At 54.1% G+C, this 60,948-nt stretch overlaps 3 protein-coding genes and 1 long non-coding RNA gene across 10 annotated transcripts; 1 reads left to right on the top strand and 3 right to left on the bottom strand.

Annotated features, from left to right (window-relative positions):
- Positions 1–6,732: 6,732 nt before the first annotated feature.
- TAGLN2 (transgelin 2) lies at positions 6,733–14,372 on the bottom strand. Its single transcript, XM_060135570.1, has 5 exons — positions 14,237–14,372; positions 8,943–9,149; positions 8,295–8,469; positions 7,860–7,962; positions 6,733–7,553 (listed from the first exon to the last, which is right to left on the bottom strand). The coding sequence occupies exons 2-5, from the start codon at positions 9,120–9,122 to the stop codon at positions 7,412–7,414; spliced, it is 600 nt and encodes a 199-aa protein (XP_059991553.1). The 5' UTR covers positions 9,123–9,149; positions 14,237–14,372; the 3' UTR covers positions 6,733–7,411.
- Positions 14,373–17,027: 2,655 nt separating this feature from the next.
- IGSF9 (immunoglobulin superfamily member 9) lies at positions 17,028–35,143 on the bottom strand. 5 transcript variants are annotated; one of them, XM_060135373.1, is made up of 21 exons: positions 34,998–35,132; positions 32,809–33,059; positions 32,382–32,570; positions 27,334–27,486; positions 26,282–26,436; positions 25,939–26,056; positions 24,183–24,324; positions 23,946–24,091; positions 23,711–23,853; positions 22,366–22,506; positions 21,717–21,833; positions 21,355–21,505; positions 21,035–21,158; positions 20,605–20,780; positions 20,117–20,367; positions 19,823–19,907; positions 19,550–19,726; positions 19,310–19,352; positions 18,130–18,981; positions 17,762–17,889; positions 17,028–17,531 (listed from the first exon to the last, which is right to left on the bottom strand). In XM_060135373.1, the coding sequence occupies exons 2-21, from the start codon at positions 32,864–32,866 to the stop codon at positions 17,350–17,352; spliced, it is 3,531 nt and encodes a 1,176-aa protein (XP_059991356.1). In that variant the 5' UTR covers positions 32,867–33,059; positions 34,998–35,132; the 3' UTR covers positions 17,028–17,349. The 5 variants fall into 5 exon arrangements, with proteins under 5 accessions (XP_059991356.1, XP_059991347.1, XP_059991375.1 ...); XM_060135364.1 differs by having other exon boundaries at positions 19,550–19,907; XM_060135392.1 differs by lacking the exon at positions 19,550–19,726 and having other exon boundaries at positions 34,998–35,130.
- LOC132511786 (uncharacterized) lies at positions 19,601–23,417 on the top strand. Of its 3 annotated transcripts, XR_009537746.1 has the most exons (4): positions 19,601–19,990; positions 20,611–20,713; positions 22,084–22,311; positions 22,677–23,417. It is a non-coding gene; the product is annotated as an uncharacterized LOC132511786 (long non-coding RNA). The 3 variants fall into 3 exon arrangements; XR_009537747.1 differs by lacking the exon at positions 20,611–20,713 and having other exon boundaries at positions 22,677–23,415; XR_009537740.1 differs by lacking the exon at positions 20,611–20,713 and having other exon boundaries at positions 19,601–20,015; positions 22,677–23,415.
- Positions 35,144–41,419: 6,276 nt separating the features above from the next.
- On the bottom strand, positions 41,420–44,198 carry SLAMF9 (SLAM family member 9). Its single transcript, XM_060141855.1, is given in 6 exon segments — positions 41,420–41,625; positions 42,031–42,214; positions 42,246–42,304; positions 43,356–43,622; positions 43,625–43,696; positions 44,153–44,198. Coding segments are annotated over 6 exon segments (834 nt in total).
- Between the last annotated feature and the right edge of the window lie 16,750 nt (positions 44,199–60,948).

Here is a 60,948-nt window from a genome sequence, read left to right as displayed (position 1 = left end):
ACATTCCCACTGGGCAGATAACCCTCAGACCAAGGAGAAAGTCGTCAACAAATCTGCAGCCTCCCCTACTTCTTCTTCAAAATCTCATCACCCTCCTGCCCGCCCCAGGTCCTTGGGCCAGTGTCGCCCTGGTGCCCTGCACACGTCTCCACACACCTGGCACCAGCTTCCCCTCCTACGTGACCAGCACGGCCCTGGACTGGGTGGCGGATGCTGAGATAAGACCAAGGAGGGGAAAACCACCCAAGCCAGGAAGTTACACAGCCTGGTTCCCCCGGCAACCCAGCCACAGTTGCCAAACAGTACAGCGTGGGGCGGGGAGCGGGGGGGGGGGGGGGACAACTCCCGTTCAAGGCGTAGCCAGGGCTGGCTCAGACCTCAGTTTTCTTGTTGGAGAAACTTCTCTCTCCAAATCCCCTAGGGCAGTGTTGCCGCCTAAGAATTATGGGGGAAGCCAGTTTGAAATGCAAATTCAAGACACCACCCCCATCACCTCCACCACAGATTCCCGGCCTAATAGGTCTAATAGGACTAACTAGAATCTGCATTTCTAACCAGTACCCCAGGGGATTCCAATGCTCACAGTCTTAGAGGGTAGCTGGGTTGGGGGAAAATACAGGATGGGGCCTACAGTCAGCCCATCCCCAGGGATGCCTGACATGGGTATTTTCAACACCCGGCGACTGACCAGGAGTCCAGAGACCTGAATTCTAGTACATGCAGAACCAATTCAAAACCATGAACTTGGGCTGAGCGCCTCTGGGCCTGCGACTAATGTTCTGAGAACTATGCGCCATTTAAAGGCACATAAGGTGTGCTTTCTACTCTCAAGATCCCTGGGACCCTGGCCCATCACTTTCAGTCTCTCGGTTTCAGTTTGTCTCTTCTCCCCAAAGGGTATAAAAATATTCAAGCCTTCCCAAGAGGTGACAAGTCTCCCTGGAATTAATAGATATGGAAGTGCCTTGAAAATACAACTCTCAGATACTCTCCTGGGTGCTGTGGTAGTCTTTATGGCTAGAAGGAAATGGTAGGCTGTCAGAAGGCTCCGAAAAGTCAGGGGACCTTGGGCTTCCCTGGTGGCGCAGTGGTTGAGAGTCCGCCTGCCGATGCAGGGGACATGGGTTCGTGCCCCGGTCCGGGAAGATCCCACATGCCACGGAGCGGCTGGGCCCGTGAGCCATGGCCGCTGAGCCTGCGCGTCCGGAGCCTGTGCTCCGCAACGGGAGAGGCCACAGCGGTGAGAGGCCCGCGTACTGCAAAAAAAAAAAAGTCAGGGGACCTTCAGGACAGAAAGCCCAAGGTGCAAGATCAGGGGCTGGGTTTCTTAGTTCCTTCCTGTGGCTGCCAGATCTTCATTTGCCTTGGAGGGGTGGCAGGTGCAGAGCTGAACTTCCTGCACCTCTTCCTAAGCCAGACCTCTCCCTTCCTCACTGTGGCCCTGGCCTCCACCTACAGAGAAACCACAGTTCATGCTGGCTGCAGGCCGAACCCTTCCCCAGGGTCAGCCGCCAAGCCAGGGAGCTCCACGATGGGGTGAGCAATTAGCTTGGACTTCTTCTGCCACAAGTTTTAAGTCCCAGTTCAACCACCTGCTAGGTAGGTTCTGCAAGTTACTTTTGCTCTCTTAGCCTCAGTTTCCTCATCTGTAAAATAGGAGAGAATAACATTCTGTGGTGGTGGTCAAGCCCCCTCTCCTGGATTTCCCATCCTAGCCACAGACACCATTTGCTTAGTGGCTGAATCCAGAAGCCCGTCTTTCTGGATCCCTCGCCCCCTTCTTCAACTCTGCACAGTCAGAGTACTAAACAATTTTGAAATCCAGTCTCTTCTTTCCATCCCCACTGGTCCTCCTTCCCCAGGCCACTCTTGCCTCTGCCGTGACTGCTGCAGTAACCTCCTGGAGCTGGCCTGCCTCACTCACTAGTCTTCTCCAACCCTAGGCCATTCTCTACCCTGCAGCCTCAGGAAGTCGGCTAAGTTAAAACCCCACTCTCATCTCCTCATCCCCCTGCTTAAAATCCTTCAATGTCTTCCCCTGCCCTTAATGAAAGGTCCAGAATTATTCATGGACATTGAAGGCCCTCCGAGGATGTGCATTTCTCAGCACCCACCCCTCCGGCCTCTAAACACACCCATTCTACTGTCCAGCCCTGTACATTCCCACCTCCAGCCCACACCCATGCTGCAGCTCAGCGGAGACCGGAGACCGCTGTCCTCTTCAACACTACTGGCCTCTCCTTTATGCTTCTAATTATCCTTAAATCCTCAGTTCAGACCTTCCAGAAATCTTCACTGATGCCCCTCCCCGTGAGGCTGGGTTAAGTCCCCTCCTCTGGGTTCTCACCTAGACTTCCCTTAGCACGCCACAAATCACATTATAATTGATTGTCTGCTCTTCTAGTTCCTCCCAGGAGGGCACAAACTGTACTTGTTTTGTTGACTTCTGTATCCTCCAACACCCAGTAGATGCCTCGCCCTGAATAGGTGCTCAATAAATATTTTTGGAAATAATGGAAGAACATATACAGGTCAAGCCCTCAGCAGAGTGACTAACAGAAAAATGGTAGTGAATCATCATCATCTCCGTGATGGTTCAGCCCCACACCGAGCTACATTTCTCTCATGGAAACACAACTCAAAATTCAGGCCCTGCCCACAGCGGGGTGAAATGGTGTGACAGCCCCAGTGTTTGGGGAGATGCTTGTATGACCCACTCCCCACCTACCCTCCCCCCGTGATGTTGATCTGTCCCCAGCCCATCCCTGGTTCTCACCCTGACTCAGGCTTCTTTGACCACCCCCACTCCAGGCAGGAAAGGAACAGCCCCTTCATGCCCCCCCACTCCACCCCCCCACCCCCACCCCCCGCACTGAAACTTGACCTCTGACCACAGAGCCAGTGACTACTCCTTCTTCCGGAGGAGCAATCCCACCCCCACCAACCAGCAGCCCCACTCCCCCCAGCAGATCAGGGGAGAGGATCCCCGAGACACATAGCCTCAGCTCACCATGACATCACCACCGACCTCCACCCCAGAAATGACCCAGGGCTGCGGGAGGCTGGCAAGTGATCCTCCCAAAGAGCCCTACTTGCTTTTCTCCAAAGGCACATATCACTGGCTTTCTGAATTATCGTGGCTCCTATCCATGTTTTACCTCCCCTACAGGACGAGGGACTTTTGGAGCAAAGAGATCATGTATTAATAGTCTTCATAGGCCCCATAAGGCCTGGCATAGGGTAGAACCCCAATAATTGTTGAAGGAATGAATACATGAATGAAAAAATGGGTGTGTATATGAGCGTTCCCAGGCAGAATTGCTCATTTTCCACTTTAAGATGAGACTTGTCCTATTATTGAAGACCTTCCTCCTGACCCTTAAGAGGATCCAGAGGCTAATAACACCTCAGGGTCAGGAGGATCATTTTTCCTTGTTTAACCTAAATTTCTCTAGGTGCAACTTCCGTGCCTTTTCTTTTAACCTACCTCCCTAGCCACTGGGACTAAAACTCATTTCTTCACAAGGAGACGGTTACTAATTTACCTTTAGCCTTCTCTTCAACAAATTGAATCCCAGGCCCTCTATTGCTCCCTCCCTGGGGCCCTACTGTCCAGTCCTTTCCCTGTTCCACTGGTCCTTGGGCCTTTTGCCAAGCTCTCAAAGGCCTCTCTGGGCTGCACAGGCAGGAACGGACATATTGTTCTCCAGGGAGCCATGGACAAACACTCAGACGCTTACCCTCTGCCTACACACACCTGACACACACCTCTCTGCACCCCCAGTCCCCAGTCCTTGGTAAACACATACTCACAGGCAGCCTCCACACAAGGGCACAGTTTCATCTCCTCCCACCCGCACCGCCGAGCCCTGGCCCTGTGAATTCTCGCACACCTGGACGCACACTCAGTGCACATGAACAGACCGCACAGAACTATACTTTTCCCCTACAGGTCAGCCACACTGTGAACCCCTCCTCCTCCTCCCCCTCCCCTCCCCTCCCCCTAGCCTCCCCTCCCCTCCCCCTCTTCCTCCTCCCCCTCCCCCTCCTCTTCCTCCTGCCTGCCTTCCCTCTCCAGCTCTCCTTCCCATCAGCCACCATGGGCCAAGCCTACTTTCCCTTTACCTCCACAGTGATCTTCCACTGCAAGGCTGAAGGCAAGGAGTAAATGAACCAATGCTGGCTCCTACCCCTTCCTCCTGCCCTCTTCCCACTTTTTTTCTGCCAAATCCTCAAGCACCTTCCACTTGCCCAGAGCACACAAACCACCCTCCATCCCCTTCCCAACCTCCACTCCTCTGGCTATAGGGAGAACCCGCTTCTCAGCTTTTTACCTTTGAGAAATGAACAATGAGGAAGCATTGGAAACTGACAGGAAATGAGGAAGCATTGGAAACTGAAATGGAAACTGGTTTCATTTCAGATCCGATGACAGGCTGGGTCACTGGGACCCTGGGCTGGCTGGGCACCAGGCCAGGGGATTCGGGAGCATGAGGGCAGTGTGATATTCACTCATTCATTCGTTCATTCAACAAATATTTATCCAGCGCCTACAACACGCCAGGCACTACTGTGCATTAACAAAACCAGCACAAACCTGCCCTTCCAGAGTGTACATCCTGTGGGTGGAGACAGAAGATAAATAAGTAAACTACATTAGTATCATGTAGTGATAGGAGAAAGGAGGGAAGGAGGATGGGGTGCAGGCTGAGAGTGGAGTGTGCAATTTTAAACACGGCGGCCAGGGAAGGCAGTATGTTTGAACTGGAAGGTGACATTTGAACAAAGACCTGAAGGAGAGAAAGTAGCCACGGTGACACCTGGAAGGGGAGATTGTTCGGGGCAGCAGGAACCGTCCTGCAGGCGCAGGGTGTTAGGGAACACCAGTGTGGAAAGCCACGGGGAATGAGTTGCTAGGAGATGGCAGGAAAAGGGGTTGCCACTCAGAGAAGCTTTTCCCCCTATTCCCAGGGCTGGGACCCATTCTGGGCTCCAGGGCCTGAAGGAGTGCCAGGAGAGATGAGAGGGGCCAAATTAGGGATGAAACTGTGATTTCACACGGAACAAAATGCTGTAAAGCAAACAGAAAACAAAACAAAATGTTGAGGAGTCAGTGGAGGCCATTTCCAGAAGGAAGGAGCTGAACCTGGAGCGAAGTGGATTAAGGGGAGATGTGGAGGGGCTTCCCAGAGCTTGCTGGTGGGTGGTGGATCCAGCCAGGAGGGAGGTGAGCCCCGTGGCTGAGCACCTCTCAAATCCAGTCCGGCTGGAGCAGCATAGGCTCAGCCAGCTCCCAGCCAGGATGACCTGGGTTCAAAACCCCTCTGCCCACTAAATCCTTATATGGCTTTGGGTGAGTTTCTTGTCCTGGGACCCAGTACGCTCATTTGGGAACGAAATGAGGGAAATAATACAGTCATATCCACCTTGTGGACTAACATGGGAATCTGCTGGGAGAAGACAGTGGTCCTCAGTCTTGGCTCTGTGGTGTGCCGGTCCCAGAAAGTCGTGAGGCCTGTGGCCCATAATTCATAGCTATAGTTAAATCAGAGAAGGGTGCAAATGGTTTGGTTTTTTTAGTTCAAATATCAATGAATTCAATGTTGCGTCTGCAATGACATCACTCTTCCTCACTGGCATTCCACGGAGGCTTCCTGAATGGGAGATAACGGGGTGGAGTGACAGCTAATCCCCGGGGAATTTGCAAATAGGCTGTACCCTATCTTATCTGTGCCACAGCCCAAGGGAGTACAGCAGGCAAGCAAACACCATCTCGCCCATGGCTGGGGCTCGGATAAGGCGTAGAGCCCCTGAGCTGACGGCTAATGTACAGCAGTGGCATGGGGCCTGGCACACAGTAGGTGCTTCTTGGCAGCGGGAACCACAGTGGGGTGGGCGAAAGGAGAATGGAAGCTCTCTTGTTATCCACCACTGCACAATTTGTCACCCTCAGGCACAACGTTGTGCCTTTCCCATCCTTGGGAAATAGAGACACACGGAAGTGGACATGGGGAGAGGGACAGTGGAGGCCAGGTTGGCTGATGCGGGTGGGAGCTGAAGTGGGGGACTGGCCCAGAGCCTCTAGGGAGACACAGGGTCTGATGGGAAGGCCGTGGGGTTGGAACTACATTCATGCCTGGGTCAGGGCTGGGAGCTCAGGACAACCTGACCCCAAAATTGATTATTGTGGTCCAGGGCCACCCGTCCAGAAGGAATGCTGCTAGGTTCTCACCAGCAAGCAGCTCACAAGTGCCTGGGATGATCAACAAGGCTTCCTGCCTCCAGCCACCACCACCAGCTCCTTCCCGGACTGGTCTGGCCACCAGAGGTCACCTTGCATCAAGCCTGCCTGAGGGCCTCCCACCCAGACACCTGCCAGGACTCAGGGACGGCGGCCCCACCTTCCTGCAGTGGCTGAGAACTGTTCTGGCTGTGGGAAGGGCCCAGCCAGGAGCACCTGGGTAGGTGACGGCCCCCCCTCCCTGTGAAGCCTGCCCACGTATGCTGTCATCATGGCTTCTAGCCTGAGGGCAGCTGGAAGGGCCTGTCCCATCTCAACCCCACCCCTAAACCAAGTGAGAAAAAGAATGGGAAGGAAATCGATGATGGGGAGATGTTTGTAACCTTTTATTTCAAAGCCCTCTTCCCTGGAGCCAGTCACCGCCCTTCCCCCACATTCCTCCCTTCCCAACAGTGGACTCAGTGGCCCCAGACACAGCCAGAGTCCATCCAAAAAAAGACAGAGATTCTTTATTTAAACCAGCAAACTCAGATTCTTCAAGCCCCAGCCCATGGTGGGCAGCCTTCCCTCCCCGGTCCCCTCACCCCCACCCGTTAGCCACAGAGAGGGGAATGGAAAATGAGAAGCCTGAAGGCCTCTGCCAGGGCAGGCTGCCTCAGAAGTGTGGTGAGCGCAGTCCAGCTGGGGCTGGGGGGCAGCCGCCACAGACCCCTCCCTATAAATTAAGTCCCTGCAGCCACAGCTGTGGGTGAGGCGTACTTGTGGGGAGAAGGCCATTAGGCAGCACCCCTGACTCCCAGCCAAGGAATGGATTAGGGCACAGGGCTCAGGGGAAGAGAGGCCAGAGAGAAAGAGAAGAGGTATGGTGGGGAGAGGGGGTGATGCCCCCCTAATTTTGGTCCCGGGGAAAAGAGGCAGTTGGTCCAGTTTTGGTGGATTTAGAGAAGGGAATGTATTAGTAAGCACAGTGGGGAGGCCACCGTCAGGCACCCCCAGAGGAGACAGGCCAGGCCCCCACCCTGGCAGAGGGGAGCGTGAGAGCTCCAGGGGCTCTCAGGGAATGTCACTGCTAAAATATATATATACATATATATATATATATATATATACACATATATATATATATATATTAACCATTCACGGCAGGCAGGGGCAGGGTTGTGGGTGGGATCAGAGGATCTGGCGTGGCATCCCGTAGCCGGTCATGCCTGCCTGAGATGCCCCGCGGTTGGTCCCCATCTGTAACCCAATCACATTCTTGCCCTCCTGCAGCTGGTTGTCTGAGAAGTTCCGAGGGTTCTCCTTGGATTTCCTGGGTGGAAAGGGAGCGTTGGTTAGGAGGAGGGTGGAGGCTGCCCCAGTAAATGTCCTCCATGGACACAGCACAGGCTTTCTCTGGCTTAAGTACTGGTGCCAGCTCTGCCCTGGAGAGCCTTGAGCTCTCTGAAGCCACCCAGTCATCTCTCAAAAGGGACTGTCCCTTGCCACCCCGGGAGACTCATGAGGATTAAGTGAGACGAGGAATGTGAAAGTGCTTTGTAAAGGGCATTTCCTAGGGACAGGAGTGGGAAGGATCACCACGCCGGCCCGGGGCCTGGGCTGCCCCAGCAGTACTCACTTGGGAAACCAGTTGGGATCTCCAGAGAAGAGCCCATTGTTCTGGGCTACCGCCAGCCCACCCAGGTTCATCAGTGTCCGCTGCACACAGGCCATGTTCTTTCCTGGGAAGGGGGAGGGGGTGTGTTGGCCTCAGTGGGTCTGGGGTCCTGCATGCCAGGCTTGCACTCAGCAGGCCCAGCTTCCTAATTCTTTTACTCTTGGTCTGGTCTCCCGACCCTTCTCCAACCCAACCCCCAATATGGCCAACTCCTCCATAAACACACACACACACACACACACACACACACACACACACACACACACACACACACACACACACACACACACCCCACTCTTTGTCCTCAGGTATCAGAAACCTGCCCCTTCTCCCTGGTGGACATGGCCCAGCCCAGCCTCTGGTCTTCTGGGTGACAGTGCCCTGGCCCTGACCCACCTTCCCAGAGGTCCACAGTCTGGAAGATGTCAGTGGTGTTGATGCCGTAGCGCTCGGCTGCTTGCAGGAACTGGGAGATCTGCTCCATCTGCTTGAAGGCCATGGTGGAGGCCTGGATCTTCCTCACTGGGGCCTGCCCCTCGGGGTACAGCCCGTTAATGAGCTCACACAGCACCTGGGTGAGGACAGTAGGTGTGCAGAAGTGAGGCCCTGCCTACCACAGATCAGAATGTACCATGCTCGGCGCTAGAGACAGTGAACCGCAGAGGGGCCTCTCCTACCTGAAGACAGCTCTGACTCTACCTGGAGTGAGCACAGGCTCCTTCCTGCCCAGCCCCCTGCCTCTGAGCCCAGAGTGTAAACCGTGCTATTCCAGGATTACCAACTATAGCACACCTCCCCCAGCTCTCCCCTTAGAGTTCCTCTTCCTTCTGTCACACACGGCTTCCACTGCAGGGAGGCACGTTCACCCTCCCACTTCCCTCGGCGGGAGGGAGGAAAGCAGGGGGCCTCTGCACGATGAAGATATCCCAGCTCAAGAAGAGCTGGGAGGGGGCTGCCCTCCATTCTTCAGCTGAGACAATCCCCGGTCCCTCAGACCCAGCCCTGCTCTCCTGGCACTTCTGGTCAGCGGCGCCCAGCTCTCACCGTGCCATCCTTGAGCCAGTTCTGGAAGTTCTCGCGCCCAGGCTGGGGCCGGCCCACATCCTTGCGGCACTGGGTGGTGATCCACTGGATGAGGATCTGCTCCAGGTCTGCATCATATTGTTTCTCAATCTTCTGCTGCACCTCCCGGCTCAGGCCGTAGGAAGGTCCCCTGTTGGCCATTCCAAAGGGCGGTGGTGTCTGGGGGAACTGGGGAGAGGACACATCCAGGCCTGTGGTCAGCACTCTGCAGCCTGTGGGGTGGGGGATTCTGACACACACCATATCCCCAGGGTGGGCCCCGGAGGTGAGAACAGCCACCAAATGAGGGAAGTCTCACCTTAACCCCTGGACATGGGCTAGACTCTCAGTGCTCAGAACTCTAGGAGGTGTTAAGGCACCTCTGGGTTCTTCCACCCCTGTGACAGGTAGCCTGTCTACTCTACTGAGGCTTCCCATTAGATTTCATTTGAATGGTTCCACTGCTACAATGAAGTATAAAACCCACTGGAATAGAAAATAGGGTAAATGAGGCCGGGATTGGGGGTTCAGCCCCTCATTTGGGGTGGTCAGCTTTAGCAAAGGCAAACTGGTCATTCTAACCCCAACCCTGCCTTTTCCAGTTCTGGGCAAGAGAATGATTTGGAAAGAATATGGAGTGGCTGGAGAAACCTATGTCAGGAGCTAGGGGACTGGACAGATCTACCCTTAATTAGCCACTGGGTTTTAATTGAACACCCACTATTTGTGCTGGGGATTGTGGAAGACACAGAAGTCCTTGGTCCTAAAGTTGCCCACAGTGCCAACAGAGAGACAAAGTGAGCACCTATGAAAGGGCAAGAGTTGTACATGATGAATATTAAACTACACAGTCAGACCACGTGTTATAGGAATTGAGAGAGGAGTATTGGCAGAAGCAGCCTGGAGGGCTTCCTGGAAGAGGTAGGTCTGAGTAGGTCCTTAACAGATTTCACCAGGCAAAGGGGCTTCCCATGAGAAAAGAGGTAATACCTAATTCTACTTTCCTTTCTAGAAGCAGTGGTAGGCAGAATAATGGCCCCCCAAAGGTGTCTATGTTCTAATTCCCAGAACCTGGGAATGTTACCTGATATGGCAAAAGAGATTTTGCAGATATGATTGAATTATAGATCTTGAGATAGGGAGAGTACCCTGGGTCTCCAGGGGGCCCAATGTACTCACTACAAGGGTCCTTATGAGTGAAAGAGGAAGGCAGATGAGTCAGAGTGGGAGAAGTGAGAAGGAAGCCAAGGTTGGAGTGATGCAGGGTCATGAACCAAGCAATGCAGATGCCCTCCAGAAGCTGGGAAAGGTAAGGAATGGAATCTCCCCTAAGTCCCCTGGAAGGAATGTAAGCCCTGCCAACACCTTGATTTTAGCCAGTGAAACCTAGCTCTGCAAGATATTACATGTGTGTGGCTTTAAGTCACTCAGTTTGTGATAATTTGTCACAGCAGGAATAGGGCACTAATCCAGGAGCCTTGGGTGGCATTTTTAGGGAAACCCGGGAAGAGAGGGAGGGATGGGGAAATACACAGCGGGGTTTCTTTAACTTAGTTGGAAGACCTCAGGAAGAACTGGGTGGTTTCCTGACCACTGGCCTGGGTTGACAGCACCTCGCAGTGGGCAGTCCGTCCCCACCTGCCACCTCCCTGCCTAGGTCCCACACCCAGAGCCCTGTCCTAGGAATGCTACCCATGCCGAGGGGGAGCCAGGACCCCATTTCCTGCCCCCATCCCCTCCCCATGGGCTCTTCTTTCTGCTCTGAGATAGAGCTGGCTGACTGTACATAAAAGGGGATGCCCCAGGCCAGGCACCTCTGTGCAAGGAGAGGGAGGAGAAACACTGCCTCTCCCTACCTCTGGCCCCAGGCCAGGTCAGACTTAAGGGATGGAGTCACTCTGGCTCCCTGGGTCCCCCGCACAGCAGTTTGAGCCACCCCAACCCCCCCTCCCTGGGCCTCGGGGCAGGCCACAGGGACAGCAGCTGCCTCAAACGTCCTCCCACCTCTCAGCCCCAGCAGAGGTGGGGCTCGGGCCAGTCCCCTCCCCCCCACTGCAACATGGCTGCTCCTTCCGACTGGGCTGCACATTTCCGGCAGCGATCCTCCCCATAATCAGTTATTTTTAAACCTCATTAAGACGACCCAGCCCCACTTCACCCAGCCCGGAAGCCGGGCCAGATAAATGTCAGTCTGGGCCTTGACCCACACCACGAGCCAGCACACACTCAGCAGGGACAGGGCAGGCCGGCCGAGTGGAGGGAGGGAGACAAGATTCTCTCCCCTCAGCCCAGCCCCAGCTGCCCAGCCGAGGGCCACTCGGTCTCCGTAAGCCTGTGACCCCTGACGCACAGGGCCACAGCTGGGAGGCTCAGAAGCAAGGAGAGGGGGGCCAGAGGCTGCTGCCACCAGTAAGCCCCCTTTTCCCAGCCCAGTGTTCAGACCTCACTTCTGGGAGCAGCTCCACTGTGGTCACCTGGGCCTCAGGGCTGTGTCTCCATGGAGCCAAGTGGCCTGAGGCCCAGGGATCACTACAGCCCAGGGAAAGAAAGGACAGGACAATGATTAACCCAGACACCAGGGTTAGGAGGGGAGCGCAGGACCGAAGAGTGACCCCTCCAGTGTCACTTACGGTATGGACGGGCAGGACAGACTCGGCCTCCCAGACCCACCTCTGAGTCTCCCTCCTAAACTCTGGTGCCTGGGCACATCTGGCAAGGTCACAGACTCCAGCTGCAGTGTCTCGGCTCCACTCTGGAGCCATTGCCCTAGATCCCGAGCTGCCAGAGCCGTAAAGCAGAGCTCTGGGAGGAGGCAGGCCAGACGGGCCCAGCCTGCCCACGGCTTCTCTCCCCACCCCCACGAGCAGGCACACGCTGAGGGGCTGCGGCCGCTGGAGCTGGAGTGGCCCACGCTAGTGACACTCAGGGGACCTACCCTGGCTCTCCCTTAAAGGAGGGAAGGTAGCCACTTGCCTACTGCAGTGGGGAAAGGCTGTGTGGGAGATGCCCAGAGCTGGGGGTCCGAGGGGAAAACAACAGCTGCACAGCTTGGGGGGTGGATTGGCAGTGAGTAACCTAAACTCCAGAGCTGCCTACAGCGGTGGGAACAGTCCTCACTCCCACCCACAAGGTTACAACAGTTGGGAAAGGGGGAGAGGCCACAAAAGGCACTCCAGCCCTCAGCCCCACCCAGACCCTGGGCTGGAAGCTGACCTCACCCCACCGCCGACGCCAAAGAAAAAGCGGACATGGGGTGGGAGTAGGATTCCAGGGCTCCTGGCTGGGGTGTTGAACTGGAAAGACAAAGGGACTCTCCATTCATTGTGCAGAGAGGACACAGGGGAACCTCCCAATCCAGAATTGGCATTAAGACTATTTTGAAAAGGCGAAACAGGGGTACTTGCCCCCAAAGTGAAGAGCCACAGGGAGCGGGGGTGATGGGAGACCTACGATTGAAGGGCCACCTTGGGGCAGCCGCCTTGGTATCAAGAGTCAGCGAGCAGAAGAGAAAGCTGAAGCTATACAAACAGGAAGCCACAAGGCTTGCGCAGGAGGAGGGGTATGGTGGGGGCCGTTGCCATGGCTTCTGTGTACCAAACACAGGAATGGGGCAGGGTGGGGGCACCAGGCAGAAACATCCACTCGGTGCAGGAGTGGCGGGGAGGCTCCGAGTGGGGGCGGAGCGGGGGCGGGGCGAGGGCGGGGAGCAGAAGTGGGATCCTTGGGAAAGGGGCCGCTTCACAGGTACAGACAGGTGCAAGGGATTCCTCAAGGAAGCAGCTGTGGAGGGTACGGAGGGCGTGTGGAGAAGGGAAATTACAAGTTTTGGGGTAGAGAAGTAGATTTAAGGAAATAGTTCAGGAGTAGAAGAAATATCCTGGGAACAGAAGGTACATTCTGAGCTAGAGAGCCCCATAACTGAAAATCCTGGGTGGGAGAAGGGATGGGGGTGGGGGAGAGGGGATGGGGGTGGGGAGAAGGGATTAGAGGCCAATCCCCGGAGAGCAAAAGAGGGACCCGGGCTGTGGAGTGGGGGGGGGGGGTGGGAGAACTGCACTTGGACAAAGACTTATTTGTTGATTCTGGAAGGGGAGGGCCCTGCCGGCCCCACCCTACCTTGGCCTCCTCGGCAGTCTTCCCTGTAGACTAGGAAGGAGAAACTGGGAGTGGGGTTAAAGACGGGGAGCTGTCCCTCTGTCGGGTGCTCTGGGGTCAGAAAACTAGGAGAGCCACAGGCCTCCTCCTACACCGGATCCCCACACCAGTCCATCCTCACTTCTACCCCACTTCTTTCTGCTCACAGATACCAAGGTGCCCCAGAACTTCACAGATAGCGGCTCCAGGAGACTCCAGGAGGCCCGCAGAGGGAGGGGAGTGGGGGAGGGAGGTGGCAGTCCATTTCCGGTCCTGCCGCCCCCCCCCCCGCCACACCCTGGGCCGTTACTGGGATGAATCACCCACCGCCCGCCGCTGGGGTGACGCAGTGGTCTGGGCAGCCCGCCCGACCGCCCGCCCGCGGCCACCACCGACTTTCCCAGCAGCAGGGGGCAAGGGGTGGGGGCATCGGCTCCCGTAGGGGCTGGAGGCCTGGAAAGCATCCATCCTCCCTCAACACCACCTCCTACAGACAGGGCATGATGGGGCGCAGTCAGGGCTGCAGCCTCCCAGATGTTTCAGGTCGGGGGGACTCTCCTGGAGGCGATTGGAGCTTCAACTCCCCGCCCGAACCCGGGAAGGCGAGGCCATGCGGGACCCGCGCACGGAGCCCCCTCGCCCCAACCCGCGACGCCGAATCCCCAGAAAAACGAGCTGCAGGAGAATGAACAGAAAGGTCGGCTTCGGGGACGCAGAGGGCAGGCAGCACCCACACGTGCTCCTGGAACTAGGAAGTGAAGTGTCGCTTCGGAAGCCCCGGCGGCGCCGAGCTGGCCAGGGTGGGCGCCGGGACCCTGTACGCTCCATCACTGGGGGCCAGCCAGCTAATCCCTGACGCCCCCCTTTCCCCACCCCAGCGAAGACCCGGGGCTGGAGCCGGCGGCCGGGACGCAGTCCCCGAGTCCCTGATCCGGACGGACGGCCCCGTCTATGCACTAGCAACAGCGGCTGACCTCATTGCTCAACAATGCGGGGTCAGAGCCTGGGGACAGACCTGACAGCCCGGGGAGGGGCAAAGCAGTCAACGGACCCTTGCCTGCCAGCCCTTGATCACCAAGCTCACTGGAGCAAGTCGCAAGCTCTGGCTTCTAGCTTTCTAGAGACCCCTCCCTCCAGCTCACCGTTCACGCGGACCGAAGAGTTGCGCACTCCAGGCGGGGTCTGCAGCGCGAGTGAAGCGCCGGGGCCGGGCCCGGCCGGAGGTTTTCAGCCTGCTCCCGCCTCGGACGGGGCGGACCAGGGGCGGGGCAAGGGCCGAGACGGTTTAAAGGCGCCGCAGTCCAGAAGCTGAGGGCAGTGCTTAAAAGAGAGGGGCGGTGGAGAAGAACCTGAGTTAAAGGACCTGGAGGCAGTAGCCTCTACTCTTGAGAACCTATACCCCTACCCCAGAGCCCTTAAACTTGTGCCCCAGTGGGAAACTTTCTGCCTAGGTTAGCTCAAGACTGTGGGCGTTTTTATATGGGAAGAAACTTCTTGGTTTAAAAAGGGTGGTTAAGTAAATGGAGGTACAGGAAGACGCTCACCGCCCCCACTCCACACACACACACACAACCGTCTAGGGTGAGGCAGGACTGGGGCTAGCAGGCCAGGACAGCTCCTGGTCTTGGTGGTCTTGCTCCCCACCTTCTTCAAGCCCCAGACTAGCAGTGAGGTGATTCCGTGCCCAGGGCCCAAGAGGCATGATCAGCGTTGAGACCCAGGGTTCAGACTTGACTTTTTTTTTTTAAAACAATTTTATTTTTTTATTTTATAATTTATTTATTTATTTGGGGGCTGTGTTAAGTCTTTGTTGTGGTGTGTGGGCTTCTCATTGTGGCGGCTTCTCTTGTTGTGGAGCACAGGCTCTAGGTGTGTGGGCTTCAGTAGTTGTGGCACATGAGCTCAGTAGTTGTCGTTCGCCGGCTCTAGAGTGCAGGCTCAGTAGTTGTGGTGCGCGGGCTTAGTTGCTCCACGGCATGTGGGATCTTCCCAGACCAGGGCTCGAACTCGTATCCCCTGTATTGGCAGGCGGATTCTCAACCACTGCGCCAGCAGGGAAGTCCCCAGACTTGACTTCTTTCCCCTTCATTTCCTCCTCTATGACCTGGCACCTCTTCTTAATCCTGGAGGGATCAAAAGAACCCTCAGTGGAGGAAGAGGCTGGCAGTTCTTCTGTCTCTGAGGGTGGAGGACAGCCTCGTTTGGGGGTTGAAGGAGGGCTCCCTCCTCCCTGTTTTCAGGCTTCAGTTGAGCAGTCCCTCTGGGGTGGAGTCCCTGCTTACATCCATCAGTGGAGTTCTTCACAGATGATAGAAGACCCAGTTGAGCCTGGTTTTCAAGCGCATCACCAACCAGTGCCGGACTTCCCTGGTGGTGCAGTGGTTAAGAATCCGCCTGCCAATGCAGGGGACACGGGTTTGGTCACTGGTCCGGGAAGATCCCACATGCTACAGAGCAACTAAGCCCATGCGCCACAACTACTGAGCCTGCACTCTAGAGCCCGCGAGCCACAACTACTGAGCCTGCGTGCCACAACTACTGAAGCCCGTGCGCCAGAGCCCGTGCTCCACAACAAGAGAAGCCACTGCAATGAGAAGCCTGCGCACCACAACAAAGAGTAGCCCCCGCTCCACGCAACTAGAGAAAGCCCACGCGCAGCAACGAAGACCCAATGCAGCCAAAAATAAAATAAATTTTAAAAATAATAATTAAAAAAAAAACCAGTGCCTTCCCACTTTTCCATTCTCTCTTGCCCGATCCTACCTACCCCTATATTCCAGTGATTCCCTGGTAGGCCAAGGAATCCTCCGTGCCTTTACACAGGCTGTTCCTCTGCCTGGGATGCGTTTCCTCCCTTGACTGACTTCTCACCTGCTCTATCCACCACCAACTTTGTGACTTTTGGGCACTTACTAAAGCACTGTGCACCTCAGTTCCCTAGTCTATAAAATAGAGCTAATAGTACTACGTACCTCAGAGTGGTAGAGAATTAAATGATACATGTAAAGAGCTTACAGCAGTGCCTGGCACATAGTGAGTGCTCAGCTGTGGCTGTCATCATTGTTCTCACTTCCTGTGATGATGCCTGCAATCGTCCCAATTTATCCCAGCGCAAGCTGTAAGCATTCACTGTTTGCTGACTCCTTCCTTCATGCTGCCTTAATAACCAACACATAGTTTATCACAGAACTTATCACATAGTACTGTAACTATTTCTTTTTTTTTCTTTTTTTTTTTTTTTTTGCGGTACGCGGACCTCTCACTGTTGTGGCCTCTCCCGTTGCGGAGCACAGGCTCCGGACGCGCAGGCTCAGCGGCCATGGCTCACGGGCCCAGCTGCTCCACGGCATCTTCCCGGACCGGGGCACGAACCCATGTCCCCTGCATCGGCAGGCGGACTCTCAAACACTGCGCCACCAGGGAAGCCCTGTAACTATTTCTTTACTTACCTGCTTCACCGACCAGAAAGAACTCCCCAAGAGCAGACATGTCTTGTGAAATTTGTAGTTCCTCTGCATCTAGCTCAATGGCTGGTCTCAGTAGGCATTCAATAGCTGACCTCAGTAGGCACTCAGTAAATGCTTTTTGAATGGATATTGAACGTACATCCATTCATTCAGGAAGAGTACCCTCAGGAAGAATACCCTCCTTTTTTTTTTTTTTTTTTTTTGCGGTACGCGGGCATCTCACTGTTGTGGCCTCTCCCGTTGTGGAGCACAGGCTCCGGACGCGCAGGCTCAGCGGCCATGGCTCACGGGCCCAGCCGCTCCACAGCACGTGGGATCCTCACGGACCGGGACACGAACCCATGTCCCCTGCATCGGCAGGCAGACTCTCAACCACTGCACCACCAGGGAAGCCCTACCCTCCTTTTTTAGGGTTCAGGGATTTTCCAACTTCCCTCTCAGATTCAAAGCAGATGACACACAGAAAGATTTTTCAGACTTTCTTTATTCACCTGTAAAAAAACCTCACCCACACCACAAACACCACACATACGCGCATGCACGCGTGCGCACGTGTGCACGCACACACACACACACACACACACACACACACACACACGGGCAGACCTAAGATCCCTGTTCCAGTCCCCAGACTCTAGAGGCTCAGCACATCCCACACCAAGCCCACTGTCAGGGTCTGTGCCTGAGCACCAAAGGAGGAGGGGCAGTGTCCCAGGCTGGAGCTAGTTCTTGCTGGGGGCCTTCTTTGCAGGGTCCGTGTCCCTTCCCCCTGCCTCACATTAGGGCATTCACAGCAGAGTGGCCTGTTCAGGGTGGGAGACTGGCTGTCGATAGGCCGGTAGCCGGAACCTAGCAGCATCTCGACGGCGGCGGAAGGCCAGGAATTCCTCCCGAAGGGCAGCACAGCGGGCCTCAGGGCCAGGAGCGTGGGCGGTATTCAGGAGGCAGCCCTCCTCTGGAGTCTTCGCACCTGCAAGAGGGCAGAATAACGAGAGGAAGAAGTCTTAAGGTTCCCTGGGTGAAGTCTTGTGGTTCACCGGCACCATGAGGCTCCCTAGGGCCTGCCAATGCAGAGAAGCCAAGACAGCAAGAGGAGAGGGCCTGGGGCCCAGGGCCCAGCTGGGAACTGACTAGGTCCTAAGGGTGTGGGTGCAGGACAGCAAGGCCAGGGGTGCCTGCCTTCCTGGAGGGCTCCCACACCTAGCTCTGGCTCAGCTTCAAGTCGGGATCGAGGGCCAGTCAAGCCCAGGTGCAGAGTCTCCAGCAATTCCATGTCCCCTGGGAATTCTGAGTCCCATTCATAGTTCTCATCCACAGATGTGTTCCTCCTGTTAAAAGGGACAGACGTTTGGTATGGGTGGAGCAATGGAGGGTAGCCAGAAAAGCCTGAACCCGGGGACCCCCAGCTGAGGGTGGGCCATGGGTTTCCTCTGAAGATCCCTGGACCTCAGCAAAAGGACCTCAGCTCTCCTGGTCCCAGGGTGGGAATGGAGCAGAGAAGGCAGACGGTATAGGAGAGGGGTGGGGAGAACCTGGATAGGGCAGGGCTGGGCAGGGACTGCCCTCACCTCGTGCTGACCGTCACCACATGCTCCCTTCGGGGCCACCTCTCGGGGCCACTGGCCCAGCTGCTGGTGTCTCCTGGAGCGGGGCTGAGGTAGCTGCCTCCTGCAGAGGGGGCCGTGGAGGGGGGCCGAAGGAAGGAGGCGCTGCCCCGCCCACTGCTCTGGCTTGTGAGGCTGCCCTGAGCCGCAGCAGGCAGAAGGCTTGGCAGCAGCCGCTCCCTCAGTGTCCAGTCAGTCAGCACTGTGTACGGGGGCTCTGGGGAGGCCCCAACCCCGAGCACGGCCCCAGGAAGCGCCGCCCTGGGGAACTCCGAGTGGGAGTCCAGGGGGTGGAGGAGAGATGAGGTGGGGCGGGGCCGGGTATCCATGTAATCTGGGGGAGGAGCAGGCTCCTCCAAGGGGGGCCAGTCCCCATCTACATTCATCTCCCTGAAGAAGGGCAGGCTCAGGTACTGGAGCAGGGGTCCCGGACCTGGCAGGGAACTGGGGGGCGCTGCTGGAGGGGGCCTCACAGGCCTGATGTCTGCAATGCAGAGGGGCTGGGCCATCCCACTGGGGCTGCTGCCGCCATCATAGGACCTGGCCTGACGCTGAGCTGGGGTCCGAGGCTCAGCCTGCTCAGGGCCTGACTTTTCTTGGGAGGTCCCCACCTTGGGTCCCATCACAAATCGCCCATCTGGTCCCCGGCAAATGGGCTCCAGGGGTAAGGGCCCCCGGCTAGGTGGAGGATCCGGAGGGGGGCTGGGGGGTCCAGCGGGTTCCCCCCAGAGCAGACTCTGGCGCAGGCTGGGGACTGGGGAACCCTGGAGCTTCAGCTTCGCCACGCTGTCAGGACTGCCCGAGCCCGAAGCAGAGCTGGGGAAGGACAGGAGATCAGGGTCTGTGGTAGGGGGCCAGTCCCCCTCCCAGGAACCAGCGTCAGGCCTTGAGAGGTTTGATGCAGAACAGAGCAGAGCTAGGGAGAGCAAGGGAGAAAAGGACCCACAAGGTGGAGGGGTGGAGCGGTGGAGGGAAGGCACAGGCAACGCTGGACCAGCCCCCAGGCTGGGGCCTCTGCACTTCCATCCTTACCTCCCTCTCACTTCTGTTCCACCTCTCCTACCCCTCCTACCCCAAGGTGCAGAAAACAAAGCAGAGAACCCTGGTGCTCACAGAAGGAAGCCGAGGAAGTGGAGGGACTTACTGGGGAGCTGACTTCCCGGCCGGAGAGAAGATAAGAGGTGCATCTGTAAGGACAGGAGAACCAGAGGTGACACAGGCGCCCAATCTCATCTGCTTGGGAAAAGTGGAGGCCAGTGGGGAAGCAGGACCACGGGTTGTGGGAACACACCTGGCCCACGTAGGAGGGAGGGATTTCTCCTCCAGGTAGGAGGTGCTTATGGAGGGGCGGGGCCCTTCTTTGGCCGGGCCCCCGGTGGCCTACCTTGGCGGAGGCGTTTGCGGTGGCGACGTGCGGCTCTGCGCCGGTTCATAAGGCAAGCGGCCAGGATACTCACGAGGACAGCCACGCCCAGGAAGCAGACCCCGCCCACCACGCCGGCCAGCACTGGCTGGGGCAGGAGGCCCGGCAGCTGTGTGCGCGAGGGGTAGACCTCCAGGCCTGGGCAAAGGGCCACGGGGGAGGGTCGGTGTCCACGACTTAGTGGGCTTCGAGCCCCCCAATCCCCAGGGCTCTGCCCTCCTGCCAGATTCTCACCAGAAGTGGAGACGTTGGCCGTGTTGCTGGGATCACTGACATAGCTACCGGCGAAGGCCACAAGGCGGAACTCGTAGAGAACGTCCTGGGGGTTGGGGTCCAGGAAGGGGGTCAGGGCTCAGCACTGCCCACCCCCACCCCCGTTCGGAAAGACTTTGCAGTTGGAAGGTACGGGTGAAGTGGACAGCCGGAGGTGCGGATAGTCAAATCAGGGTGAGATCAGGTTTGGGGAGTGGAGCAGAGGGCAGGAGGGCTGCTGGGAGGACCCTCCCTGTGCCCACTTCCCACACCCACCTTGATAAGTCCTGGCACCAACAACTGCATTTCACTGCCTGCCACGGCCCGATCCAGCACCTCCCACCCCTGGGAGCTTTGCCGTGCCTCCAGGACGTAGCCATCCAGTCTCTTAGGGACCAGTTCTGGGGGGTCCCAATGCAGGAGTACCCCCCGGGCTGTCCTCACTGCCACCAGACCTCTCGGAGGGGACAGGGGAGGCAGCATCTCTGTTGCGGGAGGACTGGGGGCAGCTGGTGTGGTAGGAAGCCCTGAATGGGACAGATAGACTCGTAAAGGTCGGATTTCCAGTGCTCTTCCCCTGCTCCTCTGGCCTTCGACATCCCCTGGTGCCCAGCTGCTCTCCCAGAGCCCCTAAAGACAAGCCTGGATCATCTTCCACAAAGTCTTCTGGCCCCCAAGCTGCCCAGCACCTCTGCCCCCTCCCACCCAGGTCCCTACAGCCCTTGCCTATCCCTGTCTGCCGCTCTGGGTAAGAGGTCTCTCACCTTCAGGAGCAGACAAGACGATCTCGCTGAAGGGCCCGCTCCCCAGCTTGTTCTGAGCGAGGACGCTGAACTGGTATTGGGTGTGGGGCTGCAAGCCTGGCACTAGGAGGTGAGCAGCCCCCACGGGCACAGCCAAGGACACCCAGTCGTAGTGGGCTCGGTCAGGACGCTTTGCCCTGGAGGACAGGAGGAAACGGGGGCCACCTCACGTGCTAGGAAGAGCAGGAAGGTTGGAGTCCAAAGAGCTGACCTCTCCCCTCCCTTTCACCATCCGGGGTCTCAGGACCTGGGCCATGAATCCCTGAGATTCTCTGGAACTCGGGCAGCAGAGTTAGGGCAGGGCTGGGATAGAGGGCTGGGAGAAAAGACAGAGGGCCAGAGAGAGAATCAGGGTGTTGAGGGAGAGGGATGGCAGGGGCAGGTCACTCACAATGGGGTGTACCAGACGCTGAATCTCTGCAGGTAGCCACCATCAAAGCCAGGCTCCCAGGAGACATTGGCACCCTTGGGCAAAGGCACGATGGACACATTGGTGACAACGTGGGGGCTGGTGCCTGGGTGGGGGGAACAGAGGGATGATGGTCAGGGTGCTGAGGGACAGCAAAGAGCTAGGGGGAGACTAGGGCTTCGGCCCTCCACCCATCATCCCAGGGGCACCCCACCCAAGATCCCCCATCTGGGCCCCCCAGAATGATTTATTCCCATCTCCTTCCCACATGGCTGCCTCCAGCTGGCTCTGCCCCCACTGACCCAGCACGTAGACATTCGTGGAGGTGGCCACTCGGGCCACAGCATTGCTGGCTGTGCACTCCCAGCGCCCGTGGGCCTCCTTGGTCAACGGTCGCAGGATGAGGCTACTGTTGCTATCCACCTGGGCCTGGCCCTGCAGCCCCCGGCCCACCTACAGAACCACTGGTCAGCCCTGAGGACACACGCAGCCACCCCTCACCAAGGGCGCCACTCATCTCTCCGGGCAGCTCCAGTTTCCTCCCCGCCCTGCCTCTGACAGCCCTCTCCTCCCCCCCTTCTCCCTCCCACAAAACGGCCAGGGGCACGGAGAGGCAGGGGCGTAGCAGGCGTGAATACAGGAGGAGCGGGGTCAGGAGACTTACCTTAGCCCAAGAGATAGTAGGCGAAGGGTCTCCTCGGGCAGAGCAGGGGATGAGTAGCTCCCGCCCTACTTCTTGGAAATATTCTTCCTTGGGCCGTTCTAGAAAAGCTGGGGGAGCCTGTAAGCCAGATCTGGCATTGGGAGGGGCTCTCTCACACTGCTGTCTAAGGGTCGTTCCTTCCCCTCTGCGGGGCCCCCGTCATGCTGCGTCTGTCTCCATCTCTCAGTGTCTCTCTAGCTTTCTCTCTGTTCCCCAGCAGGGAAGCTGGAGGGACATTGCTGGAGAGACGAGGGCCTCTCTGGAGACGTACAAACCTCTGCAGAACACCCTTCACCCTGCCCTCTGCTTCCCACTCTCTTCCCTCTAGAGCGGAGGGCAGCCTGGTCCAAATTAAAGGGTCGGGCCAGGCAGGATATCTTACTGTGTGGAGGTGACCGATGCCCCACCTCCCCAGCACCATCTCTGCAAAAACCTCTGTGATGGCATCTGACAGCTGCTGCCATGGCCACCGTGGGAAACACAGACTGGGAAGCCCACCCCCCCTCCCCACATGTGTCTGTCCCACCCGCCTCTGTCAGCCCGGTGTCAGCACTAGGTTCGCATCTTCGGCCACCTGACCCGCTGCCGCTGCCCCTCCCCCCAGCCTCACCTTGAGCAGCACGCGGGTCACCGGGGAGGGCCCTGCAGTGCCAAGACGGTTGTAGGGGGTGCAGGAGTATTCTCCCAGCACATCCTCATTCCCCAGGGCAATGATCAGAGAACCTTCTGGGCCCTGGGACCAGCCAGGGAACTGGAGGCATGAGGAGATGACAACCAGAGAGAGAAACTCAGCGGAGGCCAGACCAGAGATGGAGAGAGGCAATGCCCGGGAGGGACCCACATCTATGCAGAGGATGCCACAACCCTACCCCTAGGCCAGACCTCTCTGTGAATTCCATCCTTCCTTTCTCTTTCCTACAGAGGGGCCACTACCAATGGGGGTGAAGACTGGGACTGCAGACTCCAGGAGAGCCACTCACAGGGAATCCAGTGTGCACGGCACACCCTGGGGTTGAGCTTCAAAGGTGTGGGTCTCCCGGCCTGCTGTCTTCCCAGCACTCCGAGATTACATCCTGCATCTTCCACCCCAAATCGGTTCTTCTTCCTGGCTTCCCTAGTTCTGTGTTAAAGGCTAACATCCGACTCCTCACTCTGTCTCAGGCCCCACGTCTGTCCTCCTGGGAAGGCCTTTTGTCCCATCTATCTTCATGTCCTCCTTTCTAGCTCAGGCCTCGTAACCTCTCACCCACACTCTCATTTCAATAGCCTCTGTACCTCCTCTGTCTGTCCAGTCTCTTCCTCTCCATTCCTATCACACCGTTGCCCAAGCAACTTCACTGCCTCCGAATGCCTTTGGACTTTTTTTTTAAACCTTAGACAAAAATTTATTGAGCACCACTACAGTTGCAGTAGCCCTGGGGAGACTAGGATTAAAAGATGAAATACTAGCCCACAAGGAATTTGTGGTCTTTGCCGACAAACAAAAGATCTCAATCCCCGTGGAATGAGGTAATATTAACTTGGCATCCATAGTTCCTCCTTTTGGTCCCAACCAGTCTTTCCAGATTTCTCTGCACCAGTCACGTCCCCATAGGCACTGTAGCTCCCCCCAGCTGGGAGACTCATTATGCCATAAATGCACTATACTGTTCCTGCCCTGGTTTCTGCATGGAATGTCTCTCCACCCTTCAAGGCCCATCACCAGAGTCCCAGAAGCTGTTGCTGATCTATCCTCAACCAGTCCTAAGAGGAAGGTGCTCGCTGCCTCCTGGCCTTCTAGCAGTGTCTGCACGGCTGTGCTGCCCCCTCTAGGCATGGGTGTCTCTGCTCCTGTCCCCCATGCGACAACCTACACAGCATGTTCCCCAGTCACTGAATTGATCTAATGCTGCCCCAGCTGTCCTGACTAGAATACCACCAAGCTAAGTCCTCTATCCCCTGCCCCAAGCCTGTACCTTGTCCAGCTGCAGGGCCTGCCCATCCTTGGTCCAGCTGACAAAGAGCAGTGGGGGGTTGGCACGAACCGGGCACCGGATCACCCCCCGCATGCCCATGGGCAGGGGTGTCTCAGGAGGCATGGCAGTCACCTGGGCGGGGTCTGGGGGGAAGCAGTGACAAGTTGTCGGGGAGGAGCTTGGCCTGGCCCAGGGGAGGAGAGCAGTCTGGGGAGGGAGCTGGGGTCAGGCTTACAGAGAACAGTGAGGTAGGCAGAGGCCGAGGGTGGGCGTGGAAGGCCATTGCTGGGTACACAGGTGTAGCGGCCCGCATCATCAGGCTGGGCGGCCTGCAGCCGCAAGCTGCCATCCACCAGGATCCGCACTCGGGGCTGCAGGCGGCTGCAGTATGGCACGTGGGCAGGGGGGTCCAGGTCTTGCTGGACTCAGACTGCCCATCGGTACCCCACCCCCACCCCACCCCATGCCTCACCTAATGTGGAAGACATTGGTGCTGTCCTGGAACCAGCTGTAGGTGAGGTTAGCGGGGTACGCCTCAGCCTGGCAGGCCAGGGAAACATCCTGAGAGGCATTGACCGTGCTGTTCTTGGGGGGCACCACGATGACTGGGGGTCCTGTCGGGGTGAGCACACGGGGGAGGGGAGGCCTCAGCCCAGTCTGCCAGGAACCCTAAGGGTCACTTCTACAGTTCTTCCCAGGTCCGCTCTCTGGAATACAGGGCTGGTTGCTACAAAGCCTTGGGAGTGGAAACAGGTCCTAACCCTTTTATTTAACACAAGTTCTTCCTCTGCCCTGGCTAGCTCCCCTTCCCATCACCTCCATTCACCTAGTCTCCGGGGTGTGTGTGTGTGTGTGTGTGTGTGTGTGTGTGTGTGTGTGTGTGTGTGTTGGGGAGGGGGAATCAGTTTTACCCCTCTGATCACCCTTTGCACCTTTACACCCACTATCCTTTCCATCCCTCATCTGTCACATCTGAAATTACCTCTATGTCTCCTACCCTAATCCGGGTACCCAGTACCTTACCCCAAGATGCTGCAGCAATCCCCGAGTCCAGGCTCCGCCATCACTGCCACTCTGATGGCCATTCATGCAGAAATGTCCCCCCCGCCTTTGGCCACAGAACACTTCTACTCAAGAACCCACAACAGCTCCTGGCTCCTAGCACATTAAGCTCAAACTTCTTGACCCAGCCCTGTGGGCCCTTGTAACCCCTGCCTGGCCAACTGTCTTTTCATATGTCAAGTCCTTGTGAACTCCTTCAGGCCAGTATGGGCAGCTCACTGCGCCTAGGCCAGACTCACTCCCATCTCCATGCCTTTGCTCTCTGGACCCGAAGTCTAGAATGCTCTTCCCTGAGAGCCTGGCCAGGCCACAGAGCCCCTGCCAAACCGTCTCTAGCGTCTGCAGCTGCACTGCTGTTTCCCTTCTCTGGGCTCCTATAATAAGTGGTCAGTAATAAGTGGTAATGATATGAGTTGGTGTATAGAGCACTTACAGGCATGCCGGGCATAGCTGAGCACCTTACCTGCGCTATTCTCATTTAATCCTCCCAAGAGCCTTTTGTGGTAGAAATTATTGTCTCCACTTCATAGGTGAAGACATGAAGGCTCAGAGGCAGAGAGACTGTGAGGTGACTTGCCCGAGATCAGCGGGGAAGGCAAATTCATACTCAGGCCTTCTCAACACCAGACTCGACACCACTGCCCAGCACTGCCTCTCCCACAGTACCCAGGAGAGAAGCACTTCGCCACTGTGTCTTATTTCCCCCTGTGGATAAGAGGGTCCCTGAAGGCAGAGTCTACTTCTCAGCTTGCTTTCTAAGGGGAAGGGCTTGGCCAGGAATTACTATGATCATTGTGCTCGTCTGAACCTAATTCTTGTAACAATCCTGCAAGGAACATAGGAACCTCTTCGTATAGATGAGGAAACTGGAGGTCAAGGGGGTTCCATGGCTCATGGTCTAACACCAGCACCCACGCCCTTCTCACTATACCACATTGCTGGCTCTAAATATCTATCTCCGTTCACTGATCCTTTTACAGGCAAGATGCTGGTTTTAGAGGAAGAGCCTGTATTGGGAGCGCCTTCCCTCTCCATGGGCCCCTGACCTCAGGCACAAGCCTCCCCCCCCCCACCCCCACCCCGGCTGCTGGCTGTGTGCACCTCCAGCCACAGGTCAGTCCTCTCACGTGCGTGTCCTGTTTCCCGGCCCTCCCCCGAGACAGCACCTAGCACCAGCAGCTGGGTGGCGTGGATGGCGCTGCCCTCAGTGCTGGAGGCTTGGCAGGTGTAGACCCCGGAGCTGCCTCGCTCCACCCTCCGGATCCTCAGCGTCCCGTTCTGCACCTAGAGTCAGAGTGGGTGAGGAAGGACTCTTGTGTCTCCCCTGCCCACGGCGGGCCTCAGACCCCGCACTTCCCAGTCTGGCCAGCAGAGGGAGGCAGCGTGCTGGGCTCAGGGAAGCCAATGCCAAGCCCTCCTCCGGCCCGTCTCCCAACCTCCTGGCCTCCAGCCCCGCTCCCAGGCCACTACCTGCCTCACACTCTCACCCTGTCCAGCCCTGGGACTCACTTGCACCTGACTCTGGCCCTGGCCGAGGTCCTGTCCTAGGAGCTTCCAAGTCACACGAGGTTGGGGGCTGCCGCGGGCCGCGCAACGCAGGGTCACAGGCTCCAGTTCCCGCACTTCCAGCACCTGGGGAGGCGTCTCCAGGAATTGAGGGGGCGCTGCAAGGAGAGAGGCGTCAGGGATTGCCAGAAGGGCCATCAGCCCAAAGAGCAGCGTCCGAGGACCAGAGAGGCAGATCAGGGCCTCAGCCTTCAGCCCATCAGCCCACCAGCTTCATAGGAATTCCCAACCCAGGGCCACCCTGTCTGCTGCACCCAGGACCCAGTAAGGACGCCCAAGCCCGTTCCCCCACTGGCCTGCAGAGTTGGTTAGGGAGCTGACCACCAGGCTGGGTGTTCAGAGCTGGGAGAGAGCTAGGTGCCCTCTAGGAAAGCACTGTCCTGGGAGTCAGGAGACCTGAGTTCTAGACTGCCCTGCCACTAATCAGTCGTATGACCCAGTCTCCCCATGCCCCATCTATGAAATGGGAATAATTATGACCTCCTTGCTTCTTAGGGTTGAGACAGAATTCATGAGGTACTGGGTTAAAAGGTGTTTTGAAAAAACAAAATGTTGTATACAAGTGAGTGATGTTTCACTCAGGGCTCAATAACCCCTTATCCCCTCCTACCCATTACCCTCTCTTGGCCAGGGAGGCAGGAGCAGGGAAGAGAGAGGAAGAGGAAGTTCCTAACAAAGAGTCGAGAAGGCTGATTGGATTCAGGTTTGAGGAACTGAAAGGGCAGGAGTGGGGGTGGCAGGGGTAAGATGCAAACAGGGAGCCAGCAAACAGGAGGTGTCAGCAAGGGTGGGGCATCGGGACTGCCCTCCTCCCCTCCCCCCTCCCCTCCCCCTCCTTCCCTCCCCTCCCCCCTCCCCTCCCCCTCCTTCCCTCCCCTCCTCCTCCTTCCCCTCCCCTCCCTCCTCCTTCCTCCCCTCCTTCCCCCTTCCTCTCCCCTCCCTCCCCCTTCCTCTCCCCTCCCTCCTCCACAGCCTGCCTGCTCCCAGCCTCATACAATTGACTGTGAGGTGCACCCAGGAGCCGTTAGCAGAGTCGTCCTCGGGTCTGTGCTGGTCCAGGAAGAGCACGCGGCACTCGTACCAGCCCTGGTCCTCAGCCCGCAGCCCCTCGATCTGGAGAGATGCCCCCTTCTGAAGCCGGACACGCCCTGGGGGAGGAGCCCTGGATCAAGGGTGCAGAAGGGACCCCATGGGAGCCCCAGGCCCCTGGTCACACTGGTCATTCTCAGACGTCAAGAACAGGCTCAGTGTCTCCCAGTTACCCTGATAGAGTGGGGTCCAGAGAGGCACAGATGGGGTTGGGGTCACTGAGGGCAGATCTCTCTCTTCAGCCGCTCTGATGGCTCCTGCCTTTCAGCAGCTGGGACCCAGCTTAGACAAAGAGAAACCAGAGCAGCAGCAGGTGGGCACTGAACTACGCCCAGCTTCCAGGACTGTAGGGGGAAGGGGCTTGAAGAGCCAACACTCAGTCTCCTCTGGATTTGTACAGAATCTGCCCATCCCTGAGCTCTGTTTGTAAGGGGGGTCCCGGGAGTGCTCCTGCCAGAGGACTCGGGGCCCAGAAACCACAGCTGGGTTTGGGATCCACACCTCGCCTACCAAAGCCCCCTAATCCGCCAGGGCTATTATCAGCGGCCTAAGCGCCTTAGGGTGGCCAGAGTCCAAACCAGCCAGGAAGCAAGGTCAGCAGCCTCCTCACCCCATCCCCTCACGCTCCAGGGCATCCAAGCCCCGGCTGACAGACTACATAGAGCTCCACAAATCACCCAGCCCCAGCGCAAGCAGACGGCGCCCTCCCACCCCGACGGAGCCCTGCACCCCAGACAGCTTCGTGGGTCCCTGGCAGTGCAGCCTAGAAAGCAAGGCGCACGCTGGGGAGCCACAGAGACCTAGCCTCCGGCTCTGCCATTTACTTCTTTGGCCAGATCACTTAACTTCTCTCTCAACATCAACTTCTTCATCTATAAAATGAGAGAGAAAAAAATCCAGGTAGGGTGGATGGAAGGCAGGCAGCATGGTGCCTGACATCGGCGGGTGCTTAAATAAAAGCGGTTGAACAAATGAAGGAGCTCATGATCTGAAATCAGCAGCCTGCATTCAACCTTGGCACCATCCCTCACCTGACAACACACCCTCTCCGTCTTCTCCCCTGTAGTAGTGAACAGTGCCGTCACGCACGTCACCCTACCGGAAACCTGGTGTCACCCAGATTGCTCTCTCCATTAACCCCACATCTGCTTGTTCAGTAAGCCTTTCAGTTCTACCTCCTGGATGCTGTTTCCCTCTCTGCCACCCTCTCTTTAGTTTAGTCCCATAGCATCTCTCTCCTGGGTTACACCAACAGTCCACAAAGAGGTCCCGCTGCCTCCAGCCTCCCGCCCTCCACATTCATCAGCGACCCACCCCGCCTTGACCTTTGATAGGGACAGCTGACATTTTCTAATTCTTGTGGGTTATGCCAAACCAAAGCAACCAGACTGTGCCCCTACTTTGCCCGTTCTAAGACTGGGCAGTCTGAAGCTGCTCACACACTCGCCCCCTCCGATCTGCTTGCATTCTACCTCTAGGGTTCACCTTTCTGAAATAGAATCAAAACCCGTGGGGGCCCTGAAGACATCAAGGAAAAAAGAGGAGATGATCAGGCTGAGGCCGGCGCTGTGCTCATAGGCAAGGGAATTTTTCTTCCAAGAATGAGGTCCAAGGGCGCAGACTCTCTAGAAAGGGTGGAGCTGCTTAAAGGGCTAGGTGTTTAAATCCCCACCTAGAAGATAAGCCTGGGTCATGCAGGTAAATATTGAATATGATCACACCCTTCCTCCCACCAGTGGGATTCCTCAGTAACCCTAAACTGCCTGGCCATGGGACCCCCGCAGACCCCACTGCGACCTCTTCTTTTTTCTTTTTTCTTTTTTCTGGCTGCACCACGTGGCTCGCTCCCCAACCAGGGATCGAACCCCGGCCATGGCAGTGAAAGCCCGGAATCCTAACCACTAGGCCACCGGGGAACTCCCTGCGACCTCTACTACGTCCGGTGTGATGGCAACGTTTCATTACGGTGATCTTCGGTGGCTACAAAGAAGGAAGAAGAGGGAAGGGAAATAGAGTTTGGGATATGGGCCACGTAATATTAGGCATTGTCACCATACTTAATCCTTCCAAGAATTCCATTATAGAAGAAGGAATTGATGTTAAGCTTCTTTCCAATAAGCTACTCAGGGATCCAGCCAGGCCTCCTTTCTCATGATGCAGCATGCTCTCCCTTGCACACTAGTGTGAGGATCAAGTGACGCTCAGGGCACTTATCGCCGAGCATAGTCAGTATATCCTCACTCGGGGGATGTTGGTAGCCAACGGGTAACAGCTCCAAACGTCTGTTGATCAGAACATCTAATAAAGCACAGAGTATGTCCTAAGTTTTCTGTGAGGCATGAATGGCTAGACCTGTAGAGTCGCAGAAGAACAGGAAGCTGGCCAGGGGCAGGCCGTCCTGTATCCTCCTGAGTCCTGGGCCCCCCTCCACCCGCAGAGCCAGAGCCTGAGTGTCTTTGGACCTCCCCACGTGCAGGGGAGTGTAGAGGAAGGAGGCACGGTCCCCATTCTTGCAAAAGCTCTAGGAAGGCACGGAATCCACACTCATGGACACGTGCAAGTTCATATACACACAGAAGCTTAACAAATATTCCAAGAGGCTAAGAAGCAAGAGGAGTATGGAAGGCTTCCAGGAAGAGGTGACTCTGCAGAGGGGATGCAAGGCTAAAGGTAGTGAGGGGAGGTGATGACAGGGAGCCAGGTGGTTCTAAATGGAGGATAAGATAACTGATTTGTATCACATGACTCAGGACAGAGAGAAAATTCATGTCCCTTCTGCCACATGGGGTATCTTGAAACTCCCAAGAAATATAGCACAGAAGTCGAAGACCAAAAGCTGGTCCCATGAATTAGAAGAGCTGATCTAAGATCCACCCCAGGAAAGCTGGTGTAGAGGAAGTGGACCCTCTTTCCTCCGCACGCCGAGTCACGGTTTCACACCATGCAGGCACTCTGTACAGGCTCTGTGCTGGGTTCCTTACGTACAGCAGCTAACTTCATCCTAGGATTTAGTCCTGGCTTGTTTTATCCTGCTTTTTACTACTTTTATACTCGTCTATAAATCCAGTCTCCTCTGCTAGATGGATTCCAGGGTCCTCAAAGATTGGAAGCCTTCTCTTCAGTGTCATCCCTGAAGCCCCAGTCTCTCTCATGGTCCCTCCCACATTCTAGGCCACGGGCCTCACACACACAGTCCCAGGCCATCTCCCCTTCGCTTGCCCAGAGGGTTTATGACAGGACAGCATTGTCCTTAGCAAGCTTCACCTCCCGTTGCCTAGCAACTGCAGTTCAGAGTCCCCTACACAAAGGCTGAGAGGCCCCTTCCACACTGGGAGGCAGTAAAAGGGTTAATGGGTGCAGGGGCCTCTCCCCAGGGCCCTGACTCCCCAGACTAGCCCTGCCCGACCAGGAGCTCCAGAGTTGGGGCAGGGGTGGGCATGAAGGGCAGGGGTAGGAAGAAAGACTTGCAGCTGAAAGGAACACCACAGAGACAGAAAGAAAACCCACAGGTAGCAAAGTTGCTACTGTCCAGGGGTTTGTCCGCCCGAGGGACCTCAAGACAGGACAGAGGGCAGGGGGTTGGGGGGAGGAGAGTTGCACATCTCCCTGGGGGAAGCCTAGGAAAAGCCCTTCTCTCCCCTGTCCTCCACCTCCCCCTGCCCTGCCGTCAGTCGGGCAACGTTCTGCATCTGCAGAGCCTCAGCCTGGCAGCCCAGCTCCTCCCAGCCCGGCGGGCAGAGGCAGGGAGGGCTGGTGGGCACAGCCGTTGTCTCTCCACTTGTCCTAATCGGGGCCCCGCTTTCATCAGTTCTCCGGGGGCTTGTGCAGACACATACGCTCCCACCAGGCTGTTTGCCAACAACTGACCCCAGTTTGAAAATAAACTCTTCCCTCCTGCAGCACCTGCCTGAGCCTCCTCCCCTCTCTGCTCAGCCTGCCCCGCGGCGACAGCTCAGCCAATCCTGTGGCTTCTCCCAGGATTCAAACTAAAGAGGGAAAAGGGAGGGGGTCCCCCTGCCCCAATCGACGTCCTCCCAGGTGGCCTTTCCTGGGCTTCCCCTCCGAAGAGGAGGCAGCCAGACTCTCTCCCCAGCAGCCGCAGCCCCAGCCCCAGCCCTAGGCTCTCCCACACGCTGTCCTCGGAGACCTGCACTAAACCGCTCAGATTAAGGCTCCATCGGGGATTAGGGGGAAGCTGAGCCTTTCGAGGGAGCCAGCTGGGGCACAGGAGAAGGCCCCTAGGGAGGCCTATACACTATTTTAAGTCCATACAGAAACCAGCTGAAGCAGGAACCCAGCCCAGCTCCATCCATTTGCTGATCTTTAAGGGAGCCTGGTCCATCCCCAGCCCACCCTGTCCATGCACGAACTCTGCTGTACCCAGAATCAGAAGCAGTGGCAAAGCAGCCAGGTCGTAGACCCACCCACCCTGCTGCCCCCTCAGCCCACTCCCTAGAAGCCTAGAACACCCAAACTAGCATTTAAGAAAGTAGGGGAGGAGGAGGGCAGGGCAGTGAGAAGATAGCAGAGCCAGGGACCAGGAGAGGGCCAAGGAGGGAGAACAGGGAGAATGAGGATGGTCTGGGAGGTTTCATGAGCTCTAGAAAGAGCGATTAGAGAAGTAGGATGGACACTTGGAATAGGGCTGCGGGATCTCCTTTGGAACAGACCATGTGGAGTTTTAAAGAGACCACATGTGTGTCTCTGTGTGTGTGTGTGTGTGTGTGTGTGTGCGTGTGTGTGTGTGTGTGTGTGTGTGTAAATGAATGAATCCTTCAATGAATGAACACTGCTTGGGAGCAGAGCCACGCTTGTTAAGCAGAGTTCAGGCAGTGGAGCTGGAGATGAGTTTGGGACAGGGACAGAGCTGTTAAGAAGAGGACTTGTTCCCACTCTACCCAGTCCACCTTTGTTGGGGACACCTCCCGACCTCCCACCTGAGGATAAGCCTTACCCACGTAAGCCGGGTCGATGCGGGGAGAGTAGAGGCCGAACTGAATGAAGATGGGAAGCAGGAATCCAAAGCGCAGCCACTCGATGACGTGCAGAGGGGGTCGGCCAGCCGGGGACAGCAGGTCACAGCCCAGCACCGCGCTCTCCCCGGCCCGGCCCACCACCGACACCACCTCAGGCTTCCCTCGACCTGCAGGGCACGTGGCATGAGGACACAGCAGAGGGCCAGAATCAGGGCTGGGAGGGGAGATACCCTCTCTATCTTTGTGGGCTCCCCAGGCCTTTGTGAAGTGGTTGAGGAAATCCTCGACTTCTGCAGAACCAGTGTTGCTCCTCCCCTCCGCTGACCTGCGCACAGAGAACCCCAGCGGACCACCACCCACCCCAAGGCCAACGGGGAGTTCCAGAGCCCAGGAAGTCCAGCTCACCGTCAGCCCCCTGGCCGATGATCAGGCTGAGGATGGCCAGACTGAGGCACCAAACCATAGCCCAGCTGCCTGCTCGCCCGGCCCCTCCTATCCACGGGGGCCCAGACGGAGGGGCCCAGGGACCTGCACAGCCCAGCAAGCCCTGTCAATCCTTCTCACTGGGTAACGGGGGTCAGCTCTCACTCTTCTGGACAGTTAGGGCTTGGCTCATGTGACACCTGATGAAGCCGTCCTCCGGAGCACCGCCAGATCTAGATGCAAAATGCAAGGCAACGTGCAGAGTGGGCCAATGTTGGAAACCAGAAGAAACCCCGAGTTAGAGAAAAGCTGGAGGTGAGCAAAGGCAGAAGAAGGAGAGAGGAGAGCAGATGCGTGGGGGAAGGGCTGGGGTGAGGGAGTGCCGGGTGGGGAGACCAGACAGATGAGGACACGTGGGGAGCAGAGGAGCTGGAAAGATCTTAGAAAAAGCAGAGGAATTCTGGGGATACGCAGGTTACCAAGGCTCTTGGAAAGCTGAGCCAGGAGGGAAATTGGGTTCCTATACACTTGGAAAAGGACTTCTCAGGAAAGCATGGGAGATGAAGAGCCCCATAGCCCAGCCTCTTCTCCCTCTTCTTTCCTTAGTCCTGATGCTGATAACAAGGTAGCAGATAGCAGGGTAGAACCAGTATTATCGCCTCCACCCCACGGCAACAAATAAGGACCTTGGGTATCTCAGAGCCTTGCTCAGGCGCACAGAGCCAGGTAAGGGCAAAGCCTGGATGAAAACGCAGAGAAAGTGGCCCCCAGAGCACAAATCCTTGCCTCATTTCTCCAGCCTCTGTGAACCCTGCAAGCTGGAGGCCCTGTACCTCTTTCTCCATCAGCCTCCCAATACTGCTTTAGCCGTAATGAGTCAGACACTTGGGAGAGGACGATTGCCTCCCCATCTGCTGGTATGGGGGCCCAGGCAGCATCCTCCAGGTCTGGGCAGGTCCTGGGGCTGGCGGCTGACGCCACTTCCTCTTCTTGATGCTGCCAGGCAGCCCTCCCTCTGCCAGACACCATGACCCAAGTGCCTTAACCCAATTCCTCCCACTTACTCTCCCTCCAGTATCTTCGGGGCCTAAGGTTTGCTAGGCTCCCCCTTCACTAACCCCAGGGGAATGGTCCATGAGAAGCTAAAAAGTCAACCAGTCTCTAGGGTGTACAAAGTGAGTCCTGGAGCATGGAGGGGAGGAACTCTTGATAGCCCCAGCCCCTGAGCATCTAAGGAAGTCACAGCAGGCTGGGGTGGTGGTGGTGATGGTGGTGGGGGGTGCTGCCTTGGGCCTGGAAGATCCAAGTGGACTCTGCTCTGCGGGCCTCCACCCCACTCTTGGCCTCACAGCTCGGAATGGGCTATAAAACATCCCTGCCTGGACTGAATGGCCCTGCACGTCTAACTCCTGATAGCTCACCAGCAAGCACCCATCGCCCTTGCTTCCCACTGTCCCCAGCCACCTCATGGACATATCTTTTTCCAAATGCATAGGAACCCCCAGTTCCCTCCTGGCTCAGTTTTCTGAAAACCTCAGGATCCAGGTTTGCCCAGAACTCCTCTGTGTTTCCTAAGATCCTTCCAACTCTTCTGTCGGCCACTACGTCCTCACCTAATAATCTCCCCACCCAGTACTCTCTCATTCCCCCATCCCAGTTATCCCCACTTCTCACAACTCCCACACCCCAAATTCCTATTTTTCGCACCCGATCTCCAATTGCACCAGGTTATCTCCGCTTCAAGGCACTCCCTGTCTCCTCCCGAATCGCCACTCACCCACTTCTATCCTCTCTTCCCTGGAATTTCCCTCCCTCGAATTCGCTCGCCTCAGCCCACAGTACACTTCTGGTACCCCGCCCCCAATTCCCTTCTCCCTCGCCTTCTCCGGACCCCTGGAACTTCTCCCTGCTTTTGGAACCCACCAACCCCACCCCCCACCCCCGGCACAGTCATTACCTCCAGAACTCCTCCACTTCTCCAGGAGCACCCACCCATCCACCCACCCAGAATTCCACTTCACTCCCCAGAACTCCCCTAGTTCTGCTCCCCAAAGAATTCCACTTCTCTCCACAAGTCCCCCGCTTTTTCCTGTCCCCCATAACTCCCGCACTGTTCTCCATCCCCCCGCCGGCACCCCGTCCCATTGCCCCCAGGGCGCTCCCGCCCTCACCTGCTCCGCACCGCTCCGCTCCACTCGTCCAGCTACACAATAGGGGGCGGACCCGCCTCCCAGCCTCGGATGCCCAGAGCGCCGCCCGTCGCCCTGGAGACCGCCAATCCCCCTCCCGAGGCGGCCAATTGGAGCGAGCAGAAGGCGAGGCAAGGCGGGCGCGACCCCCGAGCGGCCTGGGAGTTGTAGTTTCGAGAGAGCAGGACTGGGTGGCACGTGGGCCCGGGTCGCCCCCTGGTGGAGCTCGATACAACGAAGGGTGGAAAGGCCGGTTGGCCGCTTCCCGCCGCAAGCTTGAGGGGCTACGCCGGTCAGGTCCCGGGCTCCCGGGGTCGCAGGAGCCGGCCCTCAGCCGGCTCCTTGCACACCTCCCTTCCTGTGTAAGCCACCTTGGACCCTCTCCCCTCCCCTAACGGGCTTAACCGCAGAAGTGGCAGCTAGGGTTGAAATCTGAGCCTGGGGGCAGGAGCACCAAGCGGGGAGCAGGACTCCCCGCCCTCCTCCCAGGGGACCCACCCCGCTCCTCTGATCTCCTCTCCCATCCCCATTCCCACCTCCACACATTTCTTCTCTGGCTGGACTGGAAATACCTGTCTGCACTGGCGAGCTACCAAATCTTGCCCAGGCGCCGCCCACAGTGTGCAGAGGGGAAGGCGGCGCTCCCAGCCTGAGGTTTGCCAAGTTAGCTACCAGCACCAGCCATCCAGAGAAACGGGCCCAGAGGGGAGAGACATCCTGGCACGGGAGACTGAGAGAGGAGGAATGAAATAAGTGATCATTTACTGAACCCCTACAGGGAGCCAGATCCTGGACTACATGCTTCATGACTCTTACGTAACCTGTACAGAAACCCTCAGAAGTAGGTATGGCTCCGTTTGACTAATAAGAAAACTGAGGCTCCACGAGGTGCAGTCACCTGCCCAAGACTTCCTGTCTAGCACAGGGCAGAACTGGAATCAGACCCAGCTGGGGCTCCATCACACCCACCCCCCTGGAAACTTCAACAGCAGGCAAAAATACATCTTGCATGTGTGCCCCATAGAGCTTTCTACCTCCTCACCTTGGTGCCGCCTTGGGGATGCAGGGTCATGACACCTTCCCCACCAGGCTTAAGCAGTCTTAAGTCTGTCCGGGTGCTGCCCTGGAAGCCTTCCCTAAAAGCAGCACCTGATCTCCCCCCGGGCTGAAGTCCTGCCACTCCAAGTGCACCATTCCCAATCATGGCCTCAACACCAGGAGGGATCCAACAGGTTAGGTCTAACCACGGCTCACACTGAACTCGGAGAGACATCGGTGAGCGGTCCTGAAGAGATATCTTAGTTCTCTGCCCAGAAATTGACCCTGAGAAGCCTGGATGAAAACCAGGAATCCTAACCGCCAGACCACCAGGGGCTAGGGGCTAGAGACAAAGTTCCCTGGCTCTTACCTGCATTGAAAGTAAGAATGTTTCAAGGAGGCAAAAACTGTAAAAACAGGTACAAAGTTTTTTTGGTTTGTTTTGCGGTCCGCGGGCCTCTCACTGCTGTGGCCTCTCCCGTTGCGGAGCACAGGCTCCGGATGCGCAGGCTCAGCGGCCATGGCTCACGGGCCCAGCCGCTCCACGGCATGTGGGATGCTTCCCGGACTGGGACACGAACCCGTGTCCCCTGCATCAGCAGGCGGACTCTCAACCACTGCGCCACCAGGGAAGCCCGGCACAAAGTTTATTATTAGAGACACAGCACAAGTGGGAGAGCACACAGAAAAACAGTTTATTTAAGACTGAAGCAAGGTAGAAATATACACCTGGAGAGAAAGGGTATGGGCATCCACTCTAATGAGGAGGAGAGCAGTGAAGAGGTGATTTAAATCACTTATACAGGACAGTCCTTCTGTGACTTTGTTTACCTTTGGCCTATTATCTCGTTTCTTTTTGCACACCTGACCAGTCCTAGGACCCTCCCCAACATGCGTGCACAACTTTTTGCTAAGATGGATCCCATCCCAGAGGCGTGTGGGTGCATGTCCACACTTATTATGGGGTGGTGTCCCCTCCATTTTTGACCCCCAAGGAGCCTTCCTGCGCATGTGCAGACAGGGAGGTTTCCCTTGACCTCAGGAGTGGGACCCTTATCTCTTTACTTAAGCAGAGCTCAGCTTCCGCCACTAACTTTGTCCTTGGAGTGTCTGGGTGAGAACAAAGCTTTGGTTTTACTCCACACGACAAACACCAGCTGTCCAGCCCAAGTGCCCATCTATCTCCTACCTCAAGACCAGTATCCCTGCCACATCCTCCCTTCCAGGTGGTCATCCAGCCCCATACATTCTGGGCCAGGAAGTTCACCACCCCTTATAGTGACTCATTCCATCTTCAGGGACTTTTTTTTTTTTGGCTGCACTGGGTCTTCGTTGCTGCACAGGCTTTCTCTAGTTGCGGCGAGCAGGGGCTACTCTTTGGTGCGGTGCGCGGGCTTCTCATTGCGGTGTCTTCTCTTGTTGCGGAGCACGGGCTCTAGGCACGCAGGCTTCAGTAATTGTGGCTCGCAGTCTCAGTAGTTGTGGCTCACGGGCTCAGTATTTGTGGCGCACGGGCTTAGTTGCTTCGCAGCACGTGGGATCTTCCCAGACCAGGGCTCGAACCCGTGTCCCCTGCATTGGCAGGTGGATTCTTAACCACTGCACCACCAGGGAAACCCCATCTTCAGGGACTGTGACTGCTGGGAAGTTCTTCCAGGTGTAAACATCTGGGTGCTTTTTGCCACAGCCTGAGATGAAAATGGGGGGATGGGAAGTGAGGGAGGAGGCAGGAGCAGTGGCCTGATCTCTCCCACAATCCCTCCAGCACATTTTCCCAAAGTGGCTGCTTCCAATGTTATAATGTAACAGATTGACCTAACAGTGCTGCGACTCTAATGAAAACATGTCAGTGGACACAGCATGAAAGCAAGGCCAGGCAGAATGCCTAGGAAATATGGTCGAAGAGCGCAACCTCTTTTACATCTTGGCCCCTCACCAACTAGTGGGAAAGATCTCCCTTCCCCATGTTAGAATCAGTTCCATCTCTGGTTCAAAGGTTTCATTTCTGCTGTCTCCAGTGTTTTCTTGAAGATAAGTTAAACTCTTTTGGACATTAAAATAACTTTTTGTAAAATTGGGATTTAAAATGATTTTCAATTTTTTAAAGTTTATAATACGGTCATTTTTTTTTTCTGGAAGTTTATTTTGTGTTTTATTATTACTGTCATTTTGCTCTGATTCAGATGCATCTTGTTGGCTTTTTGGTAAGAAAAGGAACCTAACCCTAACTTGTTCCCTCACCATGTCAGGAGTTAAAGTCGGTAAAATTAGTCCCTGAGGCTCAAAACTAAAGATTTTCCTCTAGGTTGTCCTGGATCTGTAATCATCACGCTCTGGTATAGTGTATTCAATCTGCTAGGGTTCTACCTAGCATCATTCTACCAAAGCTTCAGCCAGCCCACGTATTTTCAACTTGTTGACAAGAAGACCAGACAATGTTGTCAATTACAGAGACTTTGCTGACCACATGCTATGAGCACTGGTCCTGTCACCTGATCAGAAAAGAGGTATCGTTCCTCATCGATTGTCCTTTGGCTGTTGGCGTGCCTATCTGCTGACCCAACGAGACTCTAGCTCCATGAGTGTGTGGAGTTGGTCTTGTTCGTCCTTGAATTCCTCCCCAGCCCTTAGCCTATCAGAGGGGCCCTGCCTACCTCTCCAGACTCATTTATCACTTACCCCTTCATCACAGGGCAGCACATGTGGCCTCATAGTCCCTAGAATTCATGGTGCTTGTTCACTTATCAGTGGCTTCCCACTTATCGTCTGTCTAGCTAGAATGTCCTTCTCTCCCTTCCCTGAACTCACTGCTAATCACAGGTCAAAATTCTGTTTACCTCTTCCCTCCAGGACACCATCAACGACTCCTCCCACCACGCCCTCAACTTCACCCATAGCCCTTGTCACAGCTCGTTGTAATTATATCTTACACACCCCACAAAGAGTTCCTTGAGGGCAGACAGTGTCTTTTCCACCTCTCCACGGCTAGCCCAATGCCTGGCACGTCAATGCTCAAATATTATCCTCCTCCCCTCAGTTTGCTTTTCACCTATTTCCAAACAGCAAACTTTGCAAAAGGCAAAGTACTGTCAGGTGATTATTATCCTGGCTTCCTGCAGAGGAAGGGGCCTGGGTCTCTCTGAGCTTATATTCCACCTTCTTGAGGGTCTGAGCCTTCCTCTTCCAGGTGCTCTGGACTGGTTGAGGACCTCAGCCTTTCTCTGTTCAGAGACTGGCTGTGAGAAGGTATTTTGCCAAATTCCAGGGAGGGCCCTGGGCCAGCCATACAGTGGCATTCATTCCCTTACTGACTTCCTGGGCCAGACTCTGAAATAGATAAGAAAAGACCTGCCCCTGTGTGTGCAAGAGGGCTGTTGGCCTTTTCCACTCAGTCTCCAGAAAGGTATTAAAGGAATGAGAGGAGTTGGGTGCTGTAGGCTTGGTCCTAGAACTTCGTGCCTTTTTGGAGGTGGGCCTCCTCAGCCCAAAGGGCAGCACAGAGAACCAGCCTCAGGCCAGGGACTGCCTTCCAGCAGGACAAGGACTCAGGCCTTCAGGGAGTTGAGTGGATCGGTTGCTATTCTTTGGAGCTCTTTGGGGACAGGTTTCCCAACCTCATCACGTCCTTCCCAAGCCCTACAGGGTTCCATCTCCTGCCCAAAAACCTAGACAGGAAGCCCCTGCTTACCTCCTGGCCCTGCTTCCTTTCCAGCCCTGGAGACCCTGACTCTTGGTTTCCACCATACCCCTGGCTGGAGTGTCCCAGTGGAGCCCCCCCTCCTGGAGTGTCCCAGTGCCTGGTCCATGTGTCCTGTTTTCCCTAAAGCCATCCTCGGTCCCCGTGGTTCCCCAGTGCGTCCCACTGCCCCTTCACAGCCTCAGTGTTCCTTTTCTTGGGAAACACTTTGGAGGTCAGCATCCTTCTCCTCACTGAGAGGGGAAAGCCAGATGCAGAGAGATGTCCGGCATGGCTTCTGCCACATGGCTCTGTCTCTACCCCTCAGACCCTCTTCTAAAATCCCCCGGGGTTACCGGCCCCTCCCGCCCCTGTGGGAGCCAAGGCGTTCCCGTAGCCCTGTCTCTGTAAGAGCGCCAGTCAGCTGCACCTGTGCCTGCCTCTCCTTCAAAGCGCGTGTTCCTGGTGGAAAGGGACGGTGCCCCCATGGACATCTGCTGGGCAAGGTGTCCCAAGTCAGAGACCAGTGGCAGAGCACAGCCCATGTCTCCTGAGATCTCACCCAGTGATCTCCCTACCGTATCCTGCACACCACCCTCCTGCAGGTCACTCACTCCCTAGGCATGTCCTGTGAGTTGAGTGGCTTTCCATTCCCTCCCCAATTCACCCCCCGCCCCACCCGGCCACAGCAGCCACATTAGGTAACATCTACAAGATCTGATGTGGGGACAATGACCAAGACTTAATCAGAGGGTGAGGAATTCGGACTGATCCCTGGGCTTGGGAAAGAGAAAGAACATATAAACTTAAAGGTTTTTGTGGGGGGCACAGGTAGTGTATGTGTAGGGGGTGGGCATTCACCCAGGACAAGAGTCCAGAGAGAAGGTGTGAGGCCTGGAAGTCTATGGAGAAGGGACAGACAGGACAGTAACACCAACCACAAACAGAGGTCAAGGGCAGACCCCTGCTATTAATCCGGCTGAGTTGCCATCTCTGTGGGGCAGGTACCAGAGCCCCAGAGAAGCTGCCACCAGGGAGATGACCGAAAGGTCAGAGTAGAAAGGTCAGACCCAGAGCAGGACTGCACTGGGGTGCTTCAGAGCGCCCGTGCCGGACAGCCGCTAGACTGGGGTGGGGTGGGATGGGTGGGAGTAGCTAAGGGCAGGGCAGAAGGAGGGTGTGAGAGCAGAAAGATTGGCAGGAATAACACCGCTCTTATGTAGCGTTCTCATTGCCTGAAATCTCCCATTCGGGGAGTCACAGCTTCTATTAGGTTAAAAGGAATCTCCCACTTTTCTTATTGAAGTGTAAATGTTATGTGTGTTGGTGGGGAATGGGTTAGGCATGAATAATAACATACCAACACTTCATTGTGAGCGGGTCTTTTAGACTCACTTTCCTTCCCAAAGGCAGGTGAGGGAAGCACGTGGGGTTGGAAGAGGGTAACTGGAATGGAAGAAATGCAGGAAAGCAGGTTCTGCCAGAGTCACCCAGGGAAGGACCAAACAGCTCCTCCCGAGTGAGGTCACCTAATTTGACTTTATTGCCAGACAATCTTCCCTCGGGGAGCATGGCCCTTGGGACACCCACCCTTTGGCCCCCTGGGAAGAGATGAGTCTGGGAAGGAGAGGAAGGTCTCCCTTGGGGCTGGGAAGAAACAATGCTCGGGGCAGGGGTCCCCAGGGGGCCATCAGACCAGGCTGGGGCCAGGCTTCCCCTTCTTTCTCAGTCTCATTCTGTTTCTCCTGAGTTTCTTCATTCTTGGCATTTTGCATCTTGTCTGGACTCGGATGAGCCAGAGCCCCACAGCAAGAATTACAAAAAGCAAGAGGATGAGCAATGCCTTGGCCAGGAGACAGAAGGAAGTGGAAGACTTCTCCAAAGGGTAGCCAACATCTGGGACAGAAGGAGGCAAGGAGAGAGGGGCTCACCAGAGGGAAGGTCTGGATTAGGGGGCAGACACCTACCCCAAATTCCACACAGGGGGTCTCAAGTTCACAGTCTGTTGATGTTCCTTGACAAGTATCCCAGGAAATGTATATTCTATTCACAGAATTTCAGGGGCTGGGGTCTGAGGAGTAATCTCAACCTGAGTAAGAGACTAGAAGGGACCTTTGGAAGCTGGGAGGACTAGGAAGGAGCACAGGGAAAGTGGGGGGCCCCTCCCCAATCCAGGGGTCAAGTCTCCACGGGAGTAGTTAGGTCTAGATTCCATGTACTCTCCTGGGGAGAAGGGAGGGAGGGAGCGGGTAGACTTGAGGCCCTGTGGTCGCTCAGGGGCTGTCTCTGGGGCCCTGGTACCTGCACAGAAGGGCCCAGCAGGGATGAGATGAGAACTGACGTCGCTGATGGGGTTGTTTGCCCTGCATGTGTAGGAGACAGCCTTTTCCCCGGGCCTCCAGGACATGCTAAGGACAGGGCCTTCATGGGCCGTGTCAGCGCCGTCCTCCCAGGATATCCAGCAGTAGGTCACATCCAGGCCTGCCTCCCTGTGGATCATGTCAAGGACATATTACAGTACCTTCTTCCCCAGAGATCTCAAAGTTCACAGTCATGTGAGGCTATGACAGCCATCCTAGATGAAGGAGAAACACAAAGACCCTCTAAGTAATCAGGGGTTGGGTCTGTTTTCCTAAGCTCTTCAACACTGGGGTGTGGACGCTGCCCACTGAGACCTGCTTCACTTAACAAACAAGCCAAACTAACAGCACCTAGCCACCATCAAACCTATTGTTCCAGAGTCCCCAGGGCAGCGGCCAAGCAGACAGAGCTGCCTTTGGCATCTTCTACCTCCCCTTTATGACTTGCCTTCTCTCTCTTACCTTGGCACCCCACCTTCTTTCAGACTCTGTCCTGCCTCCTTGATCTTAGAAAATATTATCACCCCTCCCAGGGGCATTTATAGTTTAATCAGTGCCTCTGCAAGATTCAAGGTAGAAAATCAGTCAATGGACTTCCCTGGTGCCACAGTGGTTAAGAATCCACCTGCCAATGCAGGGGACACAGGTTCAATCTCTGGTCCGGGAAGATCCCACATGCCGCAGAGCAGCTAAGCCCGGGAGTCACAACTACTGAAGCCCACACACCTAGAGCCCGAGCTCCACAGCAAAAGAAGCCTCTACTCGCTGCAACTAGAGAAAGCCCACACGCAGCAATGAAGGCCCAACGCAGCCAAAAATAGATTAATTAATTAATGAAAAAAGAAAAAGAAAATCAGTCAATGTCACAGGCACTAAGAGGAAATTTGGGGTCAAGTAGGGAGGAGACCCTGATTAGTAGCCCTCAAATCACACAAGAGGACAAAAGGCTCAAGAATGGAGGTGGCATTCATGCCCAGGATGCAGAATCTCACTGGGAGAGGAAGGCTCCCTAGACGTCTGTAAATGAAACCCCTGACCCGTCTCACTGCGTTGGGCACATCCACAGGAACAGCCTCAGTCCAGGGTCTTGCTACTCCAAGTCACTTTACCTGCAGTGCAGATACTGGGGTCAGACACACTGGAGGCAGACTGCCTTCCCATCCCAGACCCTCAAGCCATAACCCCGAGTCCTAAGACCCCTGATCCTTTGTGTGAGAAGTTCAGGAGAGCCAGAAAAAGCAGCTTTATGGTTCCCAGTAAACTCACGGGACACACAAAGATTGTAGTGCTGCATGGTGGAGATCTGGGACGCCCTCAGGTTGACTTGAGCTTGGTAAGGCCCCGAGTTCTCCCAGCTCAGATTGCTGATGTGCAGGTAGTAGGTGGGCTCCAGGAAGCTCACTCAGCCCTCATAGCGAGGGTTGGTCACCATGATGGTAGCCGGATGTCCCTCTTCCCCTGGCATCACAGTGGCAAGGCTTATGTGGGAGGACCAGATGATGTTCTCAACCTCTTCATCCAATGGTATTTCCGGGGGAGGCTGATGGACTCCTGAAGGACTGCAACAATTTCCTCGGGATCCACGCCATCTCCAGAGTCCCCTTCGGCTGCAGATAAAGAAAGAAAAGATGGAAACAACACAGCTGGTGTCTCTAGGCTGCTGAGACTGGCAGCAGGGCTGTGGTCTCAATCTCAGTTGAGTATTTTCTAGGACCCACACTCAACCTTGCCCTCCAGTTGCCTCTTCTGGCTCTAGCTTTTTGCTGCACCTGACTTGAGCACCTACCAGGGCTCGGCTTCCATCTGTGCCCCACCCTCCAAATTTTCTCTTCTCCATTCGCTGTCCTTCCATATCCCCAGGAGGGATATGGGGCTGCTTCCCCTTCCATATCCCCAGGTTTCCTCATCTCTTGGTCCTGCACTGAAGCCACACCCTAGTCCTCTTTACTCCAGAAGAGCTGAAGCATTTGGTCCCAAAGGTGGTGACTTGCTAGCCCAAGACCCAGCAGGAGAACAGAGGGGGAAAGAGATACTCCTGTCCTGGAGCTAGCAGTCTGTCTCACCTTCCTGGAACAGCAAGAGGAGGAGCAGCCATGGAAGGGCCCCCATGTCCACAGCCCTGTGTCCCAGTGTGCTCCAGGTGTGACTTGGTCAGCCCCGAAGGCTGTGAAGAAGACAAGCTGCCAGGATGCTGCAAGAGACAGAGTGACCAACTGACAGTCCTGAGGAGAGGGAAATGACTCTCACCCTATGCAGCAGCCCTCTAACTTCCTCCATCTCACTAAGCCCCTCCGTGTCCACCTTGGGAAGAGTTCTCTCTCTGAGCCTGATTGGCAAGATGGTTTACCCACTGCCTCATGTTTCCTGTCCCTCAAACTCAGCTGAAATCCCACTTCCTAAATGAAGCCTTCCTAGATCCCTACTCTCTGTGCTCCCAGACTTCCCAGACATAGCACTTTCCCCAAGTTCTTTGAACACTTTCTATCCAGCCCTATCATTTGGCTTTCAGGATGCTCTGCCTCGGGTCTCCCTTAGCAGTTCCTATGTTGCTGTGATCATATGACCATAAAAACATCTTTATCTCCCCAGGCAGACTCTTTCTTTTGGGACATCTCTGTATGTTCTATGGATGCTGGTCCCCATGGAGAAATGATATTTAAGCTGAGACCTCAAGGATGAGTAAGATCTGCTAAGTGAAGAAGAGAATGAAGGAGATACTTCTTAAACTTCAATTTATACAATTATCAAACCTCAGGGGCTGGGTTTTTTGAAAAGGTACATCAGGTCTCAGTCTGAGTATGAAAACTTTTTAACGTAAAATCATTTAAAAAATAATATTAAAGCAAGGAAGAAAAAATTCAGTTGAAGGTTTGAGCACATGAGTTAGGTTCTCTGAGAATCAGATACTGGAATTAGGAGTGAAAGAGGTTTAGGATTTCTCTGGTGGTGCAGTGGTTAAGAATCCACCTGCCAATGCAGGGGACATGGGTTCGAGCCCTGGTCTGGGAAGATCCCACGTGCTGCGGAGCAACTAAGCCCGTGTGCCACAACTACTGAGCCTGCGCTCTAGAGCCTGTGAGCCACAACTACTGAGCCTGCGAGCCACAACTACTGAAGCCTGCGCACCTAGACCCTCTGCTCCACAACAAAGAGAAGCCACCACAATGAAAAGCCTGCGCACCACAACGAAGAGTAGCCCCTGTTCTTGCAACTAGAGAAAGCCCATGAGCAGCAACAATGACCCAACACAGTCCAAAAAAAAATAATTAATTAATTAATTATTTTAAAAAAAGAAAAAAATAATTAATTAATTAATTATTTTAAAAAAAGAAAGAGGTTTAATATGTGTGTGGGAGGGAGTGTGGGGGATGAAGCCTGTAAAAAATAAAAGGGAAAGGAAGCAGAAATGAGCAAGGAGAGCCTGGGACCATGATGCTGAGCAGACAGTCTCCGCTAATTCAGCAGGGACCTCTGCAGCGGAGCTCCCGCACCCTCACTGTGTGCAGTCATTGGCTAGGGCTGCCCAGGAAGTGCATGGGTGCTGCAGGTGCTGCAGATGGAGGCTGTCAGTTAACTGCATCCCTCACAGCTGAAGACAGGTTCTCTCTTGAAAGGAGATCCAGGGGCACCTTCACGGCTGCTGCAGTGAATATGCTGATCAGACAAAAGGTGACTGTGTGCAGATTGATTAAACTTGTCTCCATAAACAGTACATTATACTTATTGAGCAGAGGGAAATAATTTGCATCACTCCCTCCCCAGCCCCTACCCCACCCTCACTAAGCCCTTTCCAGTCCAGTGTGGAGAAAGCCCTTCTCCAAACATGATTTTCAAGTGGTCTGGAAATCTGATTTTTTATTCTGGCTCATGGATTGCGACCCAAATGCAACTCCATTTCCGTCTCTCACTGCCTCTTCAATCTTATTCAGTGGGGTGGTCTTCCCCTGAGGTTTCTGCTCTCAGTTCAGAAATGAGAACTTCTGTCCCATGTATTGGGTTGGCCCAAAAGTTCCTTCCATTTTTAACTAAAAATAAAAGACATATTTTTCATTTTCACCAAGAACTTTATTGAACAACATATTCACCAGTTTGTTCCACTGCCTTATGCCATTTTTCAGGCAACTTCATAATTCCATCTTCTCAAAACTTTTTATCTTTTTGAGCAAAGAACTGTTCCAGGTGACTTTTACAGTCTTCTGGGGAATTGAAATTTTTTCCATTAAGAGAATTTTGTAAAGGCCAAAATAAATGGAAATCCGAAGTTGCAATGTCTGGTGAATATGGTGGATGAATCAGAACTTCCCAGCCAAGCTGTAACGGTTATTGCCTGGTCATCATGAAACATGCAGTCTTGCGTTATCCTGATGGAAGTTTATGCGTTTTCTGTTGACTAATTCCAGATGCTTTCATCAAGTGCTTCTTTCAGTTAGTCTAATCCAGATCAGTACTTTTTGGAATTAATTGTTTGGTTTTCCAGAAGGAGCTCATAACAGAGGACTCCCTTCCAATCCCACCATATACACAACATCACCTGCTTTGGATGAAAACCAGCCTTTGGTGTGGTTGGTGGTGGTTCATTTCGCTTGCCCCACGATCTCTTCTGCTCCACATTACTGTACGGTATCCACTTTTCACTGTCCGTCACAATCTGTTTTAAAAATGGGACGTTTTTGTTACTTTTCAGTAGAGAATCACATGTGGAAATATGGTCGAGAAGGTTTTTCTCGCTTAACTTACGTGGAACACAAACATCAAAGCGATGAACGTAACCAAGCTGGTGCAAATGATTCCCAATGTTTGATTTGGATATTTTAAGTATGTCGGCTATCTCCCGCGTGGTATAACGTTGACTGTTCTCAATTAATGTTTTGATTTGATCGCTATCAACTTCAACTAGTCTACCCGACCGTGGAGCATCGTCCAGCGAGAAATCTCCAGCATGAAAATCCAAAAACCGCTTTTTACATTTTCGATCAGTCACAGCACCTTCTCCATACACTGCACAAATCTTTTTTTGGTAGAAAGGTTTCTACCTTTCTTGAAATAATAAAGGATAATATACCAGAAATGTTGCTTTTTTCTTCCATCTTCAATATTAAAATGAAATAATAATAATATTCTTTCTTTCTTGAAATAATAAAGGATAATATATATCCTTTATTATTAAAGGTATATAAAGGATAATATACCAAAAATGTTGCTTTTTTCTTCCATCTTCAATATTAAAATGGCTACACAAAAATTCACAAATATTCATAAGATTTTTTTAAATGCACGCTGAAATGACAGCTGTCACAACTGAATCTAACAAAATTGTTTCAAATGAAGTTAAAGACAACTAAGCGCTACTACAACCATCTTACGGAAAAAAAAAAAAAAAACGAAATTTTTGGCCAACGCAATAATATACCAAATTCCAAACTTAAACAGAATCAAGCAATCTCCCCTTGCCCTGGCTTGCGTCTGTTTCAGGCTGGAAGCTTACAGCAGGGCAATGGGGGAGGTCCTGCTCTCTGCTCAGCTTCCCCCTTCCTCCTTCTCCCCTCAGCTTGCCTCCCCAGTTCATGTTCCCCCTCTCCAGGAGGGTGGAGAGCTGGTAGAATTGTTCTTATCTGGCTGAGTGGCTTTGCGCTCTACGGGTCTGGCAGATGGTTAAGATGAACTCTTCTGAGGAGCAGTTTCGTGGGTTTTTACAGGTTTCTGCTGGTTCTTTCTCTCCTACTCTTGACCCAGGAAGGATGCATCTCTCTTCTGGGTGGTCCTTTTTTTTTTTTTTTTTTTTTTTTTTGCAGTACACGGGCCTCTCACTGCTGTGGCCTCTCCCGTTGCAGAGCACAGGCTCCGGACGCACAGGCTCAGCGGCCATGGCTCATGGGTCCAGCCGCTCCACGGCATGTGGGATCTTCCCGGACCGGGGCACGAACCCGTGTCCCCACCACTGCGCCACTAGGGAAGCCCCTGGGTGGTCCTCTGAAAGTCCTTCCTCAGCTCCTGGACACCTGGCTGCACGTCTCATCTCCACCCCTCCAACTGTCCCCACTGTATGGTACCCAGGCCAACCAAACAGGCTGTGTCTCATAGGTGGTCCTCGGTTGCCCTCCAAAAACATTCCTGACCCCTGACAGATTCCAAGATCTACAGCACATCGCCACACTCCTGGCTGCCTCGCGGGAGTCCCATCTCAGTCCACAGTTGTTTTTAATTCTCCGAGCCCTGATTTAGGCTCCGGTCCCCTTACTCTCACCTGCAGGCACACGCCCTCTCTCTGAAGTCCCCTCAGACATAAAATCATCTATCCTTTGAGGGATAAGGTGGGGACTGACAATAAAATAACAGTTATTTCTAAAGAACTCTCTTTCCGGAATTCTGTGGTGGTACAGTGGTTAGGACTCTGTGCTTCCACTGCAGGGGGCACGGGTTCGATCCCTGGTCAGGGAACTAAGATCCCACAAACTGCGTGGCACAGACAAAAAAAAAAAAAAGAGAGAGAGAGATAAGAAATCTCTTTCCAATCTCCCTCTCGCAACTCTCCATCCATGGATGAGGGGGTTCCAGGAGCAGTGACACAGGTTCTCCATCATTCTGGTTGAAAATTTCACAGGGGGAGGTCTCCCTCACGCTGCCTTTGATCTCTCCATTCCTGTCCCATAGACACCTCCGTGGAACCACGGCAGGGAGAGTTCCAGTTAACACATAGGGTCCCCTTACCACAGCCTGTGACCCAGCTGATTTCTGCAGTGCCGTGGTGGACAGTTTCACGACTGTGCCCCTCCACCCTGAAGTTTGCACCTCTGCTTTTCTGCTTCAGGGCTATCTCTGCAGCAATGGAAGGGCATCAGCCCGGTTGCAGTGCAGCCGGAAAGTGTTGCCCAGAGGCAACCCCTGGAGCCAATAGAATGCTGCGTTGGTGGATAAATGCCCCAGCCTCCCTGACCTTCCATGGGATAATTCTGGGGCTTGTTCTCCAGAGTTCTTCAGCAGACTGAGCCCGGTTGTCCACACCTTTTATGGGCTTTTCTCCCTTCCCCATCTCACGTTCCTCATTCATTTATGTTGGCTTCCTGGATCATCTCCCAGAAAATACTACCTCTACCCAAGTTCTTGTCAAAGGTACTGCTTTGGGAGGAACCTAGATTAAGATACTATTATATATGATATAGTAGTTCAGCCAGTCAAAGTTAGATGCCCTGTCTCCTCTGCCTGGGTCTTTAGGGGGCAAATAAGTTAATGAGAAATGAGTCTCGGGACTTTCCTGGCGGTCCAGTGGTTAAGACCCTATGCTCCCAATTCAGGGGACACAGGTTCGATCCCTGGTCGGGGAACTAAGATCCTGTGTGCCGCACTATGCAGCCAATTCCCACACCAATTCTCCTGAGGTAACAGCCTTGGGAAACAGGGGCCGGTGAAAAGCTGGTCTTGTTCTGATGAAAGGATGGGGGGATAATAAAGGGTCAAACCTTTGATCAGATTTTCTCTTCAGCTTCTCGTCAGGAACCGGGACCCACACAGCAGAGCCATTAGCAGATAAGTTCCAAATCAGTCACCTCCCTCCCACAGCAAAGCACATTGAGACCCGCACGTGTCTTCGGTTCCATCAAAGGGGCTGCGCCTGAAACATGGTTTACCTCCTTCCTTTCTTTTTCTTTTTTAAATGTCAGGGTTAAAAGAGTGATTATTCAGTTGAACTATGAAGGTGGCTGGTGAGAACTGAAATAGCCCGCAGACTGCTGAAGGGCACCCAGAGGAGCCATTGTGAAACAGAGGAGAAAGGAGTGTTCCTTGTGAGGGACCAGCCTGGGCAGGACCCCCGGGGTAGGAGAGAGAGCACACGGAGGCACAGATGGCAGCCTGACCAAGTGGGGCAAGAGTGAGGTGGTGAAGATCAGAGAGGGGGCGGCAGAGTTACCCTGGAGACAGCTCACCTTAGAGCCTTGGAGACCTGCTCAAGAGCTTAGAAGTCATAGTCTCTCAAGAAGTTTACTTTGATAGGCAGGAGAAATAGAGGCTGGAGGTGAAGGGAAAACAGGGTAGAGGGAAAGTTTTATTGCTGCTGATTTTTTGAAATTTTATTGAAGTATGCCTGCTTTACAATGTTGTGTTAATTGCTGCTGTACAGCAAAGTGATTCAGTTATACATATATATGCATTCTTTTTCCTATTCTTTTCCATTATGGTGTACCATAGATATTGAATATAGTTCCCTGTGCTATACAGTAGGACCTTGTTGTTTATGCTGTTGATTTTTTTTTTTTTAATGGGAGAGATGTGAACATATTTAAATGCTGGGAAGAGAAGAAGCAAGTGGGGAGTGGAGCTGCAGGAAAGAAAGGAGATGGTCGGTGGAGCAAGGCCTCCCCCACCACCCCCAGAAGTTGGGAGGGAACTGGGATTCAGAGGCCAGGAAGAAGAACCAGTCTTCAATTGCAAGATGGTCCTTCATTATAATAAGAAACGATGATCAGAGATGCAGGTAGCATCTTCTTTGACTGTGGCAAGAAGTTAAGGGGTGTCCTGTCATGTGGTTTCAATTTTCTCTGTAAAGTGGAGGCAAAGTTATCTGCTGAAACTGAAGGTTAAGGTGAGTTTGTCAAAGGCAGGTATTTCAGGAGAATGGGCAAAGTCTGAAACAGATGAAGTGAGTCTGGGTCCAGCTGTCTCTGGACAGTCCCAGCTTAAGTCTGTTGTCCTGGCCTAATTATTAATCATGCTCCTTTTCACTCTTAGAAAGTATCCTGGTTTGTAGGGTAAATTATGTGATTACCCTAACACAGGAGCAAGATCTTAGAAAAAGAATCACAGTGAAATAGCTAAGCTTTAAGAGTTCAAGGCCACCCTTAGCTTTTCTGGTCAACAAATTGCCCTAAAGATCTGGAGAAAGATAGTGGGGTGGACAGGGGAAACGATGACGTATCTGGAACCAAACTGCTTGGTTTGGAGCCTTCGTCTGCAGAATGGGATCCTCACAACACCAGCTTTGTAGGGCGGTTGTGAAAATGAAGTGAGATGACGCCTGTAAAGTACTTAGCATAGAGCGGCACAGAGCGAGGGCTCGAAGAGTGTGAGTTGTGGTTGTTACGGAAGGTTGGTTAAGTGTCGAGATGGTGGGCTTGGGGATTGTGAAGACCTGGGACCCCTTCGTACGTGGCCAGGGTCTGTGGCTATGGAAGAGAATAGGTAGGAAGTCTCTAACAGAAGATACGTGAACAGGCTGATTTGAGACTGTTCTCTGGCAGCACCGATCAGCCCCTGATCTGAGGACACAGAGGGCTTTGCTGCCGGCGGGTTCAGCCCAGCTCGGTGTTTTCCGTGCCACCTGCCTGCTCACCAGATCAGCCCGTTATGTACGCAGAGACGCAGCATGCTGGGCTGAGCCTTATTTTATTTTATTTTGTTTTTTTGCCATTCGGCAGCTTGTGGTTTCTCAGTTCCCCGACCAGGGATTGAACCCTTGCCCCCTGCAGTGGAAGCGTGGAGCCCTAACCACTGGACCACTAGGGAATTCCCTGAGCCCCTTTAAAACACACTGCCTGATGACTCATTCCTTATCTTTTTTTTTTTTTTTTTTTTTTTTTGCGGTACTCGGGCCTCACTGTTGTGGCCTCTCCCGTTGCAGAGCACAGGCTCCGGACGCGCAGGCTCAGCAGCCATGGCTCACGGGCCCAGCCGCTCCGCGGCATGTGAGATCTTCCCGGACCGGGGCACGAACCCGTGTCCCCTGCATCGGCAGACAGACTCTCAACCACTGCTCCACCAGGGAAGCCCTCATTCCTTATCTCTTGGGCATCCAAATCCCAGAGTGGTTCCTATACCCACACCCTTCCCTCAACCTTCCTTGTAAGTACAATGCGTCTGCCCTTCTTTCCTAAAATCGACTCCCCGCCATATGCTCTGTTTATTGTTCTCACAGTGCAGGTTTTGTATCTTCTGCATCAGAATCACACAGAGTGCTGGTTACAATGCTGATTCCTTGGGCTCCACTCCAGACCCAGGGAATCACAACAGGGGTGGCACCTGGTAGTGGCTGTGAAGCCACCTGCTCATCCAGGCCCCCAGGGGATTCTGCTGTACGCTAAAGGTTGAGAATGCCCCACGCTGCCTGCTCTTGCGTTTTGCTGAAGCAGAGAGAAAGTTCCCCAGCCTGAGCTGCCTTTGTCTCTAATCACAAAATGTTTCTTTCCCAGTGAGTAGAGCTGTGAAACGCTGCCTTCTCGGGCTGGGCTTCCTAGAACATGAGACGGACTCTGGGGCCTCTGGATCTGTCCTCCTGGGAGTCCCCCTGGGAATTAGGAAGCACTGTGTCCAGGACTGCCAAGGGAAGCAGGTCCGGGCCAGAGCTTCAACCCAAGACGTGCGCCTGCATTTATTCCTTGACATGCAGGATGCTGATGCAGAACTCGTTTGAAAATAGGAGAGAAAAAAAGTTCAGAACCTACCAATCTTGTCCAACCCCTTATTTTACAAAAAAAACACAAAAAACAAAAATAAAACCCAGGGGTCCATGGGGTGGAGGGACTTCTCCGAGGCCACACGGTTGCCAAAACCCAGGTCCTCTGGTACCTTGGTGGCAGGACTTGATGAAACAAATTTGGGATGTAACACACTCTATCTGTGATGTCCCAACACAGAAAACCCTCAGTAAATGTTAGTATTGCTGGTGTCATTATCAATTTGTATTTGTATTCATTCGTTATTGTTCATTTCTATTTGAGACTGGAGGCGCTCAAAGAGAGCCCGACGGGAACAAAGTGGGGTGGCCTGAGGGAAGCCAGCTGGCCGCCCAGACAGCTCTGCACAGAATGACCCTTTTCTCAGCAAATTCAACACTGATCAGGTTCCAGCTCTCCACACCACCACAGGCTCAAAACTCCAGCTCATCAATGTCCCAGAGTCGATCAGAATCTGGGAGGCTGCCTCATCTTATCAGAGCTGTCATCAACTGATAGATAAAAGTAGCCACTCATCCTACAGATATTTAGGAAGTTCCAACAAAGTGGCAGAAACTGCAGGGCCCAGGGCTGTTTCCCTGAGCAGTCTTGTGACCGTATAGCTGACGTTACTACCCCCTCAGAGTTGCTGCTGTCAAGTAGAGAGCCATGTGGGTGGCCTCCCATGGCCAGGATAGAACACTGAAGCATGCAATTCGGATAGGACTGTGTTCCTGGCACTGGCTTATCTTTCTACCCTGCTTTCTTCTAATCTCATTTTCCTGATTGGTGTCTTATCTTGCCACATTGTATGCATTTTGTAAAACTTGTGCGAGTTTAGCCAAGCATACAGTTAGAGAGAATAGAAGACCACCCTCACTTCTGACACCAACTGCAAGTTTCAGGGGTTCCCCCAAACCATCCTCAGGTTCAAAGATTTGCTAAAGGGATTCATAGAACACCCTGAAAGCTTTTATTCTCACAGGTTAAAAATCAGCCTAGGGGGCTTCCCTGGTGGCGCAGGGGTTGGGGGTCCACCTGCCGATGCAGGGGACGCGGGTTCGCGCCCCGGTCCGGGAGGATCCCGCGTGCCGCGGAGCGGCTGGGCCCGTGAGCCGTGGCCGCTGAGCCTGCGCGTCCGGAGCCTGTGCTTCGCAACGGGAGAGGCCACAGCGGTGAGAGGCCCGCGTACCGAAAAAAAAAAAAAAAAATCAGCCTAGGGAGGAAGTGCAGAGGCCCAGGAAAAGTACCAAACATGTTCTCTCTCTATGGAATCCTAGGACAGTGTTACGCTTCTGGTCTCAGTGTGTGACAATACACACAGAGAATCTCGCCCAAGCCTTGATGCCGGTTTTGTTGGGGCTTGATGACATACGGCCCTCATGACTGATCTTTAGCCTCTAGTCTTCCAAAGGTTGCGGGGAGAAGTAATACTGCGTGGCCCAAAGCCCTCATCACACATCACATTGTTAGACGGTCTGGTGGCCAAGGTCCCCATGCAAACGAAGACATGCTTATCAGACCTGATATTCCAAAGGTCTAAAGATCACTTCCAGTAGCCAATGGCAAAAGCCAGACCTCTCTTTGGGAAAGTTAATTCTTCACGACACAAGGTGTTAAATTCATTTTTCATCAAGGGGAGAAGGAAAGAAGGAATAAACCAACCAGTTAAATCGAGTCAGTCCAGTCATGACCAGACTCCTGACTACAGTCCCCTATTGACAATAGGTGAGGGACCTCAGCAGTGACTCTAGCCCACAGCCTGAGCCGCTCTGTTGTGCTTCTTGTGGTACCCAGGGTTGGAAGAGGGAGCCGAGGGTGCTGCTCTGCCCTGAGTGAGGGGAGGAGAGACAGTGTCCTCTGAGGCCAGGGAAGGCAAGGAGATACTGATGAGACTGAGGTGGATTCAGACTTTGCCATCTTCTCACGTTACTAGGGAAGGGATTCCAGGCGTAGTAGGCTAAGACGGGCACGTGTGCAGTAGAAGGGTGGGAGTCCTGGCAGCTTTGCAGAACTGTTTGGGAAGGATGCTGAGTCAAGGTCATAGTCAGCACTCAGGGTCCAGAGCCTCAGAGCCAGTCTCACGAGCCTTCAGCCAGCACCTGGGCAAAGCAGCTGCCGTTTCTCCCCTGGTGCTCCAGGGAGTCCTGGGAGTTCAGGTTCCTGAAATGCCTCCAGGCTGTGTGGCCGCAGGGTCCCCTTGGCAGAAAGGTATGCAGACCGTGTGACTGCCCACCCCAGTAGCCAGGGGAGAAGGCAATGCAGCCAGCTCTGGGGAGAAGGGCATCGGCAGACACGGGGAGAAATGGGGGCCAAGTTGAGGTTGTGGGGCTTCTTGTGGGTCTCTGGAGCTCATCTGCACCCGGGACTCCAGCTTCTGCCTCTCTACTCGTGTCCCTGTGTGTGCCTCGGTCAGGCTCTCCGCCTCTCTGCTCTCTCTCTAACACACTGTCTTAGCGTGGGATCCCATAACAAAATGCCACAGACTAGGAGGCTTAAAGAAGAGAGATGTAATTCCTCACAGTTCTGGGGGCTAGAAGTCCAAGATCAGGGTGCCCAAGGTGGGTTTCATCCTGAAGCCTCTTCTCTTCACTTGTAGGTGGCTGCCATCTCGATGTACCTTCACACGACCTTTTCTTTTTGCACACCTAGAGAGAGAGAGAGAGAGAGAGGAGGGGAGGGGGAAGGGGTGGGGGAGGGGAAGGGAAGGGGGATGGGGGAGAGGGAGAGAGAGGGGGCTCTTGGTGTCTCTTCTTACTAAGGCACTTATCACATCATGAGGGCCCCACCCTCATGATCTCATCTAACCCTAATTACCTTCCAGAAACCCCCATCTTCCAATACCACCATATTGGGGGCTAGATCTTCAACTTATGAATGTGGGGTTTACACAAACATTCAGTCTATAACACACACCTTAAGGCCTATCCACAGGAGACAAGTTGCCTGTGTCTGAGGCCAAAATCCAAATGGCTCAGACTTAGTGAGATCCCAGAAAAGTGGTTCTCTAAAGGGTCCACAGCATCTGTGACTGTAAAAAGAGGACCCATCTAACTGCTTATTTTCGTGTGACCTGAGGTTCCTCTCCCTCTACACATCTCCCTCCTCCAAGTTCCCCATGCTCTGTACCCAGCATGGCGGGAGGAACACAGAGGAGTGAGATCTGACCCTGGCCAGCTTGTTGGGGCTCACAGCCCAGTTGGGGGACAAGACTTACCATCCACGGAGAGTGTCTCAGCCTCGCTTGTCTCTTTGGAGACACTGTTCTCAGCCTCGCAGGCATAGTCCCCAGCATCCTGCTCTGACATCACCGGGAAGAGGAAGGAGACGGCTCCACCATGGAGCCACGTGGTTCCGCAGGGTGTCCCCATTGATGTAGAATGAGGATCGGAGGGGAGGAGCTCCACAACTCGGCTGGTGGGTCTCAAGGTGAGCAGAGGACGGGACACAGGAACCGGGGCAGCACACAGTTGGAAGGGTCAGCGGGACCCCCCGGGCTCCTCCCTTAGGGACCCCTCCCCACATTCCCAGGGGGCCCCACTGCCCAGGCCCCTGGGGAGGGTTTCCCCGTCCTCCCCTTACCCCACACCCTAACCTCCAACTGGGGACTCTGTTTCTGGACCCAGCCACGCTCAAGGGCTGCCTCGCATCAGTAAAGCCCGGAGTCTCCCCTCTCGGCTTCTGGGATGCAGAGTGATGCTAAGGAGATAGTATCTAGAAGACTATAGATATACATACATATATAATATATATAAATATATAAGACTATTTATATGTATACATAAAACAGCAAAAGAGTGGAAACAACTAAAATGTTTATTAATCAGGGACTGGTTAAATAATTACGGCCCAGCCATATAATGAAATATAATGTAGCCGTGAGAAAGAGGTATGTCCATAAATACCAAGTGGAGTGAACCCAAAGATAAAGCGTTAGTGAAAGAAAATTAAAAGCAACATGTGAGGGCTTCCCTGGTGGCGCAGTGGTTGAGAGTCCGCCTGCCGATGCAGGGGACGCGGGTTCGTGTCCCCGTCCGGGAGGATCCCACGTGCCGCAGAGCGGCTGGGCCCGTGAGCCATGGCTGCTGAGCCTGCGCGTCCGGAGCCTGTGCTCCGCAGCGGGAGAGGCCACAGCAGTGAGAGGCCCGTGTACCGCAAAAAAAAAAAAAAAAAAGCAACATGTGAACCCACGTGTACAGTGCACCTCCACTGTGTATAAAAAGGTATACACATATATATTCACACATCTATCAGTTTGCCTATGCATAAAAGATTTTTAGCATATAGTGGGTAGACTGGGTAACTCGTGGGCCAGGTCTGGGGAAAAACAGTTTTCACAATGCGCTTCTTTGTTCTTTAAAATTTTTCTAATGTTTTTACCGCATTCACAATTTTTTTATTAAAAAAACTAGATAAAACAAAAGATTCTAACCTTTATTTCCCATTTTCCATCCTTTCATAAACCCCTCCTGCCTGAATTCCCTGAGTAGGGATCTGCTCCCTGCAGCAGGAGCTCCTGAGGAGCTGAGTCTCTCATCGCACAAGGAGGGTGCTCAGGAGAAGGTAAGGAACAGACTCTGGGACCGAGAATCTGGGGGAGGGACTTCCCTGGTGGTCCACGGGTTAAGAATCTGCCTTCCAATGCAGGGGATGCAAGTACAATCCCTGGTCGGGGAATTAAGATCCCACATGCCACGGGGCAACTGAGCCCACGCACTCTGGAGCCCGCGCGCCACAACTAGAGAGCCTGCACACCACAAGGAACGATCCCCTAACGAAGATCCTGCATGCCGCAATTAAGACCTGACTCAGCCAAATAAATAACCAAATAAATACAAAAACAATTTTTTTTAAAGGTAAACATTAAAAAAAAAAAAGAATCCGGGCGACCTCAGCTTAGGCAGAGCAGGGTGAGTAAGTGAGAAGACTGACAGCTGACCACAGGCTTGCATTCTTGTTGGTGGCAGAAGACAGGAGAGACACAAAGCGGGGCTGGGCCAGAGTCCTTGGAGTTACAGGCCGAGGTCCCAGGTAATGCTGGAAGACACATAAGGTGAGCAGATACAGGGTTTTTTGCTGGCATCATGCTCTCTCTCCAGTTATGGGAAAGATTTGTTCTGTCCTGTATGCTGAGCTGACAGCAGAGCTAGTAACGCATCTTCTAGCTCCTGTAGGCAAGACTAGGACTTCCGTTGGTGGAGAGGCCTGGTGTGAATGGGAGAAAGTGGTTGAGAGAGAAAAGCAGAATGGGCCCAGGCACAGATGTTCGTCACTGCGCACTGGGAAGGAGGGGGTGGGTTCAAGGCCATTCGCAGGAGGGAAGAGACCTTGAGACCTCCCATGCCTTCAGACCTGGCATACGGCTCAGCACAGACAGGCACACAAGCTCCAGCTCAGCACCGTGAAGCCAGCCTTACGGACGGATTTAGAGTCAGGGGCTGTGGCAACCTCGGCGGGATGGTTGTCCCCTCAGACAGACATTTCTAGTCTGGGTGGTCAAAAGGGGACGTGAATACTGCCACACACACAGAAACAGCAAGGACATGAAACTAAGAGCGCACCAAACTTTCCATCACAGGGCTCTGCAGTGGAGAAAAGTGATGGGGGTTAGATTCGACAATAAGGACTTCCTGATGGAAAGAGAGATTCAACATGGGAATGGTGGATACAGGAGGATGAGTGGGCCCCCTTACTCCCTCTTCCTACACACATTTGGGAAGTACCAGCCCCCACTGCTTCCCCACCCCCAGCTGGTCATAGTTCCTGAGAAGCGTCATAGGAACATTTCCGCCCAGCATCTGGCCATCATGACTTTAGGGTGTCCACGGAGCCAGCTCATGGCATACCTCTCCCCACTCCCTATCCTCCCTGCTTCAGGAGGAATGAGGAAAGGAAGCCAGATGGGACTTAAATGACAACTGCCTCGTCCTCCAGCAGGCAGGACAAGACTTGGGGTCGGGGTGGGGACTTTAGGAAGGATAACTGACTCTGATGTCAGTTATGAGGGTAAACGTGGATCTTCATACAGGACACCAGATCTGATGAGGTGGCTCTCAGCACGTGGAAAGGACTCTTCATCTCTTAGGAGCCTGGCTCCAACTTGAAGGAGGTAAATGGACGACTGTAGTCACCTGGGTAACAAATGCTAGAATGGCATCCAAACAGACCAGGACCTAAGAAGGGAGGCAGATAAAGATGCCTAAACTATATCTTACAAGACAGATTCCTGGTACTTTTTTTTTGTTTCCCTTTTGCTTACCCTAGCTTTTAGTAAATAGCTGTCTAAAGGTTTCAGGCCAGCTCAGTCGTGTGTTGAAGAGGAAGCAGAGCTCTCCAAAACCCAGCATGGTAGACACTGGGAGTGGTCACCAAGGAGAGCACCCACGAGAAGGTGAACCTCAAAAGCCAAAAGAACCTCAGATCTGTGGCCCAGTTGGTCCTCTCACCAGGAGATCCTTGTTCCAGGCCCAACTTCAGAGGTTCTGAGTTTTGCTACTATCACAGAAGGCAATATTTCCTTGTAATCTGAGCTGTAACTGGCTCTCTCTTCTTATGGGAAGGGGAGAGTCTCCCATTCCAAACCATCGTTTCCCAAGCTGACCCCAGAAAATACTTCATATGACTGTGTGAAAATACAGATTGCTTTTCGTTTTGAAGGACAGAGGATTCACGTATGATTATTTATCATGAGGCACTACATGAGCCTTGTACATCATTAGATGCATCTCATCAATGCTGTTGATATCGTTTCCTTTTAACTTCTATTTGATGGTGTTCAATTTTCCGAGTTTTTGTCTCACTTAGTGTGGCCACGAGTAGAAACTCTTGCAAAATTGGTGTGGGTAGGCAGAAGTTATAATACTGTTTACAAATCAGAGGGAGTAGAAGGCTACCTAGGTGGTAAAGTTTGAGTTGTTTTAGAGAAGCCCTTCTCAAGCACAACTCTCTTAGACGCACCCCCCGCCACCTCCCTCCCCGCACCCCCTCCACTGATTTCTTTTTGGTTGTCACTACGTTCCCCCAAGTTCTTTAATATGCAAATATCTGCTGGGAAGATAAGAGGAAACTACAGCATATCTCTGCTTAAAAACTGTTCTAATATATTTGTAAATGTTTAGGAAAAAAATGTAAATCTCCTTGGGTAAGCAGGATGAGATGAAGCTATGAGCTCATTTTGGTAAATGTGCAAGTTTAAGCATTTCAAGCAAAGAGATTTAAATCAATCTAAGCTTCCAAGACCAGGAGTTAAGCGTCAAAGTATGGTAGCCAAAAAAATATTTTATCGACTGCAAGAGACTCTCATGGGACTCTTTACCACGAATGACCTAGAGAAAATAACATAAGGCAACTTTTTTCTCCTTCAATTTAACTCAACAAAGATCTATTTCATTCTACTATATGTAGGACACTGTGCTAGGTGAAACTGGGGACACAAAATTGCATATAACAGTCCCCTTTCCCAGACAGTCTACCATGCAGGACAAAATACATATGGAGACACAAAGCAAAGTGTCAGAGTACTGGGAGAGTTCAATGAAGGGAGATAGCCCACCCAGTTGCAGGGCTCAGCAGGCATAGGAGGGATCTAGAGGCAGCTATAAGTAAAATAGTTTGTATGTGAAGGAACTGACATAAACAAAGGCACGGAGATGGGAAATCACAATATATTTTAGGAAATACCAGGTGGTCAGGTCTGGATGAATCATAAGGTAGGAATGGGAAGTTAGTTGAAGATGGGAGAGAACATTAGGGCCTCTGGGCAAGACCAAGGCAAAGGAAGTTTAGAGCCAGTTTACGATGAGTCTTCCGTTCTTTCCCATTTCTGCTTCTGAGAGCTCATCCCTAACCACTCACTAGAACCATGATTCCTAGGCACACTTCCAGGATGCGCTTCTGGGGCACAGACATCTCTCTACAAGGAGCTGAGTCTTTGGTTCTGCTCTTAGAAAGACTCACCTTCTCATGTAGCTTAGTGTTCTTCCTTCGGCCACTCTTCCCAGCCTCTTCCCATTTGCCGTATCCCTAACCTCTCCACCAGCCTTGGCTAGTGGAGCAAGGTGGTGGATGCTGGCAGGGCAGGGGTAGGGTGGTGAGGCTAGATGAGCTTTTAGGTCCCTTGTAAGAGGATAGAGGTGCCTCCTCTCGTTAGTGATTCTGGTCAGTCTCCTCTCTCCGCTCCCCCAAAATGAGAAGCAAAAGGCAGGAAGAAGGTTCCTCACAAGTCACCAGTTCCCTCAAGGAAGAGACACATGGAAGTCCCAGCAGGGTTATTCCCAGCGGCAAGTGACCAGGACACCAGGAGAAGCGTGGCCACACTTGTCCCGGCAGCAGCCAGTGCTTCATATTTGATGGAGCAAAGGAGATGGTCTCTAGGAGCAGGGTGAGCTGACTACACAGACGGTGAGAAGAGGAAGTAGAAGACGTGTGGCCTCAGT

This window comes from Lagenorhynchus albirostris, chromosome 2 (genome assembly GCF_949774975.1).
Source record: "Lagenorhynchus albirostris chromosome 2, mLagAlb1.1, whole genome shotgun sequence".
Classification (NCBI taxonomy): domain Eukaryota; kingdom Metazoa; phylum Chordata; class Mammalia; order Artiodactyla; family Delphinidae; genus Lagenorhynchus; species Lagenorhynchus albirostris.
The sequence above is the reverse complement of the archived record's forward strand: the minus strand, read 5'-3'. Positions and strand labels throughout refer to the sequence as shown.

Excerpts from the sequence above, each read along its gene's own strand:
- IGSF9 (XM_060135364.1), bottom strand. The coding sequence starts at position 32,866 with ATGGTTTGGTGCCTCAGTCTGGCCATCCTCAGCCTGATCATCGGCCAG. Across the intron at positions 21,834-22,365 it reads TGACCCGCGTGCTGCTCAAG|GCTCCCCCAGCTTTTCTAGA; the intron begins GTGAGGCTGGGG and ends TCTGGCTTACAG. Across the intron at positions 19,908-20,116 it reads TGGTGCCAGGACTTATCAAG|GACGTTCTCTACGAGTTCCG; the intron begins GTGGGTGTGGGA and ends CCCAACCCCCAG.
- TAGLN2 (XM_060135570.1), bottom strand. The coding sequence starts at position 9,122 with ATGGCCAACAGGGGACCTTCCTACGGCCTGAGCCGGGAGGTGCAGCAG. Across the intron at positions 8,470-8,942 it reads ACTGGCTCAAGGATGGCACG|GTGCTGTGTGAGCTCATTAA; the intron begins GTGAGAGCTGGG and ends GTCCTCACCCAG. Across the intron at positions 7,963-8,294 it reads GACTGTGGACCTCTGGGAAG|GAAAGAACATGGCCTGTGTG; the intron begins GTGGGTCAGGGC and ends CCCCCTTCCCAG.